A 69,771-nucleotide genomic window follows, 5' to 3' on the forward strand; every position below is an offset into this window, starting at 1 on the left:
GTATGTGTGTAGAAGGCTCTGTGTGTGTGTAGAAGCCTCTGTGTTCTTGTAGAGTCCTTTTTGTGTGTGTGTAGAAAACTGTATGTGTGTGTGTGTTTTTAGAGGCTTTTGTGTGTGTATAGAGGCCTGTGTGTGTGTGTGTGTGTGTAAAGGCCTCTGTATACGTGCTTAGAGTCCTCTGTGTGTTCGTGTGTGTGTTTGTTGAGAGGCTTCTGTGCGTGTGTAGAGGCCTCTGTGTGTGTGTGTAGAGGCCTGTGTATGTATGTGTGTGTAGAGACCTCTGTGTGCTTGTGTAGAGGCCTTTTGGTGTGTGTGTGTGTGTGTGTAGAATCCTCTGCGTGTGTGTAGAGGCCTCTTGTCTGTGTGTAGAGCCCTCTGTGTGTGTATGTGTGTTTAGAGGCCTCTGTGTATGTGTGTGTGTGTAGAGGCATTTGTGTCTGTTTTTAGAGGCCTCTGTTTGTGTATGTGTGTGTGTGTAGAGGCCTCTGTGTGTGTGTCGAAGCCTCTGTGTGTGTGTGTATAGAGGCCTTTGTGTGTGTGTGTAGAGGCCTCTGTCTGTGTGCTTGTGTAGAGGCCTCTGTGTGTGCGTGTAGAGGCCTCTGTGTGTTTAGAGGCCTCTTGGTGTGTCTGTGTACGTGTTGAGGCCTCTGTGTGTATTTGTGTGTGCATGTAGAGGCCTCTGTGTGAGCCTACATCTGGTCCAGCTGTCACTGTGGGCCATTGTCCACCTGTATAGACCAGGGAGCTGCCCCCCAGACCTTGCCTGCCTTATCTCAAATGAGATCTGTCCAGCAGTTGTGTCTGCCTGTCTTCCTGGTTCTCACCTCCAGCGGGTGGAGACAAGGTTAAATTCAAAACTGTTAAAAAGCTTCCAATTTAAATTCTCCCTAGTTGGGAAAAGGAAACTACTGATACATACAAACCCTATTCAGGGAACTCTTACTTAATCCGTCCTTGCTAACTCTGAGTTGATAGAATATACAATTACTTATTTTTTTCCCCTCTCACTTGACTACATGAGAAGACATACATTGAAATCAAAATTACCAGTTCAGTGTGGTGACGTTATAGAACAAGTAAGCCGGTGGAACCAAATCGAGAGCTTAAAACCAGACCAATGTACACCTGAGAACTTGTGTAGTAACAAACAGGAAGGTTTTCTTGGAGATTATCTTTGGGAAACCAGCTTATCAAATGATGGAAATAAAGCTGAGTACCATCCCTACATCCACCTATGGTGTATGAAATAGTAAATTACAGCGAAATTAAAGATGTAGATAGGAAAGGTAAGATTTAAATGGCTGGCTTTGTCACTTTCCCATTGCTGGCGCCACGGTGTCAAGGAAGAGAGGCCTAATTTGGCTTTCAGAAGATTCAGTCCCTGATCCACTGGCTCCAAGGCAGGAGTGGTGGAGCTGTCAGTGCCTGGCGGTTGAGAAGCCAAGCAGGGATCAGTGTGAGAGAGAAAGGAGTCAGGGCCAGATGGAGAGCCCAAAGCCACACCTTCCTGACACACACAGAGGTACACTATGCCAGTCCTGGGGTGGCTCCCAAGCCTTGAAAGTTGACTCTGAACTGCATTCTAAGCATCACAGCTACTATCCCCCAAATATCAGTGACCATCTGAGTCCCAGGTCTGCCAGTCTTAGTGTCCCACGACTCTGAAAAGTAACGTAAGTCATTAAAAGGTCGATAGTGTAGGTGTCGGAATGGGATTAATTTTTAACTTATCTTCCTGGATAAAGGTAAGATCTAATTGTTGTGTTGTTTTTAGTGATTATTTTAAAGTTATAATTTTGAAATCATGTCAAACTATTGCAGAGTTTCAAGAATAGTATAAAGAACTCTCATATCCTCTCTTCAGGTTTATCAACTGTAAAAACCGGTCCATCATAGACATTTTCCTTAATAATTTGGGACTTAACTGCAGAAGTACTACTCCTTCACCCTCAAATGCCTCAACATCTGTTTCCTAACAACAGGGTATCCTGTTTAGAATGGTGGAATTTCGTCATTGGCTGGTAAATCCTTTCTGGCCATCTCTCCTCCCCTTCCCAGCCCCAGAATTTGATCAAAGGTCTCATATTACTTTTTTATCATCATGCCATTGTGATTGCCTTCACCTCAGTCTTTCATGACATCAATTTTGGAAGACACTAGTTTTGAAAATCCTTCTGTTGGGGTTTATTTGATGAGTGACCATAGCATGCATGTGTGCATGTGTGTGTGTATGGGGGGGGGAGGTGACAGAGCTTCAGACCGCAGCTTAATCCTGCCTCAGGACGGAAGGTGCTTAGTGATGGCCCTTTCCAGTCACTTCCCTCCATTGCTTCCCAGCAGCCACTGTTAGAAGGATCATGTCTGCAGAACAAATTCACTCTGAGCCATTCCCCACTGAAGGCCATCCCCCTTTTTATAACACCTGCTGGGGATCACTGCATTTTAAAAGTGAAATTTATTAACCCAAAGGAACGACACAAAATGATTTCTTAGTCAGAGAATTTCATACTCTTAATCCCAAGGGTGGGCTGCTCACTGCGCCTGCTACAGGGCCAGGCACCGTGTGACTTCGCCTGAAGTCACAGAGGACTGGCCTCACTGGTGACTGGACAGCAGGCTGCTTTGCAGCGCATGCAGCAGGGGATCATTTCGGGTCCTCTCTGCCTGGGCTTTGCCCATCACTCAGCAAGGCCTCCGAAGGGGCTAGAGTTCAGAACTTCAAAGAGTTCACCTACAAGAGTCCTTGAAACCAGGTGTGATGCTGCTGCCTGGAATCTTGCCACTTGGGAGACTGACACAGGAGGATTTCTGTGAGTACAAGGCCGGCCTGGCCTACAGTGGTAACTTGTCTCAAACAATGACCAAAAAAATCACAGAAGTCCTCGTGTTTAGGGTGAGAATGCCCAACTGAAGCCAACTGGTTCCAGGCAGCCAGGGCACTATGAGCCTCAAGGACATAGGTGTGTGTGGGTGAGCAGGGCAGGATAAAGAGCAGGGGCCGAGCCAGAAGGGGATCCATGAGCAAACCTTTCTGCGTCCTCACCTTTGCCCAAAGATGGCTGCCATGGCTTGGATCTGAAGTGTTCCCCAGACCTCAGGAGCTAAAGGCTGCGATTAGCTGGTGGACTTTGGGGGAGGTGATCAGGCCAGGAGTGCTGACTTCCCAGGTGGGTCGCCCATCATCTCATGGTGGCCTTGGGGCGGATACACAGAGGAGGAAGCTGAAGGGAACAGTCATGGGGTGTGGTAACCTTAGATAACTCCTGCCTGAAGGCTCTTCCCCTCTTCTTTCTGGAGGGCGGCTTTCCTCCTCACCTCCCACCACATGCTCCACCTCCACCAGGACCGAGCTGTGGAACCAGTGGACTGAACTGAACCTCAAGGATTTGTGAGCCAAAGTTTCCCCTCCTGTCAGGTGCTATTCTCAGGAATTTTGTCATAAGGGTGAAAAAGGTAATTAACACAATGGTACCGTTTTAGTGTGTCCTGAGCAACCACAGATCAACTAATGTTTATTTCAGAATAGTTTCTTAGGCTGGGGATTTAGAAGAGAGGGCTGATTCTCCAGGCTCTCAGTGTGGATTAGAATTATTGGAACATCCAGTTTTAGGATTTTATTCGCATTAATTCCCTGTAGGATATGAATGAGATAGTTACTGCCCTAGTTTGCAAAGATCCATTGTCTTTGAGGCTGCCAGGGAGAAGGATTTCCAGCCATGGCCATCGAGATGCTTGGTGTTCTCATCCCATAGCTCTGGCTGTGAGAAGGATGTGGACTCTTCCCAGGCCTTGTCAGAGGCCAGGTCTCCTCCTGCTTCTCAAGCTCAGGCTTTTCCTCTCCTCAGTCTCCTCTGATGAGCTTTCCTCGCTGAGCTGTGTTCCCCAGAAATACCGCCCAGGAGCCAGGCAGCGGCGTGGCCAGAACCACGGCTGTCCCAGGAAGTGGCGGTTGCAGTCCGGAGGGAGGAAAGGTCTGCCTGGGAATCTGGGGGGGACCCTAGGCCACTGTGGGAAGAAGAGCAAGGGCGATCTGGATGTCCTCGTGACTGGCTGGGGCCGGGTCACCAGGCTCCTTGTGGCAGGTGGCGGTGTGAGCGTGAAGATCTGGCAGTCTGTGGGGCCAGCGTTGAGCTGTGCACCTCCAGAAGGCACAGCCAAGCCTTCTGCTCCTGCGGAGAGGAAAATGCAGTCAGCAAGCAGCCTGAAAGCAAAAGCAGAGGAGAGCGGTCCTTCAGCGGGAGAGGGAGAGAAGTGGGGAGAGAGAAGCCCAGACACCAGAGAAGATGTTTGGGAGCAGTGATGGGAAACACAGGAAGCACAGCCACCCTGAGACCTGGTGTTCCATCCTGGGCCGAGGAGCTGGAGGAGTGAAGTCCTCTGCATGTGGAAAGGCTGAATCCAAAGCCTGGGCAGCCGGCAGGTTGGTCAGCAGACTCTGTGCACGAAGCCATCCTGGCAGAGCCAAGGAAGAGCCGCGCATACCCCAGCAATGCCGATGGGACTGCAGAGGTGTGCTGAGCAGATGTTAGACAGGAGAGCACACAGACTGTGCAGTCCACTTACAGACGTTCAGGTGAAAGCAGACCAGGAAAACACTGCTCCGCTCCGAGCTAGGGTGGGTACTAACTAGGAGGAGGAGCAGCCACAGAGCTCTTTAGCAGCGTCCCATACGTGATCCGGTGGCTGCTTAAATGGACTTGCACTCTCTCTGCTTCTCAACATAGCAGATGATTCACTCTTACTCATTCTTGTTGATAAGTTTGAACCTTTGGGATAAAAACTACCCAGAATTCAGTCACTAAGGGAGAGGTCAGCCTCCCTATTCACCTGCATCATGACACTTTACTCTCAGACAGGATTTACATAAGATTCTTTGGGCTACTCAGTAAATTGCTGCTAAAAGTAAATGCACCCCTCCTTGCATCTTGGACTCATCCCACTTTCTGGACCCTGAGGTCACCCTCAACCCAGAGCACTGGGGTGCTAGAGTCTGCCAGTACAACAGGCAGATTTCCTCCCTGGGGACTTGAGATGGGGTACATACTGGTCCCTTCCGCATCCAGGAATGTGGGTAGGACCAACCCATTCTTCCAGGAGACCCAACACCTGGGGATTCATCAGGTCGCTACTAGGTAGCGTAAGTGCTCTCCAGTGTGGCTGTCATGGGGATGGATTTAGCAGCTTGTCTCAGCTCAGAGTCAGGTCCACACATATGTGGGAGCCAATTCCATGTAAGGTCACTACCTTCAGCTGACTTAGTCTCTCAGCAGTCCTTTCATTCATCCTTGTACCACCTTCCCCACCTCCATGATCTTTGCCATCGCCTCCAATCTCCTCCAGCTCTTTCCTTCATTCATTTGAAGAAGCCCCTGCACCTAAGTATATCACTTATCTGCTCCTTTCTGCTGGAAAATGGAGGTGAATGTCTTTGGTTCCTCTTCTGTCTTTAGAGATGCCCCGTGACTGTCATGTGGTGGTGTGTTCCCATCTCACTGCACTGCCCTTGGGACCATCTGGTAGACTGCTGTCTCCTCAGCCCTAACCCAGGGCCTGCTACACAATGAGCTGATCCAGAGCAATTGGTGTTCCCAGTTGCCAGAGGTCCCCATGCCCGTCCTCTGGAACAGTGAGATGTTTTCCATATTTCACACCAACAAGCCACTCAAAGCATGGAAGCTGGGAGATGGGAATTCTGCACGCCGAAGGACACTGACATGGGCCAGCATCAAAGCCTAGATCAAAGGCCTCCAGAGAGGCCCAGCAGCCTGGGATTCATCAGCGCAGGTTGCAGAGCCAGGCGTGGGCTCGGTGCTTAATAACTGACCATGAGCAGCTTCCTTAATCTCGCGTCTTCCTCCTCCTTCATACCATGGAGGAAATAATGGTACTTGTCTCATCCGTGTATTGAACTTATTTGAAATAGGATATCTCATGCCCTGAGAGCATTGCCTGAGGCAGGGCGCACCCTGGCTTTCATTAGCCACAAACATGAGGGAAAGATTCAGCCAGCCAGAGCCCCTCCTTGGACCACTCTGGCCATATCATTTGCATGATTATGCATGAGGGATGAGATGGAAGGGCCCAGAGCTTCTAGAACAGGTCCTCCAGGGACATCAGGGGCTCCTGATGCTGCTAGTCAGAGCCAGGAATGTTCCAATTTAAAGCAGTGCTCAGTACAAGTTTGGTGAACTCAGTACAACAGGCACTGAGTGCTCCTCTCTGTGTATTTGTGTGCTACTCAAAAAGGATTTAATTTCAGTCTCAGGACATTTGCAGCAATGACTTATATTTAAAATTGGAATGTAGCACAACAAACCCAGAATAGAGCTTGAAGTGTGGATGTCAATTTTGAATGGGCTTATTATAGTCTAGACATGAAAGTCAGAGCACATAACACCTGGCACTTTGTAAAACGGGTAATGATGAGAAAATCTTTTTTTATAATTACCCGTGCTCTGTGGTTATTTGGGCAGACAATAACAGGTTTGTAGTGAACTATAGTGACTTTTAGAGAAGAGAAAGCTTTGTTCCTTTTTGTTGTTTGTTTGGCAAGCTTGTTCTTCATATTTAAGTCAAGTGCTCGACACACAAAGTCTTAAAGAAATTTTGTTTCCGGAGTCAGAGAGAGAAATCTCAGCAGTGACCCCTGCAGCCCAGCTCCGAGGTCTCCTTTGAAGATCCAGCATTTGAAATCTCAGACAGAATCCACAGCCTCTACCCACTCTAAGCTGAAGTCAGGCTGTCCAGGTCCTCAGCGGGTCCCCTGCAGCGGGTTGTGTCAGATGCAGAAATGACAGACTCCCACTGCTGCCCGTGGAGGAGAACAGGCTGTGAAGTGGAGGTGACATGGCAGAGTGGGGTCCCAAACACCCGGGAGAGCAACGAACTTCTGTGTGAGCTCAAAGGCGTCGGGGAAAGCGTGTCACTTAACATAATGCGTCCTTGCTTTTCCTTTAGAGTCTAAAGAGTTAAATGCTTTACTCAATTAGATTTGTTTTTTTTTAACTTTTTAATGAACATTTAATGGCTTTCTGTTTTTTTTTTTTTTTTTAATCGGTACCAGGGATTGAACTCACGACCGCCTGCTTGCAAGGCAGGTGCTTATGCCGCTGAGCTAAATTCCCAGCCCCCACTCAATGAGATTTAGAATAAATCTCTTTCTCTATTGAATTTAAACTTAGACATTGCTAACACATGTAACTACCAATATGGCATGGTTGAGTTTTGGTAGAAAGCAGGCCGAATGTTACCACTTGGAACAGAACTGCAACACACAGAGGAGAAAGGAAGAGGAGGGAGAAGGAGTGAAAGAGTCTGAGGCCGTGTGTGCCCTGTTTGAGGACCTGGGACGCAGACAGGCGCTCCCAGACTGGAGCCAGGTGCGGGTAGGGAGAGATGACCCTGAAGGACCGATCGACACAGTCAGGCCCAGACCGCAGGTCCTGGCTGGGGTTTTAACTACAAACAGCAGAAATCTCAGAGGAGCAGGGCTGCTTTGGCTAAGGGTTTTCCAAGCCTCCTAGAGAGCAACTCCGGCTCTGTACCTCTTTCCCATGACGTGGAAAGGAGGAGGACAGCTGGTTCTTTTTAAAATATCATATCTGGATGTCACCTGTGAGCTGGTGACAGCCGAGGGGCACCTCGGGACCAGCAGATGCTGGCTGTGACCTGCGCCCTCGCCTCCTGCTGGCTGGCATTTGTGTATGGGTCTGTGGGAGGCTCAAGGTGTCCCATAGCCAGCTCTGACAGCCCCTCTCCAGCCTGTTCTGTGCTCTTGAGGATAGCAAGAGGGAGTCAGGGCCATTTGTGTGTCTCTAGTCCCAGCAGCATGGAGTTTGAGAGCCAGAGTGAGCAGTGGGAAATGCTGGCCTCAGGCCCCAGAGAGCTCAGGCCACTGCGAGATTTGGCAGTGGGACAGGGAGGGTGAACAGGAACAGTGGAGAAATCAGTCTGGGTCCTCCTAATAGGAAACCCATGCTAGCACTCGCTGCCAGGGTCAAAGCCCAAGAGCAAACAGAGCCCAAATAGCTTTTGCATTTAAACAGCTGACCATGCTGCAGGCGATTCAGTCAAGGAGGTGCGTCAGCCCTAAAACTGTCATATCCAGGATTTGTGCAGCATTCCCAGTGGGGAGAGCGAGCCCTCCACGATCACACACATGGTCCTGGCCCCCCTGAAGTGGTAAGTCCTCTGACACAGTCACTGCACTAGGTGAAGTCAGAGAGGCTGTGCCTCTGAGACCAGGATCTGGGTCTTCAGACCACAGAGCCCAGCCCCTCTCTCTTCACCCCAGAGGCTTCTGGGGGCGGGGAAAGGCTTTCAGAGATGGGCTGTGTAATCACAGAGGTAGCTGCCTGCCCTGAGCCTTGTTAATTAGCAGAGCCACATGCCAGTAAAAACAAAGCCCTTACCTTGTGCCACGGATGCTGCCAGCCAGCAGAACAGTGCCCAGCGGGAGCAGCAGCGGCTGAGAGCCATGGCTCCTCCAGTGGCCACCGCCTTGACGTGGTGTGGCTTTAAAGGAGAGTGGGTGAGTCACGCAGCCTGGTGCTGGTGGTTTGCATTGGCAGGTGGACCTCAGCCACCAGGCTGCGGTGAGGGTGTGAGGAGGCCAGAGATTCCAGACAGTGCTCATCAGCCAAGTTCTCCAGGTGACAGCAAACCTCACTCATCTTCGTAGGCTGGGCAGCCGCGCCCTGCTTGTGCTTCGGGGGGCCCCCTCCCCACCCACCACCTCAGTCTCACATCTCTAAGCCAGGTGCAGGGACTCAGGACCACTGCCCTCCCTGCAGCAGGTGATGGGGGGACCCAAGGTCGCCCCCCAGCTGTGTCCCAGAGGCCAGGGCAGCAGTCAGAAGACTGCCTTCCCCACGGGCCTTTGGGGTCACCGTGTAAGCAACAGTATAACATAAGGAGAGAGAAAGGGCTGGCTCCCGATACCCTGTCAGGGGCATGTGGTGCCCAGCTACCTTCCCAGGCCTCACCCCTCAAAGCTGCAACACTGCTAAAAGCCACAGGCTGGTGACCAAGCCTTCACTGCATGGAGCTCGGCACATACCAAGTCCAAGGCCTGGGGCACACCTCCTAGGCGAGTAAATGGAGGTAATTACTAAGTAAGAACAGCTCAAGTCAGAATTTCTTCTTTTTGGACTCCATCCTCCCATCACTCAAATGACCTCCACTTTGGATCTTCCTGGATAGCACAGAAAGACAAAAATGAACCAGGCCTGGTGATGCACATCTGTGAAACCAGCGGGGGAGGCTGATGCAGGAGGATCACCACGAATTTGAGGCCAGCACGGGCTACATAGTGAGACACAGTTTGAGAGAGAGTTGATGCAAATAACAACAACAACAAAAAAAAAAAACCAAAACAAAAACTAAGTAATTTATTGTTTTCTATCTTGTTATGATTGATACCTTAAATCAATCCAAGAAGTTTAGAAGTATAACTAAAAGGCAACCCTGAGCAGGGCTCTTACTTTGTAAATATCCTCCTGTGCAAAAAAGGAAGGCAAGGAGATTCTGTGAGTGCTACACCTACCCTGGAGTAGGTGTCCTGTACACAATACAAGGAAAGGAAAGGAGGCTTGTTTGTCCCTTCTTTTGCTCTGGCTGCTGCCTTAAAGTGGTGCCCCGGGGCCGTGCCACCTTGCCTTGGAGCCAGCTGGTTATGGATGGAAGCCTCCACAAACTGTGAGCTAAGTAAGCCTTTCCTTCCTTCATTTGGGTTGTTGGGTATTTTGTCTCAGCAACAAGAGAAAAGTAACCAAGACTTATCTATTATCTTGAAATTTATAAAATAAAGGAACAAAATTCTAAAAAGAACAAACTTTTAAAAACCTCAGCAACAGAAAACCCTCACATTTGCACTTGTGTCCAGAACCACTGCAGGCACGTCCTGTGGGTTTGTGTCCTGGAGTGAAGCCAAGGGCTCAGTGGGAGAGACTTAGGCCTGAGATTCCTGCTGATTTGGGAGCTGGGAGCTGCAGTGACATCATGGCTTGGGGTCTGCACATTTGACTGTTCAGGTCACATGTTAGGCAATGAGATGAGGTTACGGCCAAATTACGAACCAATGTTTCTATATTACTTGCTTGTTTGGTTTTTGGGAAAGGGTCTCTATAGCCTAGGATGACCTTGAGCACACAGGGATCCTCCTGTCTCAGCCTCCTGAATGCTAGGATTATGACTGTGCCTTACCACACTTGACTAGACCATTTTTAAGTGACCTAGGTATTAGTGTCTCAGTTGTAGCTTTGGAACAGATGGACACATATTTGTGAGAGGAGCCACAAGGAGACCCCTGCTGGTCCCTCCTGTCTCTGTGGGACGATATCCCATGGTCCTCTGAGGGAAAGAGGTGTGGGTAGGTGAGTGGTGGCTTTACGTGTGCATCTCTGTCTCTGTGCTCTTGGATCTGTGCGGGGACACTGTCCTCTCTTCTTGCACCCTCTTCTCAAGTCCCTGTGATTGTTAACGTCAGGTCAGCTTGTCCTGGCTGCCATGCTTGGGTGCACAAACACCTGGTTATTCTGGAAGAGTCCAGGGATGCAGCTGACTACAGTCAAGTCCGCAGACCGAGTCAGGTGAGCTCTTGTGAGGAGTGGGCCTTGCCCAATCAGGGGACAGTCTGCTGGGAAGACTGACCTCCTGGGTGGCAGGGATTATTTAGGGCCCCAGGTTGAACTCCAACAAGGCGTTGGGGCAGCTCCCACCCTGTGGCCCTGCAGGGCTGACTCCTTTAGGTGTGTGACCTGCGGTTCTGCTTGTCTGCAGAGCATGGATGCCACACACCCCTCTTCTTCCTCTGTCTGGTTCCCATGCTGCCCCCAAGGTCTGAGGCACGCACAGGCTGAGAGGTCACGTCTCAGTAAGAGACCGGTACTCGCAAGTGTGAACTTGGAGCAGGCTTGGACACAGAAGGACGCCCAGCTTCCAGCCCTTGGGGGGCACCTGGACTTGGGGAAACCATTTTCCCCACCTCACCCCCTGACCTGCTTTCCTGGCAGTTTAAACCCTGTCGGGAGTCTTTGTCAATTCAGGGCCTGGATACTGTGCCCCATGAGTGCTTCAGTTCAGCCTCACAGGGGAAATGCTCCCTCTGTGAGCTCAGGAAGAAGCTAGAAGCATGGGGGGAACGAGGACTCCCCAGTAGGGTGTTCTAAAGGCCCTAGGTCCTTGGGGGCCCAGGGCTGCCAGGAGTCAACTCCTCCCCATCTCTGCACCCTGCTGGGGAAAGCCTGGGGTGTTGGAGTCTTTGAAGTTGAATAAATATGGGGGGGGGCAGTGCTGGGGTATGGCCTGGGCATGGCTGAGCTGCAAATGAGGAGATGCCTGGAGGGGGGAGCAAAATAGGCCATGGCTGAGGACATCTGGAGTCTCCCTCCTAGCATAGGAGACCTATGATTCATTAATTAGCATTGTCTGTTGTTCTGAGGGGTCCTGCATTTTCCACTCTAATCCCTTCCTTGTTTGTACTAAATAAATACCGGCCACCCAGAGACACTGTCTCAGCCACCAGGGTTAAGAACTCTGCCGTGGGCTTTGGTCCTCCTGGAGTCCTAAAGATCAGACCTCTCCTCTCATTTGTTTGGGTCTTTGCTGTGCACTCGTTGGAAGACTGGGGATCTAGACACAGACTCCAACACTGGGGGATGGAGGCCAGGAGGGCACCTGGCCCTGAGCTGTCCTCAGCCGCTGTGGGGCAAGGTGACAGTGTCAGGGACCTGAGGGCCAGCTGAGCTTAGGTGAGGTGGTGGCTGGGCCTCTGGTGGGCCCCAAGGTGGCCTGGCAACTTCCTGCATGGGCACTGTGCCTGCTCCCCAGCCCTGCCTGGCAGATGTGGAGGCTGAGGCTCAGAAGAGGTGCCCCAAGTCATCCTGGGGACTTCACGAGGGATGGCAATGGCATCCTGATCAGGCAGAGTGATGGTCACCACACCTCACCTCCTTGATCAGTAGCTCAAAATGGTTTTAGGCCAGCTGGATGCCCCTGGTTAGCCCTGAAGCCATCAGTCTCATAGCATCCTCATCTGAAGTCACTAGCTATATTCTATATGAGAGGCTAAGTCACTCTGTGTTCACACGGCCCTGGGGTAGGCGCCATTGTCCTGACTTTCTAGAAGAGGAGACTGAGGCACAGGTTTACCCCTGGTGGCTGCCACGCAGCAGAGCCAGGCTGCAGACTGGGCCATTTGCCTGAGTTCCTGTGCTTCATCACTGTGCTCAGCTGCTGCCTGGCTGTCAGATTCCCCACAGTAAGAGCCTGAGAGCAGTCCTCAGCCTATGCTCCTGGACCACGGCCCTGTGGCCTGATGCTCCAGACACTCCCGCCAGGTGGTGGGGTGGGTCCAGGGCTGAGAGCTTGTCTGCAGCAGAGATGGGGCTGCACCCCAGCAGCACTGGGAGAATAATTCTGGGCAGGCTGCAGATTTTACAAAGAGACAGTGGGGAACCGAGAGACGGAGGGAGGGAGGGAGAAAGGGAGGGTTGGGCGCAGAGGAGATGAAAAAAGAACAAAAATGTGTCACATCTATACAGTGACTGCCCGCCAGGAGGAGTGTGGTCACGATGCCCTGCAGATGTGGGCTCATGAAAGTAAAGACCGAAAAAGACACAAACCTGTGCCAGCCCTTGGATTTTACTTAGATTCTGTTTCAGATAAGAAATGAAATCCTGGGGGATGCAGGCTGGCTGTGAGGCCACACTCAAGGCATTGAGGAAGAGCCTTCAGGTGTGGCCCTTGTCCTTGGCAGAGGACAGGTGACCATCACCCGGCTACAGCTCAGTGCTCTGTGTGAGGACCAGTCTCACCCCACCCCAAGAAGCCACCCTGGGAACCCGCGAGGTTGAAAGTGTACACTGCTGAGGACACACTTCAGAGTCACCAGGGCGGGAGTGAGTGGGGCAGTAGAGGCACGGGGCTCCACGCTTGACACTCATTTGCTGGTGAGTGACGGCCTCTCTAGATGCCAGCTGTTTGGTTTGAAACTCATAGTTATAAACGTTTTCTGAAATCACGGCGACAGAACTTTCATTATACTGTGCGCATGTTACCTCCCCACAACTTCGCCTCTTGCAGGGCAGGCAGGCACCCAGCAGGTGTGGGAGGTGCACTGGCTGGCAGGCTGGACATCAGGGTGGCACAGAGCCCATGGCAGTGATGCTCTGTGCGAAGGGGTGAGGAGGACACGGGTGGCCCACAGTGGGGTGAAATGTTATACCAGACCAGGGCAGTTTGCCCTCCAGGCCAGGGAGGAGAGGAAAGGGCCCTGTCTCCCGGGGATCCCCCATCGTGCCTGTGAGGGCAGCTGTCTCCATGAGCATAGCAACCACAGAAGGCATCGCTGTGGTCCTCTTACTCTGGTGGACACACAGGCATGAGGGTCTACTACAGCCTGGTCCCTGCCCTGCACCCACCAAGAGCTCCGTCCTCTTCACTGTGCTTTCCCTTGCCCAGAGCCTGGTGCAGCACCCTGGTGGGTCTTCTGAGCATCTCATTCCCTGCTCGCCCTGCTCCAGCACAGAGGTGCAGCCTGTGCTTCCCCATGCAGCATGGCCATCCCCTAGGGACAGGCACCAGACTCAAGCCAGGCAGCTAGTGCAGGTGTGTAAGTCCTGAGACTTGGGCATGGGTGGAGGGATTGGAGGCACAATTCCTCTGCCTTTGGACGGAAACTGTGAGGTGATACACGCCCAAAGAGGGGGCTGCCTCAGAAACAGCAGAGATACCCCAGATTCTGATAACATCTGGACTCGTGGATTCAGCTCACCTGGAGCCACACATGGTGTAAAGGATTCTGAAATGTGATCAATGTAGTTGACAGTGGCAAATCATGTAAGGAAAACTATGCTAACCCCCCTGTTAGAAGGTGGGGGGAATTACACATTTTATGCTCTTGTACTTGATTGTAGACTGGAATGGAAAACCGTATCCTCTGTGGTGGTTGAGAAAACACTAGTGGTGATGGGACCTATCTGTTATCAAGCATCCTTTCTGTGAGCCGAGGGAGCCAGGTCCCCAAACATACTCCCAGGATGGTGCGACCCATACACTTGGGGAGTCACCCATGTGTGACCAGGTGACTTTGCCCTGAGTGTTTGACTCTGTCTGTGCCTGGCGGTGGCAGCAGACAGATCCAGATGGAGGTGATGTCCTGGGGGATTCCCTGGCTGCAGGCACAAAGCTCCCACGTCTCCCTTCACCCCTTCCCAGGCTGAAGTCCAGCCTCACACTGGTGAGTGTTTGCAGCAGCTCAGTGCTCAGTGAATGGGAACCTTGGTGCTCAGAACTGATGTTGATGCAGATACCAGCATTGTTCTAACCTTTGCCAGCTCTGAGCCCTGGGCCAAGCTCCTCGGCTCCTCTGGGAAATGCTCTCAACTGTAAAACGGGAAGAGTTACAGTGTCTATCCAAAGGGAGGCTGCAGGTTGAGTGACTGAATGAAATCTCAGTACTTTGAATGGACTGGGGCCTTGTAATGACAGCTGTCTCTCTTACGAAGAAACGCTCATCTGTTTCAGATACTTCTTGAACATGGTCGTGGGGAACAAAACAAGCAAAGAGCAGACACACGCAGCATCGTAGGGGCTGTAGCCCATTCTGGGAGCTGCCCCTCCACTCCCAGGACTTTGGACCATGTTCTGTAGTTTGCTGAGAAAATGAATGGGGAGGAAACTATTTACATGTTCCCCTTAAGGACGGAGTGGAGTGTTTTAGGTTTCTGTGAGTGACTAATCACAGGAAAGCCAAGGAAAGCCTTGTGACCACGCCTGCCAGACAGTGGTTTTTAAAGATCTCAGTAGTTAAGCTGGCGGGGCTTGGGTGGTTGTCCCAGGAAATTGTAGTCATTCAAGACTTGTATGACTTCTGCCACTGTCTCAGGGAGGTTATGAGGGTGATGATAGCAGCTCCTGGATTTCAGAGATGAAAGTGTCTACATTTAGATTTGTAGGATGCTTGTTTTTTGCTGTACCTGAGCTGTGATTTATAAAGAGGTTTGCCTGGCTGGCAGCTGGGAAGGCTGGAAGTTCAAGTCCAGAGACATCATGATACTTTGGGAAGACAGGAAGTGAGGCTGGGGAGGAGCCGGTGCCTGGTAGTAAGCAGCTCTTTCTCCAAAGACCCATCCTTGATGGGGCTAAGTCCATCTGCAGGCTATTTCCCGGCATGGCTGCTGCGGGTACCAAGTTCCGCAGCACCGGTTTTGGTGGCAGCAGTCACATTCAGACCCTGTAAGGGCGGTTAGGGCCATTTTCCCTGTCTTTTTTCCCTTCTTCTTGGTCTGTGTTTCCTGCCCTCCTCAACCTCCCCTTCTCTCTCTCTTCCTTTCTCAGTGTCACTGGAAGAACAGACCTCCCTCCAAGAAATAGCCACCTTTAGGAGCCTTGGCATACACCTGCCATCCTCTTTCCAGCACAGTGATATCCACTATGTGTGCATATGTGTTTGTGTACCTATACACACACGCACACACACACACACACACAGAAACTGTTTGGGAAATAGGTTTTAAACAGTTTTATAATGAGATGCTACTGTGAGTTGCCCATTAAGTTGCATTTTTCTGTTTGAAATGCGTATTTCTTCCCATGGCCATTGCATACAGATTGATGGCTTTCTCTGGAGCTGCTGCTTCTCATTTGCCTGGCTCAGCACAGCTTCACTCATTTCCCACCTGATAGAGATTTAGGTTCTGGCCAGGCGTGGTGGAGCACACCTTTAATCCCAGCACTTAGGAGGCTGAGGCAGGAGGATCATTGGGAGTTCCAGACCAGCCTGTGCTACAAAGTGAGCTCAAGGTCAGCCTGAACTGCATAGTGAGATCCTATTTCAAAAAAACAAAAAAACAAAAACAAAACGAAACAAAAAAGAGAGAGAGATTTGGGTTCTCACAAACAGTCCTCACAGCCAATGTAACTGCCATCAGTTTCCTTTACAAATAACTTGTGAAAGACTTTTAGTTTTAACGTATAGAATGAGCTTGCATGTCAGTCTTGGATTTGAGGGTCTCTGGTGCCCTGGTGAGCCTGGCCCTCTGGATCATCACATTCAGTTTCTAGCCGGTGCCGTTTCCTATCAGGCAGTTCATGTCTGGCCAGATGATGGTGACGACTACCCTTGGAAGGTGTGTGGGATCTCAAAGTGTAAGATGTTCCCTACTCTTAAGTGTGATAGTAAGAGGGGCAGCCAGAAAGTTTTAACATCCTCCAGATGTCAGGTCAGCTGTGCACCGGCGACCTGGCGCACCATGATCAAATCTCTCCTTCTAGCAAGTGGCAGTGGCCTTTGTTTTGGTTGAAACTGGGTGCTAAGCCATTTGCTGCAGGTCTCAGCAGAGCGCTGTACCGAGGAGGTGGTCACACTGGTGCCGTGCAGTGTCCCGACAGCTTGCATACCTGATTCACTGGGTCAGGAACCCCCTCTTCTCAGAAGCAGGAGGCCCCACCTGCTGAGTCAGGTATGACCTCAGCTCTTCACCCAGGCTCTGCGCAGGGAGCTGGGAATTTCATTCTCTGCCACAGCCCTGTCAGGAGTGCCAGTGCTGCCTGCTGACTGCAAGCCACAGCTTGGGCAGGGCTGGAGATGGTGTGGTGGGGTGGAGTGGGAGCGACCCTGGTGTTGTGAGACAGACGCTCAGAACAGCTGACTGTCGGCACCACTGGACAGGTCCCAAGGGAGTGAGGTGCTTGTCTTCAGGGTCAGCCAAGAAGGTCTTGGAATCAGGACAGTGTGGCCTGAGCTAAGCATGTGCTTCCGATGGAGCTGGGCTCCCCTCTGTCAACCTTTTCACTTGCACGCTGGTCTGTGAACCCCACTTTGAGTAGCCCTGTTCAGGGTATAAAACTGAATGATTGAAACACATCCAGGTGGTGAGGTGGCCCATTGGCCAGTGGCAGTTCTGGGATTTGAACCAAGGCTGTTTGATTGCCACCTAGGTGATCTGGTCTCCTGCTCTCACATCTGATGAGTACAGAGACCCTGACACGCTTGTGTGTAGAGCTGAGGCTCTGTTAGTTTCCCAGCCTCTGCATGGGCTGGCCCCAGCACCCACCCACTGTCTAGGAACTGTCCTGTGCAGGCCTGGTGGGCTGGGGTGAGACTGCATCTCCCCAACTTATCTTCACGTCCTCACAGTGGTGTGGAGCTCCGGAAGCAGCAGGTGTGATGGGTTGTTACGTTGGATATGCCACTGGACAGGCTTCTTGATGTGCCTGAAAAGATAAATATCAATAAAAGAGACTCCAAGGCATAAAACACTGTGCTATAAACCTACAGAGTGTCTTCTAGGCAGGGTGATGAACCTTGAGCAAGGAAGCAGTGTGACATGCAAAACAGAACAGCTGTGCACATCGCTGTGGCTGGCACGCACTGCTCCACCCCTGGCATGCCTGCGGGTGTCAGGGCCTAGGTCTGTGCCCGGAAGGCTCTGATGTTGCAATCTTCCTACGAACCTGCAGAAGAGCTGTTACACCTCTCCTCCACCAGGGAGAGAGGAGTCTTCCTTCCTTCAGGAGATAATCAGCCTTTCCATAGAAGTGGAAGATTGCAGCAGGAAAGACCTTGAGGGTGTGAGCCAAGTTTGGGGCTTGAAAAAGACCTGATCTTCTTACAGTTGTTGTGGAATCTGAAATCTGAGCAGAGCCACAGGGCTCAGCCCAGGGAGCTCAGGAGGACCCATTTCCTTTTCCTCTCCAGCTCCTACAGGGCACCCCTGCTTCTCAGTGTGTGCCTGCTGGTCGGTCATTCCACGCCTTCATTCTGTCCTGCATCGATAAGGCCTTGCCTGGAGGACAGGGCTCATTTCCGCTCATCAAGATGCTTGGGTTAATCACCTCTGTGAAGTAGCAAAGGGACCGTGCTACTCACAGGTTCTGGGGAGGGGTGTGCACAGCTTGGTGGGGGAGGCCATTTATGTGTCAGTCCCTCCTGATTTTGGTGCCCCCTACCCTTGACGTTTGAAACCATGCTTCTCTCCCCCAGGGACTCTTTCCAGACATGCCCCCATCCTCCTGTTTTTGACAACTCATTTATCAGTTTCAATCTGTTTCTCCTTGCAGCTTTATTGGCTTTTGCTTCAGGAAATTCAAATCTTCCTTAGGTGCATAAATAGCAGCATCGTGGTGTCTTCACTGAAACATTCACCATGCGTCACTTTCCCTGCTCCTGTTCTTTGCTCTGAAATCTGGTTTGTAATTAGTGGCGCTTCTACAATTTTCTTTTTGAAGTGGGCGCCTTGGAGACGCTGAGCAAGTGCTGTGTACTCACAATGGCTGCAGGCCTCCAGCTTATTCATGTTAACACATCTTTTTGTGTCCTTTTAGCTTTTAATTTAACCTAATGTTTTTGTATTTAAAGTGGCTGCCCCTATCTGGCATATAGTTTGATTTCCACCTTTGTCTTTAGGCTGCTTGTTTTCTTTGCTTTTCTTTTTGTGAGACAGGGTTTATGTTGCTTAGATTGGCCTTGACTCTTGGCTTAGGTGATCCTCCTGCTTCAGCCTCTGGGACTCCAGGCATGTACCACACTGGCTTTAGACTGCCTGTGCTCCATGTGATCATTGCTGTCTACATGAAGGCTGAACCCTTCTGGAGGTGGATGAGGGCCGGCCATCCAGTTCAGAAATAATGGCTTTCCATGAGGAAACCACTTGGAGACAAGGGGATGAGGAAGGGCTGTGCTGCGATGCTGACGGTTTACAGTCAGCATATATGGAGCCTGACAGGGCTTTGAGTCATGCAGGGACTGGACAGAGTCCAGTGTTTGGAAGATTACATACACTTTCCTCTGGCAGAAAGAGGGGAAGGGCACTTCAAAGGCACTGCAGGATGGAAGGCATTAATTAAATGAGACCTGTCCTGGCCGTGGTTCAAGGGAGCAGCCCAGGAACCTGGAAGAGAACCGGTTAGCATCTGCCATGAGCCCACCCCACCTTACCAACTGGGAGCCATCGGTCTGAGCATCTTTTGGGAGCCTGACCGTATGCAGTATAGCAAATAGGGGGGATTTCCTTCTACCATCTATTTGAAGGCAAATATTGTTATCACTGTTTTGCTTTGTTCTGATTGTTTTGTTCTATTCAATATTCTATTCTTTTAGGTTTTATAATGTTCTGCTTTTGGTTTGATTTTGCTATACCTGATGGAATGGACACCTATTGTGAAGATAAGGAGATCTACTATTGTACCTATTACTGTTATCCTGGTTCTCTGTGTTCGGTCTGAGAAAGGGGGGGGGGATGGAGAAGGAAGAAAGGAAGGAGAAGGAAGGAGTGGGGTGGAAAGAGTGGACGGCCGCGTCACGGCACCATCTGTTAGGTCTGAGAAGGGGAGGATGGGAAGGAAGGAAGGAGTGGAAAGAGTGGATGGCCGTGGAAGGAGTGGGCGGCGGTGGCTGCAAAGATAAGAAGTATAAAATATAAGTAACCTTTATTTCGGGAATTCGGGGAGAGACCCCCCCCCCCCCGGCCCCCGGGGCGCAGCATCTCCACCCCGGGGCCGGCGGCGGTCTCTCTCTGGAACACACACACACTCTCTAACACGTGGAGTGACTGTAAACACCATAAATAGCCTCGGTCTGGGGTGGACCCCAAGGGGCATTAGGGATGCACAGGTAGCCCATTGGCACACGTTTGGCGCTAGAGGCAGGTTCTTAGGGATGGGGGTATAGGGTTACAGGTAAATCTCCAAGGGGCAGGGAGGCAGGAGCTCCTTAATTTGGCTGAGGCTTCTCCTGGTTAAAGTGTCCGGTCTGGGCCAGCAACTCTTTCACTCTGCACCAATTTCACTGCATTGTCTCGATTGGCTTTGTTCTGTCTCATTCAAAATAAAAATTAATAAATGAGACCAGTCCAATACAGTCGTGCCAGATGTGGGAAGGCATGGTTTCCGATGTTGAGATAACCTTGCAGGTTGCCTCTTCCCTGACTGGTACTCATTTACCTCCCACTTCCTCTACCCAGACGATGACATGCAGTTTTGGAAGGACATTTGTGTTGAGGCCCAGAAGCACCCTGAGGTTCGATGATTTGTTAAGAAAAGTTACAGGATTCAGCATATGGCTGTACCCGTGGCTGGGATGCCAGGAAAAGGACATGAAGAAAAGACAAAGTTATAATGGTTGAGACAGTATCAACCTGAGAAGTTTAGAAGTTTAAGTAACTCAGTAGGGAACCAGCCAGGGCCCTTACTTTGTAAACACCCTCAGCCTGTGTAAGAGGAGGGCACAGTGGTGGTGCCCAGGGGAGGCAGTAGCCTGCTTACAATGGAAGGGAGGAGGGGGCTTGTTCTTTGCTTTTTGCCCTGGCTGGTTTTGCTGGCTGCTGCCTTGAAGTGTTTTCCCCTGCCATGCCACTCTGCCGTGGAGTCAGCCGATTACGGACTAAAATCTCAACAGAGAGCTAAATAAACCCTTCCTCCCTTCATTTTGGGTGCCAGGTATCTTGTCTTGGCAATCGGAGACAAGTAACAACACCAGCAAAGGGAAAAGACACATGGCCCGATGTCTAAAGGAAACAGGGTGTACAGTTCCCAGGGTGCTTTCTCACTGTTGTCACACAGAACATGGTTAATTCAGTGGATCGAGCCATGACGTGACGGGACGCTGTGCCTCAGGGCAGCCCACCGAAGAGTCAGTGTTCAGCCTCTTTCCCAGGGCGTGTCACACAGACACCCTCTGCCACGCACTCACAGATGCCAGATTTTCACGAGTGAAGTGTCTGCTGTAAACACACTGCTAACCCTACCAGTCCATTCCCAGATGACCACCAAGAAAACCTGGCAAAACTTCACCCTCCACACGAACTGTTGTGCACACCACGTTTCAGAGGTTTTAGGGCAAACATGCTCTTTTACAGGCCCATGGCAGACAGGAACTACAGCCCTCCTCACATGCCAGGAAACTTACACTGTCACCCTGGGAAGTGCAGACGGATTGCACAAGGTGCCGGTAGAGACAACTTCAACCTGGCAGGAGCCCTGACAGCAGTATCTGTATTGTCTCTTTCAGGACAGATGGAAAGAAAGGGTCCTTGCTGCGCAAGTGCCCGGGTGGGCATATGCCTGTCCATCCCTAGCAAAGGACCACAGCCCCTGCCCCTGAATGACAATACTATCTGTCCTAAGGTTCCACTAGTGTCACTGTTGCTGCTGTGCTATAGGGAAATTCATAGGTCACCACACTGATGGATTGTTACTCAAAAACAAAAACGACTAGTCAACTGAAGGCCCTGAGAAAGCACATGTACCCACAGGGTGAGATAAACACCCATAAAATCTAGGGGCCTACTGTGCCAGTAAAATTTTCTAGGTGGTGTGTCCAGTTATCTGGGGCTTGCTAGGACCTCCCCTTGAAAGTAGACGATGTTGTGAAAGGGACAGAAACTGCTCAGAAGGAAAGAAAACTGGGATGAGGGAAAGGAGAAAGGGAAAACATTATACCAGTAATCTGTTAGTTCATCCAAAAGAACGGTTTGTGCTTTGATAATTTTTTCATGCCTAAATCTTGTAATCTGAGCAACTACTTTGAAGATAATATACAATTATCCATCGTTAATCTCCTATTATGTTGTTTTGAAATTCTGTATCATCTATTTTGTTCTTTTTCTGTTTTAAAATTTAAAACAATGTTAAAAAAAAAAAACACAGTAGAAGACAAGTTATTACCAGGAGTCTGAGGCAGAACTCAAGTTCCGGGCAGCCTGGACCTCACAGCAAGGATGTCTCCAAACACAAAATGAGCCTGCTGTGATGGCCTCCTGGGGGTCACCCAGCACCTTCCCACCACATGCTCACAGTCAGACTCGATCACAGGCAGAGCCAGTGGGAGTGAGCAGGGCCAGCTCTCACTGGTGACAGATGACCGCCACTTGGGTCAGCTGACCTGGCAGCCTTTGCCAGTTACAGCAGAGGGAAGAGACACAGAAGGAATGAACGCAAACTTTCGGATCTGTGTTTATTCCCTGCACACAAATAAAATTATTGATTTGTTTTTATTAAGACCATGACTCATTACTAGAGAAAATATTTATTTTTTAAATGGATTCTTCCTTGCTCAATTATCTCTATAAGAATTTTGCGTCTTTATTAAAACTCATGTCCAGCAAGTGGGCTGCTGCTCAGACTTCTGCCTGGCAGTGCGCGGAGCCCTTGAGCTGCTAGGCCTGGTCTGGCACTGAGCTGCACCTGGCTGGGTGCTTCTGGGCCGAGGCTCTCTGGCCAGGGTGACCTGGCTGCACTCTAAACAGCACAGGTCTCCCGGCAAGGACCACAGCCCGAGGGATGTGCGGCCAGGTCCAGGCACTCACACAATGACAGTGAGGACCCGACTTTGTCGGTTTTCTGTTGGGAATTACTTCTCTGTAAGAATCACAGAACACGGGCAATGCTGGGTCCTCACGGATGCTCATGAGCCACTGAATTAGCTCTGTCAGGTCCAGTGAGAGACGGGAGGGACGAGCTCCCTGTGCTCTCAGCAGCAGAAGTGACGGCAGGACTCCTGGAAGGCCTTCGGGGAAGGACTTCCTCACACAGGCACAGCCCTGCAGGCTGTGGTGCCAGGGCCTCCGCTCCCTGGGCTCCACATCCACGGGCTGACTTTCATCTGTATGCGCATGAACAGCAGGAGGAATTTCCATTTCTGTTCAAGAACACCATAAAACCTAAGGGTAGACCCAAACGTCTTATTAGAATGCCAGTATGAATTAAATAAAACTAAATAAAATAATACGTTTTAAGGCAGTAAAGAGATTATGACTTCAATGCTCTTCCAGCATAAATCCTTCAAATGTGGTTAAAAATCTCACTGAGGAAGAAGATTTAGAGAACCACATAGAAATACGCATTAAAATACAGCAAACTGTTACATATAAAAACCCAGTGACCACGTCCATCCTGATATTCAGGTATCACACACAAAACTGCACTGAAAGGAGAGTGCATAGCACAGCCGTGAAATGCCTGGCACATGCGTGCTGCCTGCTCCACGTGGATTCGAGCAGAGTCCCGTGCCCCTAGCAGACGGGGACCCTGAACCCTTGGTTTCAGCAGTTTGGGTAGGAAATCAGGAGACACTCCCATAAATCAGAGAATAGCTAATGACGTTTTTGTATAGCCAATAATAAGCTTTCTAAAACTGCCTTTTTATACACTTATTTCCCTAATTAACACCTCCGGAAAACACTTTCCCAACTCCTATTTCCACTAGAAGATCTAGAATCACTAACTTTAAAATGTTTTTTCTGTATTTTAAAAAGCATCAGCAATATTAGTTTCCATAAAATACAAGGCATAAAACACAATTCAAGCATTCAGCGAGCCCGGCACACAGATGGTGAAGGTGACCTTCCCTGCACAGGAGTGGTCAGGCGGCCTTAAAATCGCATGGGCAGCCCCGCTCGGCTTCCTGTTCTTCAGTGGCTCCACTTTACAGCTTATAATTATGCTCGGGATCAGCGCTATGGAAACCAGGTAAAAAGACTGCTCGGTATTATTAATGAAGGCATCTGGGGTTGAATGTAAGGTGGATGTTGTTACAGTGAATTCTGCTTTATACTAAAGCAGGTTTCCAATAAGACTCTACTTACCATGCAGCAAGTAAGGAAGGTAATCACTGGACACGAAAACTGCTGGGGCTGCAGGACATCTGGTTCCCACCAGAGTTTAGCGTGGGTAACAGAATTTCCTTATCTCTGTGGAGCTTTCTTAAGAGTTTCGCATCTCACGATAGTAAACAGTGGTGCCAGTTAAAGTCTACATAAAACGTAAGAATCACAAGCGACACCAAGCACTAAACCACCACGCATCTTCCAAAATCCCTCCAGGGCTACCTTGCAGGGCCACTCTGCTCGGCGCCCTCCCCGGGAGGCTCCCAGCAGAACACGTCCAGCCTCTCTGCTGTTTCCTGGCTGATGAGACATTCGTCCTTCAGGTCCCTGACTGTTTTCCTCAGCGCTTTCTGGAAGTACTTCTCTCGGTCTAGAACACTGCGCAGGCTTTCCTGGGTGTCCTCCAGCTGGCTGATCACATGATCTAACTTGTGCTTGAGTTTCTTCGGGCTGTCCATCACACTGTAGCTATGTTCCTGAAAACACAAGCTGAGTTATTCAACAGAGACCCCATATATATTTATTTATTTTCATTTTAGTTTAAAACAAGGAAAATAACACTAATATATTTTATAAAAGTTACCACAGATAATAATGCTGAAGAGCTGTTATAAAGAAGGAACCATAAAAACAAAAGAGAAATGAAAATCAAAGTAGAAAAGGCTGCAGCACAACCTCAGGAGGTATCACAGGTATGTGATCAGAGACCCCAAAGAACAGGAAAGCAGAGTTGGGATACAAAGAAATGTTTGAAGAAATTATGGCCTGAAAGTTTGACGAAAAATACAAATTCAACTATTTGTAACTCATGGCTTCAGTGGCATTTGAAAACACGAGCAACAGTACTTGGGAGCAAGGTGGCAACAAGGGTCATGTTCACTTACTAAGGGTGGGGGTGTGTAGGCCAGATTACAGGAATGTGGTGCCTAAGATCCAATGCAGGACAAACCAGACGACAGACTCGGTAACCTATAAAACATGGCCTGCTTGCCACATTCTCAGTTGTTACAGAGCCAGCAGCCATGACTAAGCCCTTGACTGCAATTCTCTATAAATACCACTAATCAACCAAATGAATAGTGGAATGTTTCAGGCCACTTTAAAAGTAGAAACTATGTATCTTTAATAGTCATTAAAAATTTCACTTTTTTTTTTTCTTCTCTACTTCCTAGACCTGGGGAAAAAGTGAAATATGCAAGAAAGATTTAAGCCTTAAGCTTTCCCTTGTGTGACTTTCAGTCAGAAATAGGTTCATCTGGAAGATGTTTTTGTTTCTGGCTTAAAGTGGTCATCCCAAGAAATTTTTTTTTTTTTTTTTTTGTACTTGTAGTAGTCACTTGTAGTCTTTTTTCAAAATCTTAGCCTTCCCTATTTTTAGAGACCGGGTGAGATAATCCTCTTTACTCTTAAGAGTGGCATCTCAAGCTTGACCTGGAAGTATGCTTCCTAAAGGATAACTTTGCTCTTCTTGATACAGTCCTGTCCTTCCTGTCTTGTCAGTCCAGTGCACCCAATGACAGACCCACCTGCCAAGGGTCACTGGCTACTAATGCATGGTGTCCTGTTAGGTTTTCCTAGACCAGTATTTGAGGCCATTCCTAAAAGATGGAAAATAGCAGGTTCCCATCAATTCTTTGTTGCCTGTTGTGCTCAGAACGCACACTGCTCTGACTGTTGGTATAGTGTCTGTGATCTGTTTGTGTCTGGTCTAAATAAAGATAGCTGTGGCCACTGGAAAAAAAAATACAAATCCAGAAACAATAAACCTCAATCACATGTCCCAAGCACGAGAAACAATAAGAAAACCGAACCAAGGCGTATCATAATTAGATTAATTAAAACTAGTATAAACTGTTCTTAAAAGCAACAGGCAAAGGAAAAACAAAGTACAGCACTTTTCATCTGATGGAATGCATGTTGAAGCACAGTGGAATAACATTAAACATACTAAGACCAAAAAACTCAAAAATTCGCAACCTAGAATTATTTAGTGGAAATAACGGAAGCAAACCTGGCCGACACAGGACAGCTGAGGCACTCAGCTCATAAGACACGTCAGGGGAGCGCTTCGAAGACAGGCGGGTCAGTGGGACTCACACCAAGGCCTGCGGGGCTTCGAGGAGGCAGTGACATGGCAATGACACACCAGGTTCCTTTCTTTCCATTTCAGTCTCTATAGTGACCGTGGTTTAAAAAGCAATGCAGACAACACTGTGCGGAGCCCGCAGCACGTGTTACAGGGGAGCCCAGAAGAGCAGCGGCACCTGGCTGTGAGATTTGCACACTGAGCCTGGGTGTGTGTGTTATAGGTGTGTCATAAACCTAAAGACAGCTACTAAGACAAAACAAAGAGCCCAGCTACTGAGTCAAAGGAGAAGGTCCAGTCTGAAGTACAGAGAGTGCTCAGTCTGAAAGGAAGGACCAAAGGCAAATGGAGTAGGAAACAAAGTGGGATGTGGCAGACTTAGCTTTAACATCAGTGTCACATCCGGGATAAAGGTCTAACCCACCAATGGAGGAGAGCCAAAGCCTGGACTAAAACCAAGGGAGAACAAGACCAAAAAGCACAGGCCGCCTCCAAATAGGAAAGTACCTAGAGCTGGTACCACTGCTGAGAGCTGACACAGAGCTGACACAGATAACGGCACTGACCACAGGGGCACTGACACGGCAGCCAGGGGCGTACAGTCCCAATCAGCCAGGGCACAGATGGTTACTGACTATAACCACAGCAAGTTTGCAACGTTTATCAAGCCTAAATTGCAGCAGGGAACAGTTCTTCAAAATAGTAAGTGGAATTATTGACAACTTCAAGGAAAATCCAACTACTCTCCAATTACACTACATGACTTTAACACTGCTGTCTCGAAAACAGACAAAACAAGTAGAGAGGAATCCAGTAGGAATACGGAAGCCTCGCACAGCATCAACAGCCTGATGTAACTAAGAAGTACATCCCAGGTAAGACGGGGGATGCTCTACCATGCGGGTACCTTGCCAAGCAGGTACTGTGCCACTGAGCTATATTCCTGGCCGTGCACAAAACCAGTTCGTTTCCGTGTCAGCAGCCAACAGAGCAGCACCATGTGTCGCAGCTCCCAAATGCCCACAGTACCGTGGAGTAGTTAAACGCCTGGGTCCTGAGAAGTTAGACCTCAACAGAGACAGTCTGAATTTACGTGTGGAAAGATCAGCAGTGGGTTAGCCTTCCCAAACAGAGCTACAGGTTAGGCACAAACAAGTCACAATTCCAGCAGGTTTTTGGCAGAAATTTACAACGATGACCCTAAATTCATATGAAAATGAAAGAACGTGAAACAGTCAAAACACTTTGAAAAGCAAACTGAGAGACTAATACAATTTCAAGAACTGTCATAAAGCGAGAGAAAGATTTCTATTCCAGGTCTGGCACTACCATGAACAGGTGAATAAATGGATGTAAGCCTGAATACTTGGTATGATTTTTTTAGGAAAACAATCAGTATTTTTATATTTCCATAAAGAAAACATAAAAATACCTTTGAAATGGCATCCTTTGAACTATATTAAGGTCTTAACTTAGTATAAAATTAAGTAATTCTACACTGCATTTGCATACAAATTATAATGACCTTAGGAAGCAATATTTAGATATTACATGTTAAAAAAAAATCACAAAGACCTAAATTCCTGGTTTTTGCTGAGATTCTGAAAAGCCTGACCTTGATGGAAAGGATGTATCCATCTGAAAAGCATTAATGGTACCTCCGTAAGTAATTTTACTTACAAAGATGAACTGGGACTGGAATTCATCAACACACGAGGGAGCACCGACAAGCTGGTGGTCGCCATTTGTGCCGGGAAGGGCTTTGAGGGTGAAGTTTTTCCTACAACGAAGCTTTTCTTTTTTCTCCTGCTAAGAAAGGTTAATAAAAACCACTGAGGCGCTTTTTTGCTTGTTTATTTGTGGTATGGGGTTAGGTTTAGGGCCTCGGCACTGAAATAACCCCCAGTGATCTCATTTTCATTCTGAGAAGACAGTCTTGATAAATCGTTAAATTGCCCAGGTTGGGCTTGAACTTGTGATCTTCCTGCCTCTGCCTGTCAGGGTGCTGAGGTAGCACAACAGCCAGCTTCTAGTTTTCTTTTATTGAGACAGGACCTTGTTGTGCAGCTCAGGCTGGCCTAGAACTCACTGCATATCCCAAGCTGGCCTCAAACTTGTGGCAATCGTCCTGCCTCAGCCTCCCTGAGTGCTAGGATTATACATGGGATTATACATGTATGTCACTCCACCTAGCTAAATTTTATTTCTTAACTTTGTGCAATTTAATGACTATCTTACTTATTTTCAGGGAAAATGCTTTTAAAAGTCAGTAAATTCCAGAAGTCAGATTACTTTAGAAGAATTTTTTGAAAACACTCTATAGTTTATCTGGAAACACAAATTTTCCTAAAAATGAAGACTGAAAATCAGGCAGGATAGGGATTTAGCCCAGCAGCATAAGCACCTGCCTGGCAAGTGCAAGGTCATGAGTTCAATCCCCAGTACCAAAAAAAAAAAAAACCCCAAAAACAACAACAAAAAACCCCCCAAAAACAAAGAAAATCAGGCAGGATATCCCCTCTCAGCTACTGTAAATACAGTATACAATAAAAATAGCTACAATAGGGGGCTATTTTCTTAGGACGAGCAGAAGTAACTAGACATTGATAAAGGAGATAAGTGCCCTTAGTGGCAGTCAAAATAACTGGAGAAAGCTATAAATCCACACAAAAAGCAATTATAGTCTTTATATATACTTTTTCTCCAAAAATAAGACCTATTTTCAGGGGCCGTCCCTTCTAAAGTCATGCTACAACTTCTCTTCCAGGTAGATCTTACTTTTGGAGAAAGAGTCTCTAACTACAATGAAAAGTGTGCTACTAAAAATTCATGTAAAAATGAAAACCAACAAAACAAAACAAAACCATGAGGAACTAGAAATATTTTAAGGTGGGGAAGTCTAAAATCATATAAGAAAATATATTTGACTATATAGCAAGTCTAATTTTGAAAAAAAAATCAAAGCCATTATCACAATGACAAAAAAAGGTCACTGTAACATAAATGGCAGTTAAATAATTGATATTGTTTTCAAAATAGCTTAGGAAAAAAAATACAGAAGACAACCTGAACAGTTTTCCTAAGACATACAAGCATTCAATTAATGCATGAAAAAATGTAGAAATTCACTAGTGTCCAAAAATGAATTTAAAAAATGGGCTTTCTTTTTCGCATGTCAATTTTAAGACACACAAAGGACCTGGGTGGGCAGCTGCCCGTATGCATAGCCGGTGGTGAGGAAGTTGGTACAAGCTTTGTAGCTCTCTTTGTCTCTCTTTGAAAGACGTGTATCAGAAGCAAAGCTTTAAAAATCTATTACTTGACAATCTTATTTCCAGGAATTTAGTTTGAGGAACGAAGGATATGAGTAAAAATTCTGCTAGAATAAAACTCACTTCAGTGCTACTTTCGGTAGTGAAGAACACATGATGAGCAAATATGACAGTGAAGAGCAGTGACAGAAAACCAGTGCTCATGCGCAGGACTGCTGTGCGCCGCTCATTAATCCCCTATGTCCCGCCCCTGAAGACACCAAGGAGTCCTTGCAAGAATGGGGACAGAGGAACTTCTGTGTTGACGGTGGGACTGTAAATTTGAAAATTGCTTTGGACAACTATAGCACTCTCTACTCAAAACTGAATGTGTACATCCCTGACCTCAATGATTTCTTTCTTTCTTTCTTTTTTGGTGCCAGGGATCGAACTCATAACCTTGCGTTTGCCAAGCAGGCACTTAACGCTGCTGAGCTAAACCCTGGTCCCGACCTCAGTGATTTCTATTTGTAATGGAAACATCAAACACCCTTTATAAAAAAACGTGTACAGGACTGCACCAGAGACATGGAAAAATGTTCATAGCTACACCATTTATAATAGCTTCAAATGAGAAACAACCCAAGTGTTTACAACAGTGGAAGGGAGAAATGTTTGCTCATTTAACAGAACAATGAATTAAAAGGAAGTAAACGGAAAGCCACCGTGCACCATGAAGCCTACAACACTGAGCACTGCACGCTTGGGTCCACTATACAGCAGGCAGTGACACAGGGCAAGGTGGTGGTTACCTCCAGGTGATAGTGGCTGGGGCAGCTGTGTGGAGGGCTGTGGGATACTGGTGAGAAGTGTCACTCCTCATCCTGAGTGAGTCATGAGTGTTCACCAAGTGAAATTCAGTGATTTGTACACTTATAATGTGGGTACTTTTCCACATGTATAAAATTTAAAGCTTACTGAATCAACTTCTCTGGGAGTGGGGCACAGGGGTCTGTATTTTAAACAAACCCTCTGAATAGTGCCTATGTGGATGAACACCTAAAAGCCATCATTATGGGCAGATATTATTCAATACTGTGGAGCAGAGGAGCTAAAGTGCCTATGAGCCTCTGTTGTTAGCAGAAGTGTGGTCTGGGAAGGAAGGCATCCCAGCTCTCTGGCCTCTGATTCCTCAGGTGAGGCAAAGGGAGGAAGAGTATTTCCTGCCTATGGGTGTTTCAACAAGCCAGTGTGTATGTAAAGTGGTTAAAAAGAGAGGACACAAAGTGTAACTGCAAGATGTAAATAAATGTAAGTGAATTTATGCAGAACATGCCTAAATGACTGGAAAGGCATATCTCCAGGTGTTCACAGTATTATTTCTGTGAACACAGTATTGGTTGCTCCATGTAGTATTTTTACTTTTGCTTCTATCACCTAATTTCCTACTATAGTAAAACCTGTATAATAAAGTAGATTTTGGAAGTTAGCAGGCTTGATTTACGATGCCCACATTTCTTACGGTCTTTCTCACATTACAGCTCGATAACACTGTGGGTGGCAAGACGAAACACCCTGAAGGCTGACTGCACAAGACACTGCTCGCTTCCTGAGGGGAGGAAGTCAGCAAGGGCGCAGAAGGGCTCTGGCTCAGCTGGCTCCAGCTGGCAGAAGCGTGGGCTCTGGGGATGCTCTCCCTGAGCCTCCCACTTGGGGTCTGTCCCTCTGTTCACAGTGTTTGACCTCAAGAGATACTGAGGGAGAGGCTGCCATGGCACCATTAGCAAGACGACACAGGATATAAGTAGTTTATTCAGTCCTTCTCTTTTGCTTTTCTGACTTTACTTTCCTCCTGTTATCTTTTTATCTTGGATTTCTCTCTTTTGGCCCCACCTAGACTTTACACTTGTATGTACCTGGTGGCTCTCAGAAGAATACTGTGGTTTGGTCCATAATTCTGCTGTTGACTTCTTTCAGACCCTCAATGTGGAACTGCAGTTCAACCTCATGTTGTGCATGTTTTCTTCAGAGGTTAGGAGCAGGAAAATTTACTGGGGAATAGAAATGGGGAAATAGGAATAGCTCCTGAGAGACAGGAGGGTCCTAAATAGGTTGCTTTCAACCTTCTTATGTTAACCTCAGTTTTTTTAGACAGTAATCTTGAGTTACATCAATTCCTAAGTTAGTGTATTGCTAAACCTGAGTCATGAACTGATATTTAAGTGCCTACCAGTAAAATATTTCTACTACACATTGTGCAAATGGAAGCTGTAGTCTATAAATTAAAAAACCCAAAAGAATGCATTTCAGATAAATAAACAGCAGACATACACAAGAGGCTGAAGATTCTAGCATCATACCACTGAAAATGAGCATTAATGTAAGTAGTATCCCATAAGCTAACCTGTAAGTGGTATGGGGAATCAAATACAGACGGGATGACTCCTGGTTTCAGTTTCAGATTTGGAGCACTTCTGTCAAAATCTGTCTTCTTAAAGTGCCTTGAACACAACACATCTCCTTTTTTAGGCTCCCAAATGCCCGCAGCATTCACATCAAGTCTTTTCATTGCTAATACCCATTTTCTTTTGATGTTTTCATCTGTGGGGAATCTAGAAAAAAATACAAAACAGACTGAAAGCCAATCAACACTTCAATTAATGCTGCCCTCTAAGACTGTGGCTAAACTGACCACTTATCTGGTTTTTCACTACTCTTGGGAAATGCAGTATTTAGGAAGCTATGATGCACACTCAAACACCCCAGATTATTATTCTTACTTTTGGGCCAATTCTGCAGACATACGGCCCTTATTTTTCTCATATGAGAGAAAAGTTTCACTGATATTTAGCATGCTATAGTAAGATCCACAATAAAAGGTTTGTAAGTGATAACTAGAACTGCTCCCTAGTGAGCAGGGCCCTTTGCCCTTTCTTCTGTTAGCATCAGAGAATTACTTATTCCAGCAATTATGGCCCAGTAGGTCTATAAATGCTTAGTGGATCAATGAAAAGAACGGCAGCAGAATTAGGATTCTGGGTATCAGAAATATTCTGAGATATCTGGAGGCTAATAATCATGTCTTTCTCAGTGTTTCATGGTAGTTCAAATCTTTTTTTTTTTTTTTAATAAGGTAGGTATACACAGTTATTTCTGAATTTCACATAGCTAGAAAACTACCTAGCAGATCTTTCTCTAGCACAAAACACCATGCCTGGCACAATGGTGGCAAAATCAACCTCTAGCAGAGGAACAATGATTAAATCCTCTTATTCATCTTCTACTGCTGCCAGAGAAATGGCTAAAATAAAGATCATCTTAGCTGCAACACTGCTTGGACTGAACTGTAATTTATACTTTACAAACTACCCTTGACCATCTGTTTCTTAATAGGTCAAGATATTTGAGCAAAAATCCTTTATATTTTGTAAACAAGGCAGACATTGCTTTAAAGAAAATACAGTGTTAAAGCACAAAGTAATAACTTTAGCAAAAGTTGAGTTTCATGGTATTTTTTTAATGAGTCTGACACCTTGGCAGGTATTTTAAAATTTGCACTAAACTACAAGAATAATGGTGTTGCTGTCATCGCAAATTTAACAAAAAGCTCATTTAGAAGTAGAACTTCAAGGATACAAAACGATTATCTCGCGTGAACAGTGCCCAGGCCAGCACTTGGGGACTGAGTTCGGGGTCGCCTGTAGGAGTGGCTGTCCGCTCCGTGCCGGGGAGGCGCCTGTGGGCTCGGTGGGCCTTACGCGTGGAAAGTCAGCCCTCTCAACTTGGAGTTGGGGAGACAGCGGGAGGCGCATCCGATGGCTGAGCAGCATTTCACCATGACTTCAGCGGTTCATCGCGGCGCTGAAAGACAGTTATAGAGGAAAGCGGTGAGACTGGAGGGGGGCGGATCCCCCTCGCCGGCCATCAGGAGCCTCGCGACGGCGCTGGCACCGGCGGAGTCCTCGCCCTCTGCGCGTGGGTGCCGGGTGGACCCGCGTCTCCCCCTGGCCGGATCCCTTCCGCACCCTGAGTCCGCTGCTCAGCCCTGTCCTCCGGTACCCGCGTCCTGCCCCGTCGCCCCCGCCGTCTCCCGGGCCCTGGGCGCGCCCGCTGTCCTTACTGTCCGTCCCGGCGGCGCCGCGGTGGCCGGCACAGGCCCGAGCTCCCGCGTACCCGAGTGAAACACGCGCAGGAGAAGGCCCGGGAGCGCCCGGCGGCGCGGGGCACGGAGAGCTCCCCAGTCGGCGCCGCAGCGGCGGGGCACAGCCGGCCGGCAGCCCCGCCCGTGAATAGCTGCGGCGACAGCGCGTTCACTTCCGCCGGGCGCGCGGAGACCGGAAGTGCGCGTCACGTGACGGCCCGCATCACCGCGGCGGGCGGCGGCGGCGCGACGGGGCGGCGGGAGGCCTCCGGCGGTGCGGATGGCGGCCACGGCGCGCGGGTCGAGGCGGCAGGGCTGTGAGCACTATGACCGCGGGTGCCTGCTGAAGGTGACGCGCGGCTTGGGTGGGCACGGGGCAGGGACAGGGCGGCGGCGCTTTCGCGACCCGACCCAGGCCCCAAGTGCGTGCGGCGGGCGCCGGCCCGCGAAGTTGGGTCCGGGAGTGGTGAGGCGGCGCCAGGCGGCCGGGAGTGCGAGGGGGTGGGGGTCACGGACGGGTGACAGGTGGGTCGGGTCGTCCGCGCCTGCCCGCCTGCTAACACCGCAGGCGGGGGACGGAGACACGGGGACTGGTGTCTGTTTCGTCGCTGTTTCCGGGGAGGAGAGCCCCAGTGCAGAGATCAGAGTCGGCCCCGCCGGGGTCAAGTGCCGGGCTCGGGCTTGGGGCAGCGCAGAAGGTAGAGCAAAACCCCAGTGTGCAGGAGGCCCCGGGATCACTCCCACAACCCCACTCTCCAAAACAGAAAATCAGCTCGCTTTGAAATCCTGTACCCTTATCCTCAAATCTTAACTGCGTCTCTTAACAGCGAAGTGACTGAGCACGCTCTTGTTTAATTTTCCCCTACTTAAAATAGGGATCTCAGCTAAAGGATTGCAGACTACGGTGCCTGCGTGAGGCGCTTTCTCTGGAGTGACTGGTGAATTCTAGTTAACTACCATCGCCGTCATCTTCATCTTCATCTTCATCTTCATGTGTTCGGTCCGTTTATTTCACCAGTCAGTCCTTGTAGTCCCTGACCTCAGAGATGAGAATCAGGAGATACTCTTGGCATCCGGACAGCCGGAACCCTTCCCTGGGTCACTGCGCTGGCTGAATTGAAGCTCCTTCAGCCCTACTGAGATCTGTTACCCCCAGCACAATTGCTGTCTAAAAGGAATCTTGCCCTCTCTTCACTCTGAAGAAACCACACAACTCAGTCTTTTCTTAGGACTGAGATACTTGGCCCTGAGGAAGCTCAAACACTTCCTTTTCTCTGAGTACTAGAGGCCAGTGAGGTGTCAAGGAGGAAGTGATCTGCTAGTTCCGGAGTGCAGCAGCTTAAGTCAGATAAGAATTTAGAATTGGCATTTGAATTTGGCCAGGAAATGAGTGATAATTGTGACCTGTGTAAATGAAATGTCAGTGGAAAGATTGGGTTAAAATCTGATTGGAATGGATTCAAGAGAATGGCAGAATTGAAAGTAGCATGAATAAAACGTTCTTGGCGTTTTGCCTCGTTAAGTTTTACTGGAGAAAAGGCAGGGAAAAAAAGAGGCCATTGTTGCTGAAGTGAGGGATCATGAGACTATTTTTTTCCCTTTTAAGGTAGGAGGTGTTACAGCATACGAGGTGTTCCTATTGTTGGAAATGATCTGATAGAGAACATGGTATAATGTGGGAGGAGGAGGGGAGAAGACTTGTTAAGAGGATGGTCCTTGGGTAGGCAAAGGGGAAGAGACCAGTGCCTAAGAGACAGAGCTGGCCTTTGGGCCATGGGCTAACTGGAGATGCTTTATAAAAGAACAAAAGGCACAGGGAGGGGTATATTTGCAAATAGGTTGATAGAATTTGTGGGAGGATGTTTTCTTGTATTTCAGTTTAAAGAGGCAAGGTTGTCAGCAGAGTGTTAAGAGGGAGATATTTAGAGAGCAGAAAATACGAAGTGGTTATCTAATTGAGTCTTTGGCTCTAGAAAAAAGTAAGGAATTGTGGTAGTAGGGTTTTGCTTTTTCATGGCTGGTTATGATTTAAAAGTGAGCTCAAGGCCGGGTGTGGCCGTGCGGGTCTGTAATCCCAGCACTCAGGTGCTTTAGGCTAGAGGATTGCTTTGAGTTCAGGGCCAGCCTGGGCTACAAAGTGAGTTCAAGGCCAGCCTGTAGAGGAAGAGAGGAGGGCAGTCAGGTGCATGCAAGGGACGGCTGGGAGTTAATTGAATAGAGAAGAAACTAGTTAGAGTTTTGTTTTCAAAACTGAAATTCGAGGAGGTACAGTCTTGTAGTGGACCAGTGGTTCTCCAAGTGTGGTGAATGGACCCTGGGGTTCCCTAGGACTGTGAGGTTGAGACTGCTTTCTAGGAGTACAGTACTAAGACATCACATCAGTTGTCCTTTTCAGTGTGTGGATACCTGGACTGATGGTGGAGGGCAGTGGGGAAACCATTAGCATCCGTGCTGAAAAACTGATGGTGGGATCAAGACAAGGGCAGTGTACTCTATGTGTGTGTGTTGGTTTTTGTTTTGGAGACAGGGTTTTGCTGTGTACTCCAGGTTGGCTTTGGGTTCACTGTAGCTCAGGTTGGTTTCCAACTTGTGACGATCCTCTTGTCACACTACGCTTGGCTGTGTGTGTGTGACTCTTAATGCCATTGATGAAGCAGTAAAGCTACTGTGTCATTTATCAAGTCTCATCCCTGCATGCATGTTCTTTAATATTCTGCTTGACAAAATGGGCAGTTTTAATCAAGCACTTTATCTTGTGGAAAAGCTCGTATGTAATTGGATTGTAATGTGAACTGGTCACTTTTTTCATTTTTCCCTTGAAAAGCTGTGCTAATTTAGATTTGGGTATTTGGCAGACATTTTCTCAAAAAGTCTTGTTGTAAGGGAGAGAATTGACAGTATATTTTTTGCCAGTGATAGAATTCAAGCTAACTTCAGTGAGCTTGTTATTAGAAACTAACTTGCCAATACCAAATGACTGAACGAATGAATTTTTGGTTACGCATCAGATGTGCCAGCATTGGAAGATCTGTATAATTCAGTGAAGTGGTGTTTTGTAGATAACTCATGCGTGGGTAGAAGAACCTTCCAAGCACAAGACAGGTGAATGGCTTTCACTAGACTGGAAAGTAGTTTCAGGTTGTGTTGCAAGTGACATTTAAGAGTTGTTTTGGTGTAGTATCCATTCCTTTGAAAAGGCTTTAAAATGTTCTTTCCTTTCCTAGGTACTCCCTGTTTGTGTGAGGCCAGAGTGAAACACAGAAGTTTACTATGAGAATTCAGCTGTTTTGGGAGGGGGACATAGAATTGTCCTTAAAATGTTTGTTACATGTGGTAAACTTGATACTTTTATTTAAATAGAAACCTATCAGTTGTAGCTTATGATATGGCTACAGGAGTAGACAGAATACAGATAGTCAGAAGCTCCTTGACCTGCCTAGAAACTTCGAGGACCAACAAGTGGGCGCTTGTTCTGTGTTAGATGAGGAGGATTGGAGGACAAGGCCATGCAACAAGGAGCTGATGCTTTAGACTAGTTGGGAGGGCTGTCTGGGACATGCAGATCACTGAGATTTACAGGGCTAGTGTAGAAGAAAAAGGAAGCCAGCTTGGAGTTGAACAGTGAAAAAGCAATCTTGGCTTAAGGGGCCTCAAGATCAGATCTGCAAGGTCCTAGAATCCTGATGAGTGTTGGGTCAGCCTCTGCCTGAAAGTCTGTGTGTGCTCGTTAGGGTTAGGGAAAGACTCACTGGTAAACACCAGTGAAGAACAGAGTCTCTTTCTTTCTGCCTCATGGTTCCTAGGTGGGTGATCTGGATTACTGATGGAACTTTGTTCCTGCGGTCGAGCCAGGGACACATTTTCATGGCACTGTTTTTTTCCAAGCTTTTGGCAATCCAGGTTGCACAGCTGCAGTGTAGCTGGGTGTTCAGGTACTCAGGAAGGAGGGGAGAAAGACTTGGTGGCCAGCTGCCATCTTTGCCATGCTTGAAAGCAAAGGCTGTCTCTTCCTTCTTACCATTGCTGCATCTGCAATGAGGGATGTGGTTGAGGACTAATCACTGTTTATTGAGTAAATACGCATTTTGTGTTTGGGGATTAAAGTAAGGAAGCACATTTATTAGGATGTTTAGAAAGGAATTGGCTGTCTGCTGTAGGCTGAGAATGAGCAGGGTGTGGAGGGCCTGATTTTTAGGCTGGTGACCTCTCCCCTCTTAATTCTTGTGTTTTGGTGTTGGAGGTGTTGAAGGAATACTTAGCATAAAATGTGGCAGGACACAGTACAGTTAGCAGTGACCTTATAGGCATAATCTCTGACTGTCCCTGAAGAGGAGAAGAGCATGTGCTTTTCGCATGGCTAACATGTCTTCTCTCGCTGTGTGTGTCTTCTCCGTTGTAGGCACCTTGTTGTGACAAGCTTTATACTTGCCGGCTGTGTCACGATAACAACGAGGATCATCAGCTAGACCGCTTTAAAGTACAAGAAGTGCAGTGCATCAACTGTGAAAAAATTCAGCGCGTAAGGTTTTATGACATGTTTTTTGCTTCTGTCTGTCTTGTCTACCTGTCTGTTTGCTTTGAGGTCAGGTCCAGGCTGGGTTTGAACTTGTGACCCTCCTGTCTCAGCCTCCTAGAGTGCTGTAATTATAGGTGTGCGCCACTACATACACCTGACTAAAAAAAAAAAAAAAAAAAAATTGTAAGATAGTGAAAAAAATGTCAAAAAATTATAAATAAGACTAACTCTTAGAATAAGCAGTGTCTTTGGTTTAGATGTGTAAAAACTTGTAAAAATAAGTATAGTTTAAGTCTTGATAGGTAATGCTGGGCATGGTAGTACATGCCTGTAATCCCAGCACTTGGGAGGCTGAGTCAGGAGGGTCTCTGAGTTTAGTGCTAGATTGGCCAAACAGAGTTTAAGGCCAACTCATCTACTGCTTAGTGAGACCCTGTCTCAAAACAAAAGACAAAAAACAAAAACACTACTTGATATTCAAATAGTAATTCTAAATGTTTTGGTAGGTGTATTGCCCCCGCCCTCCGTTTTTTGGTGTTTTTGAGACAGAATTTCACTGTCAAAGCCTTGAAGTTACTTTGTAACCCAGGTTGGCCTTGAACTCAAAGTGATCCTCCTGCTCAACCTCCTGAGCACTGGGATTATAGGTATGTGCCACCACACCCAGCAGTTTATTCCTGTATTTATTTTTCTGTTTTTAGGCTAAGCAGTCTTGTGAAGATTGTAGCACATTGTTTGGAGAATATTACTGCAGTATATGCCATCTGTTTGACAAAGATAAGAAGCAATATCACTGTGAAAACTGTGGAATTTGTAGGTACTGTATGTGAAATGTTTCCTCTTTCTTTTTTCTTTCTTTGGAGACAGGTCTGGCTGTGTCAAGCAGGCTGGCCTCAAGCTCATGAGGATCCACCTGCCTCAGCCTCCTGAGTGCTGGGATTACATGCTCAGCCTCCTGGTTACCTCTAATGTACCTAGGCAGTACCAGTTTTAAAAATCACTTTTATTAGAGTATAATTTACTTTTGATAAATTACATCTGCATTCAAGTGTCCATTTCAGTGTGTTTTGATCTGTCTCTCTTGAAATACATTACACTGTTAGAAATTTTTTTCATCTCTTTTTATAGTAGTTTGGCACTCAGCTACCATGTGGTTGTTTTTATTTCATTTTTTTGTGGTACTGGGAATTGAACCTTTCTGCTTAGCTGTATCTCCAGCCCTTTTTTATTTTTCAAGATAGCATCTTAATTCAGTTGCGAGGTTGTTAAGGCAGTACTTGAATTTGTATTCTCCTGCCTCACACTCCTGGAGTGCTGGGCTCACACTGCCACACCTGGCCTGAGTACTTTTGCATCCACACATGTGTTCAGCATGTGCCATTGTGAGCCATACTAAGTAAATCTTGGTGTACCAGCCTCATAGAAGATGGGAAAATCTTCCGGTCATACGGTATTTTAGCAAACACTGATGATTTCAAGTTACAAAATTTTGATGATTTCAGGATACCATCTTTTTCTTCCAAAAATTGGTTATTCATTCCCTTTTTTTTTCTTTGTGGTGCTGGGACTGGAATTTAAGGTCCTGCACCGTGAGGCAGTGTCTCTCTCTGCGCAGCTCTGTCCCCATTCTTTTCCTCGTGTGAGAACGTTTGCCCATACAGTGCTAGTGAACCTGCTGGAGATGAGGGCCCAGACTGCACCCTAAAGCCTGCTAGCGCATTGCAATAAGACCTGCGGTTTTAGCTTAGAAAGCACCAACTCATACGTGAACATCCTTTGTCTCAAAAGAAAAACCCAATAATACGAGTGCCGAGGGTCTGCCCCAGCGGTTGAGGGTATCGTCATCTAACTGACTGCTCCTGGGACCAGTATCGCTATCTGGAGCAGCAGCTCTTCCTCTGAAGGTGTTTGGCAGCTTGGAAGACATGGCTGCCACGCCAGGGGTGCAGGAGTGCTGTGGTGCCTGCCAGGCAGTAAGGGGTGTTGCTGGTCATCCTGCAGTGTGCAGGACAGTCCCTGCCTGCAAGCACGCTCCCGTCCAAGATGGCCACAGTGCCTGTCCCGGGCTGCCTTGCTGCTCTCCGCCTCTTTGCATTTTGTCTTCTTCCATGTCTTGAATTTCCTCTGTTACTTTTTTCTCATTGCCTTTGAATGGAAAAGGAAAATTCTGATTTCTCAGCTGTGTTTATAGAAAACTAAAAGCGTCTACAAAACAGAGTCTCCAGACCTTAAAATACCTTCCTGGTTGATAAGTGTAGGGCTGTGAGCAATGGGATGAAGATGGAAGGGTTTGCAGTAGTGATACTATTTCATGTTGTATCAGTTTTTCTGGTGCTTCTGTTGTATTCTAGTTTTTTGGTTAGGATAGTTGGAAATAATTGGTAGTTTGTATAAATTTTAGGATACTTAATTATCAAAATGTTTCAAGATAGAGAAAAAATAAGAAATTTCTCCTTTGTTCTTTGGGAGAGCTCTAATACCATAAAATATTAACCCCACCCCCCCAAAAAAAATTAGTCTTCAAAACAAAATTAAAAAATCTGCACCAGGGCACAGAATGGATGTTTTATGATGTAAGCTTTGTAGTCTTAAAAATATGATAAATACTAAATTTACTCTACATCATTGCTTTGGACTTCTAATTTGCTTATTATGTACTGTGGATGTCTTATAAGACTGTTGGCTTTTATTACTGGGGCATAGAACTTATTTTCATAATCAGTGGCATATAGTTAGGAAATAAGGTATACAGTACCTAAGATGTTTTCGAATAAAAAAATTATTATTTTTTTTTTTTTTTGGACAGAAATCAAACTCAGAACCTTACACTTCCCAGACAGGTGCTCTGCTGCTGAGCTATATCCTTGGCCCTGTTTCATGTATTTTTGAGTATCATAAAATTATGTGACGCAGGTTTTAGACCGATGGTTATGATCACTTCACATAGGTACTTCAGAGGAGGTGTTTTCATGTCTGTTGTCATCTCTCGGAAGACCCTTGAATGTCTGTTTTGCAGTTGCCTTGAGTGCTGTGGCTCCCTGGAAACCCACCCTCCTGAAGGATTTGTAAACTTGTTTTGATTTTTAAAAAAAGTTCCTCACAGGTACTGAGAACAAAATCTATTGAGATTGACAGATACTGTCTTTGGTCAGAAATGACATATGACCATTAAATAATTATTTTTAAGTAAAAAAGCTCTCAAAAAATATGTTAAAAAATGTTTGTGTAATGGCAGCATTCTGTCATTTTAAAAATTATGTCGAGGCTGGCATGGTGGTGCATGCCTGTAATCCCAGCACTTGAGAGGCTGAGGCAGGAGGATCACTATGAGTTCAAGGCTAGCCTGGGTTACAAAATGAGCTCAAGGCCAGCTTAAACTGCATAGAGAGACCCTGCCTCAAAAAGACAAAAAAAAAAAAAAAAAAATCATGTCATTTGAATGTATGAATTCTTACATTTCCACTTAAATGTCAATCACACATTTATCCACCTGAATTTAGAGCAAAAGTGACGTTTTAAAGTAGGGGCAAGAGTCAGACATAGCAATGCACACTTGTCATCCCAGTGTGTTGTAGGCTGAGGCAGGAGGATTTCCATGAGGCTGAGCCTGCCTGGGCTATGTAAGTAATTCATGGCCAGCCCACACTGTGTAGACCTTGTCCCCACAAAACCCCAAACAAACGAAAACTAGGGACAAGGATATTGGGATAGTTGATTATTCATTTGGAAAATACAAAGTGGATTCTTTTTTTTTTAAAGAGAAACAAAAAACAAAAGAACCAGCTACAACAGCAGCAGTAACAAAAACCCCCAAATACGGATTTCAGGTCAAGATGATAGGAATTTAACAGTGGTTGTTAGTTGCCTAGTGTTGTCCTCAAAAGCATTGCTCAGATCACCCAATGCTGGCCTGCAGCGCTGATTGCTGACGGCTCCTGTCCTTGCACTAATGGCGCTAGTGATGCAGTTACCTTAGCTGTCTTGTGTATGTATATATTTATATCTATTTTTTCCTTTTCCCTTCCATCTTTTCTCCCTTCTCCATCTCCGGTTGCTCTTTCCCTTTGAGCAGTTTTCTTTCCCTTTCACAATATATGTTGCACCTTTTGGATCTTACTTTTTTAGTTTCTTACACCAGGAAGACAATGTGGTGTTTACACCTGTGAGTCTGGGTTTTGGTACTTACAAGTAGGGTCTCATCCATTTCTATTGCATCCATTTACCTGTAAAAGCCTTGAGTTTATCCTTCTTTACAACTGAGTTGTACTCCATTGTATAAAAACACCACATACAAGTGCATTCTGAAGTCTCTGTATTCACTGGAGTGTGATTTTACCATCGTGCAGCAGGAAGCTAAAATAACAGTGACTCCTCAGGAAAGGTAGAGGTATATTTGTCTTAGTGAAGTCCTGGCTCCTTTTTCCCCTTTCTCTGCGTGGGAATTCCTTGTCTGTACAGGCTCCTGTTTGGGCCAGTAGGGCGGTTGGTGAAAGGAAGGATATCCTGTCCTCTTACGGGCACAGCAGAATTTGATTGCTCTCTTCTATCCACAGTCTCCAGAGAAGGTGGAAAGCAATATTTATCCTGGACAGCTTTGAATAAGTCAGTGCATAGTTAAATGTTCATTTACTGTGGAGGAAGTAGAGAGTAGAAATTTAGGGACAACTGGCAGTCTTGCCTTTCCCCTGTCTAATGTAATAAACTTCAGAAGCACTAGGAAAGAGTACAGAGGAAAAGCTGCAAGTGTTTGTGGCGTACAAAGGATGGTAAGTTTATAGTCTACAGTTGCTGGAAGTCATCTGGGCAACAGGTTTTTAAGAAGCATAGTGACAAAGGAAAGTGGCTGTGCCAGGCAAGGTGGCGTTCACCTGTAGCTTTATGTACTTGAGGGGCCGAGGCACCAGAACCATAAGATGAGTATTTTTCAAATGTAAAAATGTATCTTCACAAGATGTTTCATTTTTTATTGTAGCAACTGAAGGTTGTAAATTTTAGTTAACAGTAAAGGAATACTTTTAAAAATGACAATATATAGTATCTGTAACATACTAATACTGTTATTCTGAAAGAGTTGTGTGTGTGTTAAGAAAAATAAAGCAGTTCATTATAGTAGGTGTAATCCTCAGAATATATTGTTAAATGAAAAAGTTGCAAAACACAGGCAGCACAGTGAGATGTGCTGTCGCCAGAGGAGGAGGAAGGGTGCCAGAGGAGAGGTGACCAGTCCAGAAAGTAAATGTAACATAGTAATACCCAGCTGCCTGAAGACTTTCTGTACAGTGGTACAGACAAATACCACAGTAGAGAAATGCGCAGAACAGGTCAACAGAACAGCTACAGACAAACAGTCCGCAGGGTTCATAAGCAGTAGAATGTGTTCTGCCTTGTGATTTGAGAAATGTGGATTTGTTTTTGTTATGGGTGTAGCAAGTGTTGGCCAGGCTATGGGACAGTGCCCTCTGCTGCCAGGCACTGTGGGTAGGACACTAAGGCCATACTTCCTTGTTGGAGGTCAGTTTGGCGGTGTCTCAGTGAATGACTTGGTACCTCCAGACGATTCAGTAGCCTCACTTTCAGGAACCTCCTTTAAAAATGTATCTTCACAAGATGTTTCATTTTTTATTGTAGCAACTGAAGGTTGTAAATTTTAGTTAACAGTAAAGGAATACTTTTAAAAATGACAATATATAGTATCTGTAACATACTAATACTGTTATTGTGAAAGAGTTGTGTGTGTGTTAAGAAAAATAAAGCAGTTCATTATAGTAGGTGTAATCCTCAGAATATATTGTTAAATGAAAAAGTTGCAAAACATCCTATAGGGAAGAATCTCTTGGTGTAAGGAATCAAACCCAGATTGTAGGTGTCTGTCCTTTCTCTCTCCCTCCTTCTGGATGTGCAGCTGTATAGTGGGACCCAAGCAGCATTAGGTGGGTGGGTATCATTCTGTTTAAGGTCCTTATATTCGGAGACAGGAATGGTGCTGAGGTCAGTGTTTATCCCATATCAGTGAGGTTTAAATTTTTTTTTTTAAACTGTAGAACTATCTTTAGGTGATGTATTATGAACAAAGTATCCTGTAAAATATGTAATCTTTTGGCTTTCTTATGTTTTGTTAGGATTGGTCCAAAAGAAGACTTTTTCCACTGTTTGAAATGTAACTTATGCCTAGCTATGAATCTTCAAGGCAAACATAAGGTATGTAAATGAGTTTGCAAATTTTAAAAGTAGTAAAATGTTTTCAAAAAGGAGCTTAAGGGACTGAGGATGTAGCTCAGTGGCAAAGGCAAGGTCATGAGTTCAATCCCTGGTATCAAAAAAAGAAAAAAAAAAGGAGTTTAAATTACAGTAACACTTATAGAATAGAAAGGCTTCAAACCTTGTTATTGTGTTATCCTAAGTGCTTTGTATTGGTCAACTTTTCCTTTGGTGGCACAAAATACCCAACAGCTACAGCTTAGAGGAAGAGAGGTTTATTTGGCTCATAGTTTATGGTGGCTTTGGTGACACAAGACTTCAGGAACACATTTTAGATGCAAACCCTGTTGTACCTCAACTCCTGGTTCACTTTCCTCCTGTCTACCAAATAAAGGTGAGATGCAGCGTGGTATATTGAGCATTTTTGCTATTTCAGGAAGTGTGAAGCCTGACATTGATGTGAAAATTAAAGACTTACTAAACTGACACGAGAAGCATGTTTTAATGTTAGCTATTGCTTTTAACAAGTTGCTTTTGGGGCTGGGGATTTACTTAGCGGCATAAGCACCTGCCTTGCAAGTGTGTGGTCGTGAGTTCAATCCCTGCTAATAATAAAAATGAAAAAGACAAAAAAAAAGTTGCTTTTATTTTAGCTTTTGCTGTCAGTACTACTGTTACAGCTGGCATTTTTATCTGATTAAGCTTTCACTAACCTGAGTTTCACTTTTAAACAGTGTATTGAAAATGTTTCTCGGCAGAACTGTCCCATATGTTTGGAGGTGAGGTGAAATGCTTTGCACTGGGGAGGTCGCCCGCCCCGCTCATCCCGCTTGGTTGGGAATCCCTGGGAGTGGGTGCTGTCTTCATTCAGCATTCGAATTTCCCTCTGCAGGACATTCACACGTCCCGTGTTGTTGCTCATGTCTTGCCCTGCGGACATCTTTTACATAGGTAAAAATAGTTTCTTCTCAAAGATGTTTGAAAATAGTGGCATTTTTGGAAAGGAAATGAGAGTTTGTTTTACTAAAATACTGTTATTTTCTTTCAGAACATGTTATGAAGAAATGTTGAAAGAGTGAGTTTTCATGGAATTTTAAAAATTATAATTGTAAGATGTCTTTCCTTTGCGTGTGTGAGTAGGGAGGTGGGGGGCAGATACAGCTGCTGCGTACACCTTCCTAGGCCTGGCAGGCGCTTTTGTCAGACCAGGAGGACAGCATTGGTGGACGGCCTAACCTGGCCCAGCAGTTTAGGAGATTTGAGACTGCACCTGAACTCCTGTTATGCCTTAGCTCTCCCCCAACTCAAGGGGATACCTGTGGTCTCTTAGCCTAGCTTATCAAGGGATCTAGTCCCTGCCAGAGGTGGTCACAGTATTGTGGAGACACCCAGGAATGGTGCTAAAGATTTTCTTAGGTACTAAATTGATCCAGTGATTAACAGCAAGGAAAACTAATTAAGAGACTATTTAAAAGTAGGACAAAAATGAAATGAGAAGTAGCTAGGAAGAGAGGACTATGTAAATGTATTTTGATTCTAATCGTTGGTTAGAAATGTTAATAACCAAACAGAGGGGTCTTGTTTCAAATTTTAAAAAAGAAATAAGAAGATCTGAATAATTTTTAGGGACCATAATCTCTTCTTTGCAGAAATACATTAAAAAAAAAACTGAGGTTGTTTAAGTAAGGAGTAGCTGCATTAGTGTTTTTAAGTATATGAAGTATATTTTATGAAGAATGTGGACTGGTTCTGTCTTAGAGGACTGAGGAGAAAGACTTAGGGTTTTAGAAAACACCATAAGATACAGGGTTTAATTTGACTCTCTTGCAGTGAGGTTTCCCAGGTCACTATGAGATTGCCTCAAATAGAGCTGATGACTGGAAGGCTTCTGACTGCTGGGCATGCAGCTGCCGCGCCCGTCAGTGACGCTGTTCTCTGTCTTCTCCTGCAGAGGCTACCGGTGCCCGTTGTGCATGCACTCTGCCTTAGACATGACTCGGTACTGGAGACAGCTGGACAACGAGGTGGCCCAGACGCCTATGCCGTCCGAATATCAGAACATGACTGTGGATGTGAGTACAGCCCATGCTTACAGTTCCTCAGGCTTCTCGTTGACACTTTTTAAAAACTTTGCTCTTCATGCTGAAATTCATGTAAAATGTGCTCTTGGGAATCCAGCCAAGAGTCTCGATTATCAGTCTCAAGAATGTAGCAACAAAAATAAAAAACAGAGACAAACATCGTATTCCAACAGTGGCTGGGAAGTCAGTGTCTCTTGATCCGGCCTCCTCACTCCCGTAGCAGCCACCCTTTATTCCTTTCATACTGAGAACAGGTGGGGCTGGTAAAGAGTCATGACTCCTCCAAAGACTTGGGCTCAAGAGGGTGTGGGTGATCTCTGGCTTAGAGGTATCCTGACCTTGAGTATAATCCTGAGATGATTCCCAGAGTCATAAGTGCTCTTACGCTTGGAAGAGTCAATGGGAAATCTCAGATGGGTGGTACCAATAATCCCGATTCTTCCTTTTATCCCATAGAGAAATAAGTAAAATTAGCCATTGTGAATCTGTGGTCCCCAACAATTGCATTGACAAATATCATTGTGATGCTTAGTGAGAAAAAAATGATCTTAGATTTTAGTATTGTGGAACGTTAAGGCCATTAAGAAAAAGTTCTAAGAGTGCAGTTCTTTGTGCAGTTTTTCCACCTGTGGACGGCAGACATCAGTGATGTAACTGCCTGGTGGGGTGGGGGGTGGGGATTACTGCTGTTTGTAATTATTTTCACTTTTATTTCAGGGAAACATAGGTGCTGAGTTTCGAAGTTTACGTTTTGGTTTTTCATGTTTATTATTGTTTTTGAATTCTATGTTAGACTTTATTTGGTATAAATAAGCCTATAATCTAGTATAAAAAGTATTTTTGTGCCTTGCCTTACAGAGAATGATCATCTGTTTTCCATTAATTGGGATGTGCTGCTCTAGTTTGTTTTCAGCACAGTACTGAGTTATACGAGGGGTGGTCCAAATGTGAATGCTTAAACTTGAAAATTTGTTGCCATTAAGGCATTGCTGTCACTCCTCCTCAGAGTATTTGCTCTCACTTTAGACACGCATGTCCCATCAGCGGCTCTGGAAGTCCTCTTTTGTTAGTGTCTGTATGAGATACGATGAAAAATACAGTGAGGGGAAAAGGAAGCTTATGCGTCCTTGTTCACCTTGTAACTGTATGGTTCTGGTGCTTACCCAAGTCAAAATGACCATGAAAGACAAATGTTTTAAATCAAATGAGGACAGCAAGGCAGCCCGTGAGAGAGAGCATAGCAAAGACACTGATGAAAGAGGACTTGAGGGCCTGCTTCAGACTGTGGCAAGGTGATGGGATAAGTGTGTCTGAAGTGGGAAGAAGCACTTCAGGGAGAGTTGGTGACAGTTGTTTTCACACACTGTATTTTTGAGAACATCTTGTAACTCAATGGGAAAGCTTGATAGGCTTTCTAGTGTTTTAATAATTTTTAGACATAAACATTTTCTGAACATGTTCAAATACTTCTACACACAAAGATAAAAACCAGATAATAAAGAAACATTTTTGGTTTGATTCATATTGGAAAGTTTCATAATTTACTGAATTAGTTAATGTGGACAGAGTCATGAGTTCAATTCCGAATACCCAAAAAAAAAAAAAAAAAAAAAATCAACAACAAAAACAGAATGGTCATTTAAGAGTTTGAATTTGTAATTCTGTGATTTTTTTTTTTAACCAGAGGGTGAAGTGTATTGTATTTCATATAGATATTTTTCAAACAATAATTTTGATAAGATACAGTTCATACACTGTACAGCTCATTCGTTAAAGTGTACAGTTCATTGCCTTGATTTTATTCATGGAATTGTGCAAACATTACCACAACTTCAGAACATTTTCATCGTCCAAAAAGAAACCCTGTGCAATACCCACTAGCACTCATTTTCTAGCCTCACGGGATCTAGGCAATCTTTGTACATTTAGGCAATACTTTTAAATGGATTGGATTCCAAATTATATCTTAGAATGAGTTTGGAAATTTTCTATTTACGATGATTTGAATATTCTAAAGCTTATGCTTTACTGCATAGTAGTATACTGATCTATTTTAAGAATAACTTTTTTTTCCACTTTTCAGGATTGAAGGACCAGAAGAGATTTATTATAAAATATCATTTTGTCATTTTAAAGATATCTCTTTATTCCGTTTTAGGAAACATTCTTTTTTAGACTTCAATTTATTCCTGAGACATAGTGGACTGAGACTTTGTGTAATAAAACTAAAAAATAAGCTTAAAAAAGCAAATATAAAGTAAATCTCACTTTCATTAACTGAGATAAATTTGTCAGTGCCAGTGAGGAATAATTAAATGTTATATTTTAAATTGTAAATATGAAGTATTGATCTGATTATACCTTGGTTAAATTTTGTTTGTACTGTTTATATTATTTGGGAGCGCTGTTGTGTTTTCTTTTTGGGAGAGTGGTGCTGAGACTGAATTCATGACCTTGCACTTGCCAGGCAGGCACTGTGCTACTGAGCTATATCTCTGAACTACTGTATTTTAAAATAAGCCACCTTTGGTTAAGCTGTGTTTTTATTTTCTAAATTTAGAACTACCCTAGTAGGTTCTTAGACTTTTCACTGAAAGCACAAAGGCGTTTCCCTTTAGGAGATGTTTAGGCATAGTGTGTGTTTTCTTGTGTGGGATGTTGTCAGGTGATTGTGGGCAGTGGCCTTAGTATGTATAATTTGAAGTACTTGCTTTGAAGTTCTCTCTTCACTTTTCAGATTCTCTGCAATGACTGCAATAGACGATCCACTGTCCAGTTCCATATTTTAGGAATGAAATGTCAGATTTGTGACTCCTACAATACTGCTCAAGCTGGAGGCCGTAGGATTTCACTGGATCAGCAATGACCAGCTGTACGTCACAGGAAAGCTCAGCTTTGTGATGTAGAAAAATGCTCTGTGGAAAAGCACTTGTGTCGTACTGTGTCACAATCAGTGCATACTGTCCCAGTGTCGCAGCACACATCCCTAACACAAGGATGGATTCAGGGCTCTGTGGAGTCATCATAGCTCTCTACCTGAGGAAAGCCCCTGCTTGTGTCGGGTTGGAATTTCCTTAGTGTCAGTTGTTGGGAAGCTGAGGATGTTTGTTAATGAAACTCGTAGCAGTATATTACAACTCCGTGGAATTTCATTCTAGTGTCACTGCACACAGTTCATTTCTAGTTCTTTATAGAACTAGACTTCTCATTGTATTCTTTAGGCGCTGCACTGTACAGAGAGAAAGTTCTTCCTTGTTAAAACCCTAATTATATATGCTTTTGATTTTTGTAAAAATAGTTCTTTGGTGCCTATAGATGAATTTTTCTGTAATAAGTGCTATTAAAGTTATATTGAAACAACATTTTATGCCAAGTTTTTTCAAAGGGTATGGGTTTTTGGCTCAATTATGACAATATAGGCCATTTTAAAGTGTATTCTTATTATAAGAGTGTTGGGGGAAATGTCATGTAAAATAATAGGTCTCCATTAGTGTTGAAAATAATTTCTTTAGTTGCTCTAAAATTATTTCTTCAAAGAATCATTCATTCAGCAGGCATTTATTAAGCAGCTACAAAACAGCAGGCATGGTTGGTTGCAGGTGCTATGGAGACCTCTGTGACCTGTCAGACAAGCCTCCTGACTATGGCAGTGCATTCTGCTATTCCAGAGTCTCTTGTATTTGATCAGCATACCCTCCGCCCTAGCAGTCCTGTGATCAAAACCAGAGGCATTCAGCAGCACTTTGTCAGTTTTTATTTTGAGATGATCTTTCTTAGTTGCCTGGGCTGGCTTTGAACCTGCTATCTTCCTGCCACACCTTTATGGATGTGTGCCTCCATACCCAGTTTTTTTATTTAATGTAAGCATTGGGTGTCCTTGTGGCAGATGAACAGATTGTTTCTTTCCTAAATGTCTGAAAGTAGGAGACAGATGAGGGAGGAAGGTGTAAGATATTTCTGGCAAGATCTCTGACTTCCTACTTTTTTGGGAGTGGAATAAATACATCTCTTACTTCAATAGCAGAGTTAATAAGCCTGCTTGGTGATCAGCTCAGTGCTTGGCTTAGTGTTGTGTTAGGAAGTAAAATGTGTGCTTACTGAGGAGCATTTTAAACACCAGGTAGCCTCCTGGCTTTGAGCTGGTTGAAGGTTTTATGAATAAAGATAGACCTAGGGTGGGAAATCCTAGCAGTCCTGACCCATTTTTTTCTTTTGTTGAGATCTATGCTTGGCGTAGGTGGCAGTATTGATTTCCAGCTTGAGAACCTATCTTTGTGTTGGGCTTCTATTTAGTCAGCCTTCTACTATAAAATTCCGGCGAGAACCTTGGTGTCAGAGGACTGTGCATGGATGTTTGGCTTGCTTGCATTTGGGCCATGGGAGGTAGACCGTCACTCTGGGGCACAAGATGGCAAAGACCTGCCCTCACAGTGGCTGGGAGCAGGTCCAGGGTCTCCCTCAAGGGCGTACTTCTAATGACTTCTCCGTGAGCCCCTGCCTCGTGGAGCTGCTGCTGCTTCTCAAGGTTGCTGCAGGCTGTGGGCCACAGCCTCGCACATGCCTTTAGCCTTTAGCACCTGTCTTCTTGTCCTGTCTGCTCACCATTAGGGTCCTTGGCCGGGGCTAAGCAGCCCTGTCTTTAAGTTGTGGGGAAGTGTAGAATCTGTTGCTAGGGATTGTAAGTATGAAGAAAAACTAGTTTCCAGATGGAATGTTTTTTTTACTTCTGTTTTTCTGCTAAACTAATTAAAAGTCATGCTACGTTTTTCTTTTGAAACGGTCTTGCTGTGTCGCCTAGGCTGGCCTCAGACCCATGCCTCAGACTCACAAGTGCTGGAGTTACAGGCGTGCGCCATCGTAGGCCCACCATGCTCCTGCTCTTGCCACAGAACCGTTGGCTCGTAAATAGGAGGGAGTGTAGGGCAGTAAGGGTCATGTGCCCTCAGCTCCCTGATGTGCCGGGGTCAGGCGTCGGCATTAGTCGTCAGCAATGTGGTGGGGTGGGTGGTGGTTTTGTGTTAGAGGAGAAAGTGGAGGTGAGAAGTTAATGCAGCTGTTACGTGCTGGAACTGGTCATCATGTCCCCTCTGTGACTCCAGACTCTTCAGGTGACATTGCCTTTGATTTAATGCATCAGCTGTTGCTGAGGAGCTCGTGATGTGATACGTTGACCCTGCATTTTTAGGTGGCTGTCATTAGCAACATTTTAAAATCTGATTTTATCTTCAACTCGGGATGCAGACTCGTCCAGATAATGTAGGATAGGTATGTGCTCTCTGATGGTGTCTAGTCGTAGGCTCGAGGCTGTCAGAGTCTCCAGGCTTGTAGTGTCCAGAGTTGCTTCAAGTGTTTGACCATACTATGTTAATTCAGTGCTTCGGTCCTCTCAGCAGCATTTGTCTGTCATCTTACCCTTAATTTTGCTTTTTTGACTTCAAAAAATACTTTTTATTATAGGGAAAAAAAGCAAAAAACTTGCAGTCTCGTCTTTCTAAGGTAACTTTCCATTAATAGATAATTTCACTCTTTCTGTTCATGGAGACTTGAGATACTTAGAAGAATGTTAACCGCTTAGCTTGATCTTAAGTACAGAAGAATTTGCCTCTGAAATAAGGTATGGTAGAACTCTGTGTTCCTGAGACAAATGGGTTGCCCTAGCACAGAATTTATACTTAGAGCTTACTTGTATTTTAACCAAAGCAGTCCTTATGAATTTCTCGGTCCTCATCAGCTTTTTCAAAAATCTCTAAAGAAATACCTGTCAAGGGAGTACCTTTTGGTTCTTCAGTTTCTGGTGTCATTTTAACTGGTAGGTGGATCTCTGCATGACACTTCAGCTTATATTTATTTAAAGTAATGGAAGCTGTTTTTGTCTGTGAAATCTATTTCAGGCTGTGTGTGCAGTGGCGGTAGACAGCGCCCCCTCAGGCCTCACGCACCAGACGTGGTGCTTTTAGAGTGTGATCATCACCAGGAGCTGCAGCTGAAGTGCTGTGAGAAGTGGCTCAGGTGGGCAGGGCAGGTCACCGTGGGTTCATGACCTGGAAGGGCCTATCGCCCTCCTCTCTGCCCTTCTCTGCCTCCTGGCCATCTCTCTGTGAGCAGCCTTCTTCCGGCCAGGCCCTGTCACCCTGCGGTGTCTGCTTTGGAGGCAGCTCACAGCAGACTGAAACCTCAGAACCATGAGCCCAGATAAACATTTCCTGTAAGCTGTTGTGTCAGGTGCAGTGTCTTAGTGGTAGTGCAAGTGACTGTGCATGTTTCATTTCCTTAGGAAAATCTTCTGGTCATAAGAATACTGAGGTGTCAGTTTGTACCTGACTGGCTCATAGTGGTCCAGCAGATGAGCAGATTAATTTGAAGTGAATTAGGTTGAAATGTCACTTTATTTTTTTGTTTTAAAAATTTTAATTGCCAAGTAATCGTATATATCATGTACTTGTGAGGTACAAGTTTTGATGTTTCTGTCATGGAATGATTAAATGAAGCTAGTTAACAAGTCCACCTCACCATTTTCATATGATAACATTTAAAATCTGGTAATGTAAAAATAATGTGACACATTATTTCTTAGAGTCAGTGTTCTGTACAGTGGATCACTGATGCTTACTCCTCATAACTGAACTGTTGTACTTTTGATCAGCATCACTCCCAGCTACCACCTGGCTACCAGCCTCTGGTCACCACCATTCTGCTCTCAACTTTTCAGCATGTTTTTGGATTGCATGTACAAGTGAGATCAACCAGGGCCTGGCTTATTCTGCTTGGCATAGTGTCCTCCAGGATCACCCACGTGGTTATGAGCAACAGAACCTCCTCCTTACAACTCAACAGCATGTGCTATACAGGACATTTTCTGTATGTCTGGTGATTCAGTAATGGTCACTTAAGTTGATTCCCTCGTTTCTGATTATGAATAATGCTGCCGCGAATATGGAAATGCAAGCATCTCTTGGCTTTCTGACTGTACTCCTGTTGGGTGTATACCCAGAAGTGACAAGACAATGTAGCAAAACTGGTACAGAATTTCAGAGCTGGATATGAGGAAAACAGTAATAGCTACTACACTGTATGATCTGGTTGCTACAGGGTGGCGATGGGGTGTCGGTTGATTGTTTTTCGGCCTGTGCTCTGGTAGGCATGTGGTAGGCGTACGCTGCTTGCCAGGAAGGCTGGATTGCTGATTGCTTGGTGGGTGCCCCTAGGACCTGGCATGGTGGATTCTCGGGAGATGCTGGCTTTTCTCTTCCTGGTGAGCATGCAGCTAGATAAAAAAAGATGATATTGAAATTTTAATAGGTATCGTCATTGAATGAATAATGAAGTAACCTAATTAACCGTATTAGGTCTTCCCTTGTATGGACATGAGAGGGCATTCCACTTGTTTCCTCTGTTTGCTTTCTTTGTGCTACTGGGGATTGAACACAGGGCCTTCACACTGAATTATGTAGGGTTGTGGATATGGCTCAGCCACAGAGCCTCCCTGGCAAGTGCAGGGTTCTGAGTTTGGTTCCTGGCACCAAAACCAAGTGTGGACTTCACACTGACCTTTGTTAGAGTCAGGGTCTCACCGAGTTGCATAAGCTGGACTGAAACTTGTGATCCTGCTCAGCCTCCCAGAGCGATGGGATTACATTCATGTGCCCCTGTTACCTGCTTTGTGTCATCTGTTTTTTTCATCAGTGTTTTGCAGTTTTCAGTAAGTAGATCTTTAACTTTACATTTACTCGTTGGTATTTATTTATTGGTGCTGCAGTGAATCAGTGATTTTTCCTTTTTAAAGATAGTTTATTGTTAATATAAAGAAATATGACTGATTTTTGTGTTTTGATTTTCGTGCCCTGCAACTTTACTGAATTCTTTTGTCAGTTCTAATACTTTTTGGTGGCTTCATCAGGGATTTCTGTATGTTAAGTCATGACATCTGCCAACAGATAATTTTCACTTCTTTCTTTCCTCTTTGAATGCCCTTTGTTTTCCGGAATTGAACTCAGGACCTTGCACTTGACAGGCAGATGCTTGTGCTGCTGAGCTATATCCCTGTCCCTGGAGGCCTTTTAATTTCTTTTCTAACTTTTCTGGCTAGACCTTTCAGTACTGTGTCAAAGAAGTTGTGAGACTGGCCATATTTGTCTTGTTCCTGATCTTAGAGCTATGTTTTAGTTTTTCACTGTTGAATATGTTAGCTTGGGCTTTTCATATGTGGTCCTTATTGTATTGAGGTACATTCCATCTATCCTTGATTTACTGGCAGGTGTTTTTTTTTTTTTTTAAGAATGAAAGGATATGGGATTTTGTCAAATACTTTTTCTGAATAAATTATTGAGGTGACGATATGATTTTTAACCTTCATTCTGTTAACACAGTTTATTAATCTATGCTCCTGTTTCCAGGGACACAGTACATAGGACCCACACCTTAAAGGGGAGGAGGTCTAATTTGGTTTACAGTTTCAGATGACTCACTTCATAGTCCAGTGGCTTCAAGGCATGAACATCATGGGGAGAGGCATGGCTAGGGAAGACTGCTTAATTTATGGTGACCAAGAAGTAAAGCAAAGTGCCAAAGAGGAAAGAGGGGGCAGTGAAAACCAGACCCCAAGGTTGTGCCTCCATCTCCCTCTCAGACACGCCCAGAAGTGTGCTTCTCTCACCTGCTGGATGTTTCTTAATTCAGTCAAGTTGACAAATCACTACTGAAGTCATAAATCTGCCCCTTGTTGGTGTCACACTCCAACCCATCTTTGTGTGTGTGTGGTACTGGGAATTGAACTCAGGACTTTGTGTTTGCCAGGCAGGTGCTTTGCCATTGCCCAGTTTTGTTTTTTTATACTAGGAATCAAAGTCATGACCTCATGCTTGCTGGGCAGGCGCTGTGCCATTGAGCTATATTCTTGGCTCAAGCACATTTTAAATTCTGTTTAATCTTCAAGTAAACACAATAATAGGTTAATAATTTTGCCCAGTAGGACACAGTGATCTCGTGTGCAGCTGAAAATGCAGTGATCTCCCAAAGTTTAGACCACGTCAGCATTTGTCAAGTCTCTCCTGAGACTCATGGCAAACGTTTGGTTGTGAATCTCTGTAAAAATTAAAGCAAGTTACATATCCTAAGGTGCAATGGCCCAGGCTGAATTTTCCCATTCCAGGAGGGAGAAGTAAGGACATTGAAAGGAACTGGACCCAAACGCCAAAGCATAGCTCCACATCTGGCCTCCACTCTGCTTTCTGCCTTTGATTCTCACTATAAATCTAGGTGAAAGCTGCCAGCAGTTGCTATGCCATGACCTGAAGGTTGCCTAGCTTAGTTAATCTACTTCACTTTATCTCAGACTCCTGTGCAATCTCAGGCCATGGCAAAACATAGCATATTTTTTTTTTTTTTGTCCTTTTGCCAGAATATTGCACGCTTGGCCTCTAGTCTGGTTGCCAGTGAAGTCCTTCCCAGCTGAAACCTCCTGAACCTTGTCTTTGCTACCCACATTCCTATCAGCATTTGAGTCTTGTGCCTGCTGACCAGAATTACCCAGCAGGTTCTGCTTAGAGCCAGGCATAGTGGCGCATACCTGTAATTGTAGCCCTTTGAGGCTGAGGAAGGACAATTGCTGTGAGTTTGAAGTCAGCCTGAATTACATATTGAGTTCAAGGTCAGCCTGGACTGCATAGTGAGGCATCTCAGAAAAGAAAGAAAGAAAAGAAAAAAGGTTCTGTTTACAGCATTCTAGGACTTTATAATCTGCATCTCCAAACCTTTCCAAACCGATTCCAGAGGCTTCTGAACCCCATAGAGAGCATATAGTCAGTGCTCACTAGAGAAAAAAGTTTAATACAAGAAATATTTAAATATAAGAATTTACAAGTGTGGGTTAGGGTGGCCACCCAGACTCAGGTGTGGAAGAGTGCAGAAGGTCTGTTGGCATGCTGTGATTGAACTGTCCAGTCGAAGGCCTGGAGTTCAGTGTAGTATCCCATGTGAGTCTGTGTTAGAGGTCGAGGGGTCTGTGCCACAGGACGTACAGATGCTGTAGCCTGGAAGCCAGAAGATGGCATCCAAAGTGAAGGTGAAGTGAGCCTTCATTCCCCATTTACACCGCTCGGGTGACAAGCTGCCCTAGGCGGATTGAGCATTTCTTCAAGTTGACACAGTCACTTAACTATTAGGAATAGAATTACAGTTTTTTTGTTTGTTTGTTTTTCGTGACTCCACTTCTATGGTACTAGTTTTCTGTATTAGCTTTTCTGTTAACACAATACACAGCACCCACAATTTAAAGGAGTTTTATTGGCTCCAAGTTTCAGAGGATTCAGTTCATGGTTAGCTGGCCCAGAGATAGACATCATTGTTTAGTTCATGGTGGCCAGAAAACAGAGCAGGGAAATGGGGCCAGAGAAGAAGGGGTGGGGAGCACATGTAAACACCAAGGTCAGCACTCCATGGTCCACACCCAGGAGCCAGCTTTACTAATCTGCTAGGGTTTTTAATTGCATCATGTTGACATACCACAGTCAGCAGTCACATATAGTGCATGTTGTGAGAACAGTTACAATCAGGACACAGGACTATTTTATGATGGTCATTCAGAGTTTGACACAAGAAAGTGCAGGAAATCTGTCCACAACACTAAAGACTCATAATATTCAGGCAAGGGCCTGAATCCCATAGCAATGTCCTACGTTAGTCCAGATGAAAGAACCTGGAGCCCATGACAGTGCTTCCCACGAGTCCAGTTGGAGGTCTAGAGCCCACGAGAAAGACTCACGCCAGTCTCTTTTATGGATCCATGCTGGGAAGGCCCAAAGGTCAGCAGTGGAAGCCAGAAAGTCTATGCCAGTGGGATGAAGGAGCTGTGCTGGTAGGTTGAGGGTTCTATGCTGGAGCAGAGAAGTCACACAAGGACCAGGGCTGTCCTGAAAAGTACCACAGCCATCCTCAGCAACACGGAGGCCCTGACCTCCTCCGATGGTAAAAACAGTAGAGTACCTGCCAGGAAGCCAGTGTGACGAGTTGTCCTGACACACATCTTCCTCTCTGGAGCCAGGAAGCAGTGCTCAATGTAAGGACCAGAGCTCCCCCAAAGTGAACCACAGCCACTCTCACCAACAAGGTCCTGAGCTCCTCGGATGACAATGATCAACCCATGCCGTGGAAGGTGGTCAGGATGAGCTCCTCCAGGGGAACCAACAGCTCAAACAGCAACACTTAGAGAAACCCACAAATCCTTACTCTTCTTCTCCACGTCTCTATTTATACTGGCAACTTTCCTCAGGTGGCCATCTATGCTCAGCACCATGCTGGTTTAATTCAGCTGGCGTTAAGTTGACCACCAGTTTTTAATCCATGACAGTGCATCATATTATTTGTTTTGCTGTGTCTACATGCTTGCATCACAGGATGGATCCCTCTTGATCTTGGTGAGTGTTCCTTTTTAATGTGCTGTTAAAATTTGGCTTGCTAGTGGAGGATTTGTGTATCTCCATGATCTTCAGCAATACTGGTCTACAATTTTCCTTTATTGTGATGTTCTTGTCGTCTTTGGTGTCAGGTATCAGGCCTAGTGTGTGCTGTGGTGTGTGGTACACAGGGTCCCTGGTGTGGTTCAGTTCCACAATGATTTCTACAGATTTTATGCCAGGATTAAAGTGCTTGGCAAGCGGTATAGGATGTGGAAGTTAAAGCCCACATTTCTGTAATCTGCCTGCTCCTTCCCCGCTCTTGTTCCATTTTCACCCTTTGTCTTTTTTTCTGTGTCTAGTTTATTTTTCTAGTCAGAATCGAGCATGCTCTTAGATTCTGTTGCTTGTCTGTAGATGGTTGTAATTTAAACCTTTACAATAGAGTGGGCTTCTGGCAGTGAAGCCTTTTAAATATGCAGGGACACTTAGAAGCTGCTGGGTCTTCTCTCAGAGCCTAGTCAGTGACGCAGCAAGATTTCTTTGGGAAGACTGTTGCTGATTGACCAGCATTTCTTTGAGTCTGACTTTGGTCTCTTTTTCTTTACATTATTTATGTGTTAATCACCTTCGTTGAGTCCTAAATACCTTTAGAATTCCTAGGATGGTGCCTGACACAGAGCTTAGTATGATCTGTACCTTCTCTTATGGTTTTACTGGGCTGTATTCTTCCCCTGGAATTCTGATTCACTTGAGAAATAAATGTGGGAGGCAGATACTGAAGATAAAGCTGGGAAGGAGATTGTGGCTTGGAACTCAGCCAACTCGAGCTTGCATTTCCTGGCTCTAACCTGAACACACCTCTCTAGTCACTAACCACAGTTTCCCTCTGCAGTCCTGAGCCTGCCACAGCTGGGAGCTGGAAAGGTGCTGGGCAGTGACTTTCCCCAAAACCCACCAGCAAAGGGACATCTTCTGATGGGACAGGAGGTATAGAGGAGCCACGGTGGATTCCAGCTTTCTTCTCAGTACTGCCAAAGGTGGCAGAGTTGTCTGTTTGGTTAGCTGGGGTGGAACAGTAGAGAAGTTCATTACCAAGAACCTGGCACAGCCCTGGTATTGCCCTGGCACTTATGGGTGGCAGGTCATCAGATCCTGTAGGGGAAGGGATATTAACCTTTTCTTGGAATAGACCAACAGTGACCTCTGGGGACCCTCAGTGGTGGCACCAGGCAAGGCCCCTTCCACTCTATTGTTAAGAATGGTAGAGTGCAGACCATGTCAGCCTGCACACTTTGATGATTTTACTAAGTCTCTGATTTAGGCACAGAGCAGGAGTTGTCAGAATTAATCTCTTTCTTTTAACCTTTCTCTGTATGAAGGGATGCATTTCTTTGGTGCGTGTGTTTGTGTGTGTGGGGGGGTTCATTATGAAGAGTAATGGATTTCACTTAAACAAATAGAATCATAGATTTTAGACTGTAGGGCATTAGAAGCCATGCAGCCAAACCCAAGCTTACCTGCCCAACGTTTCTTAAGCCTACAAAGGATGTTTTCTCTTTATTCTTTGGCATCCTGATCTGGTTTAAGGTCCTACATGTGAATAAATTAGGAACTGGAATGTGTAGTGCTGTGCCCTTTGAGAAGCACCTTCCTCAGGCAGATGGAGAGCCAGACTAGGGTAAGGGAAAGCAGATGTGGGGGAGTACAGTGAAGAGGTGGCTCCCCGTGGTGTGCTTCCCATCTTCACCGTGACATCACAACCTAGCTGTAAGATGTCTGGCTTCTGCGCTGGTCTGAAGTTTCAGGGGACCCAGGGACCCAGAAACAATGCTGGGTTGTCAAATGTTATGAGTCATTTGTTACATGGGTGTCTTGATATAACAGAGATCCTGGCTTGGGCTTTGGAAGCAGACAGAGGTTTAAGTTCTGTCCATCTAGCACATGCTGGTATGTAGCTGTGGTCAGTATTAATTTCTTGGACATTGCTTTGTGTGAAATAGGGGTAATATCACCTCTCTGGGGCTTGTGTAGGCTTAGACAGGATGAGGTCAGCTCTAGGGCCCAGTGAGTTCTGGGCCTTGTAGATATTAAGGTCCCTGCCCCTTCTTTCTGAATGTGGCTGTGCAGTGGCCCCTAGCACATGCTGTCAGGCTGGATTTGGGCATGACTGTCTCAGCAGCCAACGTGTTTGCCAGCAGTGGCACTGTTCTCAGAGAAAACCCAACCAGCACCCAGTGCCATTGCTGTTGGCAAACAGACACAGGATTTCGTAAAGGAGAGAAGAGGGACCATGGAATCTTCTGAGCACTGGACATCTGAAGATGCCTAAGCATTAACCCTGGAACCTGGAGAACTTTGACCACAGATGTTTGCCCTCATGATGTGAAGTTCCTTGCCTGATCTCCCACCCAACTCTCTTTGTCCAAGTCCTGTCAAAAGGCTCTGTTTTACTTTGTACCCCACAGACGGCCTTTTTGCCCTCTGCCTGCCTGCACCCAGGCATGGTAAATTCCACACCATGTTGCGTTTACACAAGTCTGGTGGTCCCTGCTAGTCTCTGCCTTGTGCCATTCCTTAAACATGCTTCTGGTGCACTGTACCTTTCTCCAGGCCTTCCAGCAACCAGAACAAAGTCCAGCTCTGCTGTTACTCCCTGGGTTCTAAGCAGGGAGGACTTGGGAGTCCAGCTAGGGACACGTGGCCTGCATGGGTTGGGCATGGCTCCTTACTCTGCCTTGAGGGTCTGGTAGAGCATGAGGTTCTTCCAGAGCCATGTCAGGAGCTTCACTCCGAGCCTATAGCTGCAGTCTGGACTCCTGCAGTACCCTCACCGGGCCCAGACCTATTGGCTGTGTTTTCCATGGAGGGTGATGGCCGCAGGTGGTTCTGTATGAAGAACCCCCCCCCTCCATTCCAGGTGATGCCTGGCAAGTGAGCCAGGCTTTGGGCCTGGAGCGTTTCAGTGGCTGGGTGCTGGGTAGCTGGTGTGAGTCAACCAAGAAGTACACCCTGTGAGTATTTTAGATGGAGCCCATGCTTGTAAGGAGCTGACACGTTTTGGTGAGGCTATAGTAAGGGACACTACCTTTGATTTCTTAAAAAGAACAAGTTCTTAAATTTAGAAGGGAAAAAAATCTTAATTTTTAGAATGGATTAATTATAGATGAGAGTTGAATTATTAATTTCTCTGCTTAGCATAAGCCAGTTGTTTTCCTGGCCATCAGTTTTCTTTTGAGTAACAGTAATAATATCAAAAATAATCACTGATTTATTTATGGAAGTCTTACCCCTAGCTACTTATTAGAGCAAGACTGGTTAAAACCAGCTGTAGACAGATGGCTAGGGTTTGTATCTTAGCTCTGACATTTACATACTATGTGACTTTGGGTAATATTTTTGACCTTTCTGTGTGTAATGGGTTGTAGCCTCTGGCCTCAAATTTGTGGCAGTCCTGTCTCACCCCTCCTGTGTTCTGGAAACATAGACATGTGCCACCACACATGGCTAAGAATAGCCAAATTTGATGTCTTGATATCTGGTAACTGTTGAGATTTGCCACATAACTCCTTTTGCTCTTTTCCTACTTAAACCATTTAACCACACACACGGATTGGATTTTCACCCTCTACTTTTACCTTTGGTTTCTTGCCTACGTAAGCTCTCTGCTTAGTTTCTCCCTTTTCTGTCATGTTTTTACATCCAGATGTATGGTACAAGAATGCAGGGAAAAATAAATCCAGGGTACCTTTAAATTTTATTTCCTGACAGCAGAGGGTGCCGGAATGTTTCTGGTAATAGCAGTCTTCCATGCAGAATGATTTTTTTTTTCCTATGTCTGGTACTTTGAAAGTAAGAGCCTCTTCAGACACTGACATTGATTTCTTTTATTGTGCATTATATAGCAGCAACATAGACCAACATCAGAATGCATGGTCATGAATGGTTTTAAAATTTAATTAATCACCATCATTACCACCATATTTGATAGCCACCTGTTTTTACTTCTCAGGGCAGACTTTACAGGCAGAGTACTTGCAGTGTGCTCTGATGACATCAGATCTGTGTACATGTGGGAATGGGCAGTGGGGCCAAGGAGGAAGAGTGAGGGCCTGGGTGAGGCAGGTGTGATGGGAATGTGGGTACCATGGGGTCTGCGAGCCGAGTGGGAATAAGCAGAGCACTGCTGGGCTTTGTGACATCTCAACCTGGTCACCACCAGGCCATCACATATACCTGTGAGGCCACCCACGGTGTGGCTGAGAGTCCCTAGGTAGCTGCATTGTCCCTCGTGCTCACCCTTTTCGTGTGTAGCATCCATAGTCCTTTCCTGACATGAGCCCATTTCTTTCTGTTCCTAAGACTCAATGTTCGCATGGTCAACAATTAGAATTGGTGGAAGAGAGGAAAGAGAAAAAACAATAGCTCTTAATGTACCACTCAGTGGCAACCTGGTGAGCATTTTGAGTTTTCCTGACAATCATTTCCCCACACATTCCTAAAACTCTCTTTGTGATCATAGTTTGATTCATATTTGTGTACTGCACATTTGCATACACTAGAGCAAGCGCATCCTTGTGATCCTGCAGTCCCTCTGTTCAGCCTGCGCTTCTAGAGTGAGCTGGGCTCTTCAGTTACCGCTGTGCTCCAGTGAAGAATGGGCTGTGTGGTTCATGCATCTGGCCTGTATTTCAGGGGGTGCTCTTGGTGCTGGTTTCACAGTGCAGAGTAAGAAAGCTTCCTGTACAGTGTAGTGTAAACAGTTCCCAGCCTGTGGGAACTGCTTATTCAGTCACCAAGTGACTGCTGCATTGTAACAGCCCAAGGATGCAGTGGAAAACAAGCAGCAAGATGTGGCCTCTCTTGGGGATATACCAGAGTTGGGCTGGGAAGATCAGTGATGAACAAGTAAATAAGTGGGTAAGATTATTGTAGACAGCGTGAAGCACTATTAAACCAGGAGGAGGATAGGGCAGAGGCCTGAACAGTTAACCAAAAGTAGATTAAAAGTTGGGCTTAAGCGAGTTGACAAAGGGCCCAAGTAAAATCAGGGCCTAATAAAATATAAGGGACAAAGAGCATAGCTAAACAAAATTTTAAAAAGCCCTAAAAGAAGCCCTGGAAGAAATAAAATACAAACAAGGCAGCTTGATTTCCAGACTTCAAAGGCCCACCTATAACCAAGAACACAGCTATATTGTCATATTTGCCTAAACTGTATAAAAGTTGGGTGTGATGGCACATGCCTGTAATCCCAGCACTGGGGATGCTGAGGCAGGAGGAGCACCCTGAGTCTGAGGCCGGCCTGGGTCACATAGTGATTTCAATGCCAGCCTGCACTACATAGTGAGACGCTTATTTCCTTTTGCATCATCTTGTGGCTGTTGAATTGTTATTTACTGTTTTCTTATTTTTAGGAAATCTTTCATAGTCATTAGCTACAATGCTGTCTTCAAGGTCTGAGAGTCTGTGTTCAGTTTCATTCATGCAGTTTTGCCAGCTTTCAATGGAATTTTTGGTTTCCTAGATATCTCCTTGAATCTATTTCATGTGCTCTGTTTCTTGTATTGTTCATTCAAGGTTTCCAGCATTTTCCTATGCTCTTCTATTTTTTTTTTTAATCTATGTCTTCTTTGGATATACTCACCAGTTCTTTCTTTGTGTGGATCATATCTGTTTTTACCTGAGAAATTATTTCTGATCTGATTTCCTGGAATTGTTTCTTTCCATTGCTATCATTTCAGAAATTTCCGGTGTGTAGTTTCCAATGTCATCCTTGTTTATGTCTCCTGGACTTGACCTGGATGGGATAAAAGTTTGAAATTGTGTTTTGTTCTTTCATTTTGGCATTTTCCTCTGTATCAGCCAGATGCACTAGTGGCCCATCCAGCTATGGACCTCACTGACGATTGCTGATAACTGCAGGTCTCTGGGTACAGCCTCCTGGTAACCCATGGGCCTCAGAGATGGTTCCTGAGTGTGGACTGGTCACTGGGTTCAGACTCTCCAGACTCCAAGACCCTCATTAAGGGTTCCCAAATGACTGTGGGTTGCTCGGTACAGACTCCCTGTCCCCATGGGCCTCAGAGATGGTTGCCGGGTAGGGATGGGTCACTGGGCACAGACTCCCAGTCCCTGCAAGCCTCAGAGATGGTTCCTGGGTGTGGGTGGTTTGCTGGGTGCAGCTTCCCAGTTTCCTCAGGCCTGATCTCATGGGTACCTGGATGACTGCAGGTGGCTGGGCACAAGTTCCCAATCCCTGTAGTTCTTACCAAGGGTTACCAGATGACTATGGGTCACCAGGTACAGACTCTGATCCCTGAAGGCCTCACTAAGGATTCCTGGATGACTGTGGGTCACTGAGTGCAGACCCCAGTCTCTGAAGGTCTCAGAGATGATTCCTGGGTGTGGAATCGTTGTTGGGTGCAGACTCTCAGTACCTACAGGCCTATAAGGCCTTGTTCAAACCAAACCAATCCAAACCAAACTAATCCAAACCAAACCAAACCAAACCAAACCAAACCAAACCAAACCAAACCACAGAGCAACAACAACAACAAAACTTAAAACAAGAATGAAAATATAAAACAAAGACCATATAAAAAGCCAATGAACTTAAACATCTATGGTATCAGCCTTTCGGAATCTCTCCCTGACAATAAGTGCTGTTTTGTTGACCTCAAACTTTGTTGCCCCTAAACAAAGACCTACACATAACACAGCACAAGAGAGAGCTGGTGACAGCTTTGGTGCTTGTCTTCTCTATAGAGCTGTAAATGTGGCAGAAGGGCCAAATATATGAAGAGGAAAATAAGAGAGTTAACTTCTTAGTGTTAAATTGCCTGTAACTAGCTCCTCCCTGAGCTGATTTGTCTTCCTGTCTTCCACCAACACCAGGTGCATACCTCCCTTATCTCACCAACTGTATCCTGAACTCGTGTTATCTCAAGCACTCCTGTAACTCCGAGCTTGCCCCTACTCTGAACCTGTGTATTTGCCATAACTCCAAGCTTGTCCAGAATTTGAACTTGCCTTAGTATGCAACATATATGATGTACCTTCCCCCTAGGCCAATCAGTAAAAATGGCATAAGATGTAGCCAATCAATAACTGCCGAATACTCTGCGTCTGCACTTCCTGCTTGCAAACCCCATGTAAGCCCTAGACTACCAGAGATCAATCCCTGGTACTTTGAGAATTACTCCCAATTAGGCCTATCAACCTTACTAAGTCTGCCTCCAAATCCTGGGTGATGTTTTGGTGTTTCTGTTTGCCATTGCATCTGGTGGGTCAGCTAGAAACAACAACTGTGCTGAACTCTTTGGTCACCAGTCATGGCCCTTGCAGATGGAGCAAGGGCCTTTCCAGGTCCCAAAAGGAAGGTGTGCCCTCGAGATTTCTTGAGTCCCCTTGGAGGTCTGGAAGAGAATTCCCAGCTTGCTGTCTGAGCGGCTCACATTGAACCTAGAAGAGAGGAGGATGCAGTCTGCCTGTCTGCCAGATTCCAGTAAGACTCCCACAGGCACCAATTTCAGTCTGTGCCTGCTTAGTTCAAGCAGAAGGAGAGCCTGATCTCCTCTTATTAGTTAAGCCTCTCCATGGGTTGGGGGAGGGGATGTTTTAACCTCTGAATGCCTGTTGAATTACTGAGCCGAGAGTCCCAATTTTCTGTCTCTAGAATGCCATGAGAAAAATAAAATAGAGACAAGTATTCTTTCAGTGGCTGAAAGTCGGCATCTCTGGATCGGACCTCCTTCACTCCCAAAGCAGCCGCTAATTATTAGTGTATACAGAGGTAGGTGGGGCTAGCAAAGGATTACAACTCATCGAAAGACTGACTCCAGAGGGCGTAGATAATCTTACATTTAGAAGTATGTGATCCAGAGTATAATCCTGGGATGACTAGGCTTAGATGATCTTACGCTTAGACAAGTAAATGGGAAATCCCAAATGGGTGGTACCAACAATCCCAGTCCTTCCTTTCATCCCACAGGGAAATACGCAAAACCAGTCACTGTGAATTTGTGGTCCCCAACATTGAATGAGTGTGTGAGCGTTTGTAATAGATGGTGAAAGCCGTGGACTGTTCTGTCTGTACTCCATTGTGAAGAGGAGGAATTCCTCTCCAGACCATGGGACCCAACCTGTGGTTCCATGGACGTGTCCAATAATAACAAAAGAGAGCTTATTGACACTTCTCCATTGTCTGGATGATCTCAACATTGCTGAGAGGCAAGCCACCAGTCAGGCATCTGAATGGTCTCTCTGTCTGAGGCTCACCTCTTGTAGCCCAAAAATGAGCTCCCCAGAGCCAAAAATGGGGCAAGACATGTTTTTTAAAAAAGCAGCGCTGATTTATTTTATGCTGGGCCCAGCGACACGATGCAGTTGGAGTTTTCAAAAGCTGTGTCTCTCACTCAAAACTTTCCAGACTTTTTGTAGAAAGCACGATTTACAAAGTAAGGGGTTATGGGCATGGATGAGAAAATCCTTGATCTGCTAAGGAATAAGGAAGACCTTTGTTTCCCTTTGCAGAGGACAGAGAAGTCCCGCAGGAATTTACAATCCTTTGTCAACTTATTTTAACACTCAATCTTAGATAACATCTAAAATAAAACACAGATAACACAGATAACATCTGTGTTTGCAGAGGGCAGCAATAGTTAACATATCAATTAGGTCAGATACCCAGGAATATACAGTCTTTTGCAGAGGGGAACAATGATTAACATATCAATTAGGTCACTCAGAAAAATGGCACATACAGAACAGTATGATGACCCTACAGGTACTTTGGTCATATAACTTGGGCATAACACAAACATAACGAAGCTGTTTTTGTTGGTGTATAACACACCCACCCTTTGGCTACTGTGCCATCGTTCAAGAGTACACAACGCATGGGTCGGGAATCAGAAATGGAGACTAATTAGTCAAAACCCATTGTCCTTGACTGTAGGCTCAAGGAATTTAAAGAGGGATTTTCTGGTGATTAGGAAGTTAAAATAAGATCAAACTGGTGCTTCCTGAGCCTGATCAAGACCTGAGAATTCCACCTTGGCAGGTGCTGCTGCAGCTCCCACTGGACCAGCTCTCTAGCCAGCAAAAAAACAAAGTCACCTCTTATAATCCACAAATGAGCCCCCAAATTTGAGTTCAAATTATGAGGCAAAAACATATTTTAAAAAAGCAGCACTGATTTATTTTATCCTGGGCCCAGTGACAGTGCAGTTGGAGAATGCGGTGTGTTGCTCCTCTATACTTGCCACCTTCAAGTACATATCACAGTTTACAAAGTAATCGGGTATGGGTGTGGATCAGGAAATCTGCTAATGAGGAACACCTTTGTTTTCCTTAGCAGAGGATAGAGTAGTCTAGCAGTAATTAACAATCTTTGTTAGCTTATTTTAGCACCACATCTGTTATTTGTAAAGGGGCAACAATGGTTAAAATATCAATTAGGCTAGGTTTTTAGGGATTTACAACTCTTTACAGAGGGGAGCATTGATTAACATATCCATTAGGTCACCCAGAGGAAAAGAAAAAGCATACAGAACAGTAAGCCACAGTAGAGGTATTTTGATATAATACAAATATAACAAAGCTCTTTTTGCTAGTGTACAACATCATCCAGTTAAGTGCTTCTAAAAGACATCAAAGAGGGGAGCAAAAAGCCCATCAACTTGTCAAAGTTACTACTGTTACCCAGAAGCCTGATAAATGAAGCCTACAGGGTCTCCATGGCTTTGACCTAAGATCTCTGAAATCCACAGATGATAAATGCACAAAAATCACCTGATATCCACAAGAAAACTCAGTTTGATGGACCACCATACCCTCTACCCAAAGACCAATATGTGAGTTATAAGGGCTGTGGACACTAAACAACCTGGATCAGATGACAATCCTTTCAGCAGTGTAATGGGCTCAGATTAGGCCACACCAGATTCCCTTCTTCAGCTGAGGTGCTGGGGGCCCAGCCACATTCACACTGGGGGCCAACCTATGGGGTCAACCTATGACTTTTAAAAGTCCTCTCTGTTGGAAAAAGATTACCATCACCGGGGCAACTGGGACTCTTGCCCCTGTGTCTTTCTGCCAGGCAGGAACATGCTGCCTGAGAGGTCATCTCCCCAAAAATGAACTCCTGTCACCAAGCCTGTCACTCTCCCTCTTGTTTCCTTGCTTCCATTTCTTCTGACTTCCTGAGAGGAACAATAATGCAGATAATCACAATCCTGAAATTCTGAAAACTCTCCTCCCAGAGGTATGGGCCAAAGACTCCTCCAGGCCTGAGCATCAACCACGCTTCTATTGCAAATGTCATGGAAAGCACAAAGGAATCCAGCCACACCTCAGCTGCTGCCTTCAGCTGGGGAGGCTGAGTCAGGACAAGAAGGGCTCACAGCTGCAAGAGTTTGGTACCTTTCCCCCTATTTTGGGGAGACTCTGGCAATAGAGCTCCATCATTGTCCCCTGAGCAAATAGTGCCACAAGACTCAACTAGGAATTCAACCACACATCCAGGTGTTTCAGAACCACAAAGTGTTCCTAAACTGTCAAACTGCTAAAATACACCTTTTCTGCTTGTAAAGAAACCCAGAGGAGAATTTCATGGATGTCTGAGCTTCAGTGTAAACCACAGTTTCCCTCTATCAGATCATTTATGTAATAATCCATCCACTGATTGGATGGGTACTGCCTTAATCCAAGGAGAATGGATACAATATAAGTGGCAAGTGGTTTACTTGTCTCTTTTGTTGTTTTTGCTGCCTTGTGGGTGCGTGGACTGTTCTCTCTGCCAAGCCACCCTGCCTTGGAGCCAGCTTGATTTTGGCTCTAAAAACTGTAAACTAGTAAACTTTTGCTTCCTTAACTTTGAGCATTGGGTATTTGTTTCAACAATAAAAGTAACTAAGATGCCATGTTTTTTCAAATTTTCTTTTTCCCTTTATTTCTCCCCAAAAAAGTACACAAGAGAAATCTTAATGACATACATCTTAAATGCTTGTAAAGAGCTCAATAGTTGCCCCAGTGTCACCCTTAGATTTTTACTCTATAAATTTGGGACCAATTTAAAGTATTTTTAAAAAGTTGATTTTTTGGGGGGGGGGCTTCTCAGGAAGATATTCATAGGTCCCTTTCCCTTAAAAAAACACTCTTTTTATTCAAACTGGGCTAAAAAAGGTTATACAGACAAGAAAAAAAAGCACCTACCCAACACAAAAGAAAGATTTCTCTCCCTGGGTCAAAATACTGCATTTTACATTAGGCATAAACCTTGACACAAAAATTGTCAGTGTTTTTTTTCTGAGCTGCTTCACCAGCTAAGTGTGTCTATTGAAATAATTTTGCTTGTGCTAAAACAAAACAAAACAAAACAAAACAAAACAAGGAAGCCACTTAACGTAACTTAATCAGTGCAGGACATTTTCCAGAGGGCTTTCCACGATTTAAAAAAAAAATCCTCTAAATTTATTCTGGAAAGGGGATCTCCCAGACAAAAGAGACCTCAAAAAGTCCCACAGAAGGTGAGATCTCCTTTATCTCTCAGATGCTCACTGGGGCACCTCACACCTGCAGCCACCTGGGAAAAACCAGCCAAGGCTGTTGTGAGCCAATGAGGGAAGCGAGGAACTGTGGCCATAAAACAAACAAACAAAAAAGATACTCACACACAGCAAACAGTTCCCATCCTCTTTGTTCACTGGCACAGGCCAGGATCCTGGGGGCTGGTGCTGGTAGGTAAGAGGCAATTAGTTTCTCTTTGTCATTGCCACAGACATAGAGGCTAAAAACAGATTGTATACATGATGGAGACACTCATGCCCCACACCTTCTTTATGTGTGTGTTTCAGATAAAAAGTTCATCAGCCTCCCAGCCACAGACAGACCTCTTAGATGTATGCTCAAAATTAAGAAGAAAATTTTACTTCAGCCACTAAAAAATGGTTGTGTTTATTTTCTACCCACAGGCATGGATAGGCTGTCCATTGAGAGACGGTGATATGTGGCCAGTAAAATAAATTGTAATACAATCCTTCAACTAGACCTATTAGCCACAGGACAGGTGCCCTGAAGTGCCCTGAGTACAGGCTTTCTTTGCTTTGAGAGGTGGTCCTCTCTGCTGCAGGCCGTGCCGTGTAGCGACAACCCAACAAACAGCCTCAAACTTAGTTTTATCGTAAAAAGAGATAATAAACAAATAACCTATCTATCTATAGGTTTTCATTGTGATAAAATATTCCACTTTGAAAAAAGTATTTAAATATACTTTTATAGGACTAGGGATTTAGCTCAGTGGCATAAGTGCCTGCCTGGCAAGTACAAGGTCGTGAGTTCGACCCCTGGTACAAAAAAAAATATATTAGGGCTGGGGATTTAGCTCAGCAGCATAAGTGCCTGCCTTGCAAGCAGGCAGCCATGAGTTCGATCCCTGGTACCAATTAAAAAAAAAAAATATATATATATATATATATATATACTTTAATAAAAACTATGG

The 69,771-nt window shown here is 45.6% G+C and overlaps 3 protein-coding genes across 16 annotated transcripts; 1 reads left to right on the forward strand and 2 right to left on the reverse strand.

The window, feature by feature from the left end:
• Positions 1-2,436: 2,436 nt before the first annotated feature.
• Positions 2,437-8,671, reverse strand: Odaph (odontogenesis associated phosphoprotein). Of its 2 annotated transcripts, none has more exons than XM_063235109.1 (2): positions 8,412-8,671; positions 2,437-4,201 (listed from the first exon to the last, which is right to left on the reverse strand). In XM_063235109.1, the coding sequence occupies exons 1-2, from the start codon at positions 8,633-8,635 to the stop codon at positions 3,793-3,795; spliced, it is 633 nt and encodes a 210-aa protein (XP_063091179.1). In that variant the 5' UTR covers positions 8,636-8,671; the 3' UTR covers positions 2,437-3,792. The 2 variants fall into 2 exon arrangements, with proteins under 2 accessions (XP_063091179.1, XP_012998802.1); XM_013143348.3 differs by having other exon boundaries at positions 2,437-4,169; positions 8,412-8,544.
• A 6,872-nt stretch (positions 8,672-15,543) lies between these two features.
• Positions 15,544-33,270, reverse strand: Thap6 (THAP domain containing 6). 7 transcript variants are annotated; one of them, XR_010046318.1, is made up of 6 exons: positions 33,064-33,265; positions 32,702-32,804; positions 31,348-31,555; positions 27,373-27,501; positions 23,586-24,082; positions 15,544-17,217 (listed from the first exon to the last, which is right to left on the reverse strand). XR_010046318.1 is itself a non-coding variant. In XM_063245219.1 (6 exons), the coding sequence occupies exons 2-6, from the start codon at positions 32,779-32,781 to the stop codon at positions 22,526-22,528; spliced, it is 804 nt and encodes a 267-aa protein (XP_063101289.1). In that variant the 5' UTR covers positions 32,782-32,804; positions 33,064-33,267; the 3' UTR covers positions 22,012-22,525. The 7 variants fall into 7 exon arrangements, 4 of the variants coding, with proteins under 4 accessions (XP_063101289.1, XP_063101287.1, XP_063101288.1 ...); XR_010046316.1 differs by lacking the exon at positions 15,544-17,217 and adding an exon at positions 22,012-22,661; XM_063245219.1 differs by lacking the exon at positions 15,544-17,217 and adding an exon at positions 22,012-22,661 and having other exon boundaries at positions 23,829-24,082; positions 27,373-27,498; positions 33,064-33,267.
• Positions 33,271-33,276: 6 nt separating this feature from the next.
• Rchy1 (ring finger and CHY zinc finger domain containing 1) lies at positions 33,277-49,241 on the forward strand. 7 transcript variants are annotated; one of them, XM_063245221.1, is made up of 9 exons: positions 33,277-33,433; positions 37,484-37,603; positions 38,302-38,417; positions 43,720-43,798; positions 44,533-44,577; positions 44,691-44,749; positions 44,847-44,873; positions 45,750-45,870; positions 48,617-49,241. In XM_063245221.1, the coding sequence occupies exons 1-9, from the start codon at positions 33,365-33,367 to the stop codon at positions 48,743-48,745; spliced, it is 765 nt and encodes a 254-aa protein (XP_063101291.1). In that variant the 5' UTR covers positions 33,277-33,364; the 3' UTR covers positions 48,746-49,241. The 7 variants fall into 7 exon arrangements, with proteins under 7 accessions (XP_063101291.1, XP_063101292.1, XP_063101295.1 ...); XM_063245222.1 differs by lacking the exon at positions 44,533-44,577; XM_063245223.1 differs by lacking the exon at positions 33,277-33,433 and having other exon boundaries at positions 37,484-37,608.
• Positions 49,242-69,771: the final 20,530 nt, after the last annotated feature.

The sequence above is a fragment of the Cavia porcellus genome, unplaced genomic scaffold, assembly GCF_034190915.1.
Source record: "Cavia porcellus strain 051 isolate PalLab524CR breed Dunkin Hartley unplaced genomic scaffold, mCavPor4.1 scaffold_2, whole genome shotgun sequence".
NCBI lineage: Eukaryota > Metazoa > Chordata > Mammalia > Rodentia > Caviidae > Cavia > Cavia porcellus.

Excerpts from the sequence above, each read along its gene's own strand:
- Odaph (XM_063235109.1), bottom strand. The coding sequence starts at position 8,635 with ATGAGCACTGTCTGGAATCTCTGGCCTCCTCACACCCTCACCGCAGCC. Across the intron at positions 4,202-8,411 it reads GGCAGCATCCGTGGCACAAG|GCTGCTTGCTGACTGCATTT; the intron begins GTAAGGGCTTTG and ends TTTTGCTTTCAG.
- Thap6 (XM_063245217.1), bottom strand. The coding sequence starts at position 32,781 with ATGGTGAAATGCTGCTCAGCCATCGGATGCGCCTCCCGCTGTCTCCCC. Across the intron at positions 24,083-27,372 it reads TCCAGTCCCAGTTCATCTTT|GAACATAGCTACAGTGTGAT; the intron begins GTAAGTAAAATT and ends TTGTGTTTTCAG. Across the intron at positions 22,662-23,828 it reads GAGCAGAGTGGCCCTGCAAG|GTTTTATGGTGTTCTTGAAC; the intron begins GTAGCCCTGGAG and ends GTCTACCCTTAG.
- Rchy1 (XM_063245221.1), top strand. The coding sequence starts at position 33,365 with ATGGCGGCCACGGCGCGCGGGTCGAGGCGGCAGGGCTGTGAGCACTAT. Across the intron at positions 38,418-43,719 it reads GAAAACTGTGGAATTTGTAG|GATTGGTCCAAAAGAAGACT; the intron begins GTACTGTATGTG and ends ATGTTTTGTTAG. Across the intron at positions 44,874-45,749 it reads TATGAAGAAATGTTGAAAGA|AGGCTACCGGTGCCCGTTGT; the intron begins GTGAGTTTTCAT and ends CTTCTCCTGCAG.